The sequence below is a fragment of the Atractosteus spatula genome, chromosome 25 (assembly GCF_055471065.1).
Source record: "Atractosteus spatula isolate fAtrSpa1 chromosome 25, fAtrSpa1.hap1, whole genome shotgun sequence".
Lineage (NCBI taxonomy): Eukaryota > Metazoa > Chordata > Actinopteri > Semionotiformes > Lepisosteidae > Atractosteus > Atractosteus spatula.
In genome coordinates, this window is record NC_142730.1 from 8,818,846 (window position 1) to 8,879,112 (window position 60,267).

The 60,267-nt window shown below is 49.0% G+C and overlaps 2 protein-coding genes across 2 annotated transcripts; one reads left to right on the forward strand and one right to left on the reverse strand.

The window, feature by feature from the left end:
• Nucleotides 1-8,200: 8,200 nt before the first annotated feature.
• Nucleotides 8,201-25,867, forward strand: LOC148815326 (ankyrin repeat and death domain-containing protein 1A-like). The gene is made up of 15 exons (XM_088905889.1): nucleotides 8,201-8,380; nucleotides 11,316-11,413; nucleotides 12,754-12,852; nucleotides 13,714-13,812; nucleotides 14,483-14,587; nucleotides 15,457-15,555; nucleotides 16,320-16,415; nucleotides 17,297-17,395; nucleotides 18,621-18,719; nucleotides 19,258-19,347; nucleotides 19,814-19,912; nucleotides 21,379-21,474; nucleotides 21,995-22,187; nucleotides 24,257-24,388; nucleotides 25,571-25,867. Exons 1-15 carry the CDS (start codon nucleotides 8,338-8,340, stop codon nucleotides 25,630-25,632), a joined length of 1,509 nt encoding a protein of 502 aa, XP_088762015.1. The 5' UTR covers nucleotides 8,201-8,337; the 3' UTR covers nucleotides 25,633-25,867.
• Nucleotides 25,868-30,416: 4,549 nt separating this feature from the next.
• anp32e (acidic nuclear phosphoprotein 32 family member E) lies at nucleotides 30,417-42,838 on the reverse strand. The gene is made up of 7 exons (XM_088905159.1): nucleotides 42,612-42,838; nucleotides 38,226-38,375; nucleotides 36,820-36,942; nucleotides 35,753-35,921; nucleotides 34,021-34,151; nucleotides 33,481-33,538; nucleotides 30,417-32,147 (listed from the first exon to the last, which is right to left on the reverse strand). The coding sequence occupies exons 1-7, from the start codon at nucleotides 42,663-42,665 to the stop codon at nucleotides 32,062-32,064; spliced, it is 771 nt and encodes a 256-aa protein (XP_088761285.1). The 5' UTR covers nucleotides 42,666-42,838; the 3' UTR covers nucleotides 30,417-32,061.
• Nucleotides 42,839-60,267: the final 17,429 nt, after the last annotated feature.

Sequence of the window (60,267 nt, forward strand, 5' to 3'; positions counted from 1 at the left end):
ACCTCTCCGTCTCCCTAGGACTGTGATGGGCAGCAGTCCGAGGGGGTGGGGGGGGGGGGGGCAGCAGTCATGTGCTTGCACCCCATGTCTCTGGGATAGACCCTGTCTTGCTATAACCTTCACAAGGATAAGTGGACAACTGATCAAAACATCAGCACTTGATTCTGATACCAGGGCCTAAGTTAAGAACGGGTTTGCTTGTCTGCGTTCGTTATGTCTTGCTTGCATTACCAGAATGATTTATAGGAAGACAGTAACGTGATGATGTTTCTGGTTGGCCAGTGCTGGGAATTGCCTCCTGCTACATTCTCATACATACAAAAGCTCCAGTTGGAGCCTATCAAAATATGGCAGAAACGAAAGCATGTCCTGGAGTCATCCGGGAGCTGTGCAGGAGGAGACAGGCTTTTAACTGCCAGTCAGGCACAGCACCTGCCTGGGTCGTCAGAGTCTGAGAAGCAGCAACAGTTCCTTCACTGAGGGGCACAGTCAAGACAGAGCTGCATCTCTCTCCCCTGCTTATAGTTTCAGGGCAGGTGAGGAGCTGTGACAGGAGTCGGTGCTCCTGTCCTCAGCTCCTCCTCGTGTGCAACTCTCACAGCACCAGCAAGCAGCAAGGGCTGCTCACGAGAGGCAAACCGGAGAGGAACCTGACAGCGTGTCTGTCCCCTCTGCTCACACACATACATGTAACACAGCCATGCACAAACACACACTCATACCACACATCCATACAACACCTCCATGCACAAATACACAGTAAATCCACACACACACATCCATACACAAATTCACACACATACCACACATCCATACACTAATTCAAATGTACATTCACACACACATCCATACACAAATTCACACACATACAACACATCCATACACAAATACATATGTACATTCACACACACACACACACAAAGACACACACATACATACCACACCTCCATACACAAATACACATGTACATTCACACACACATCCATTCACAAATACACACACATACAACACATCCATACACAAATACATATGTAGATTCACACACACACACACATACACAAATACACACACATACATAACACCTCCATACACAAATACACATGTACATTTACACACACATCTATACAAAAATAACCACATCCACATATGTATACACATATAAATATAGACATGCATGCACATATCCATAAATCCTCGTACAGTACATCAGTACACATACACATATCCATAAAGACAGAAGTGATTGTTTTAGAGCTTTTGGGATCCTGGCACTCTGGGATATGAGAGGCGTGTTGTAGGAACCTGTGGAATCAAAACAAATCCTTCAGACATGAGAGAGCCACACTGTTCAGGGCATTGTGAGTAACACAGCCATCGTGAATTATACTGGAAGCTGCTGTAAAGCTGCTAACACAGGGGTGAAGCCATTAGACATTTCAGCTTGAATTTACACCTTGGCAGCATGTTTTACAAGCAAGAGCAAGGCTCTGTGTTACAGTGACCTGCTCTTACTTGGAGTGTTCTACTCTTAGCTTATAAGAACATGACTCAACTTTAAGCAGCTCATCACAGAATTGTGCTTCTGCACAATGACTGCAAACCTCTGAGTGAAAGGAGTAGAGTTAATGCTCACAGATCTGTGCATCGCGGGGGAGAAAAGTCTTTTAGCTTCATAGACGTGCAGAGAGGAATCAAGGATGTTGCTGAATGAGTAACACCCGCCAGTGAGTGAGTTAGATTGTACTGGTAAATGTGATGAATTAGCTACCACAGCACTTCACACTGGCTGCTCCTGTGCTTGAGCGATTCTTTAGAAACTCAGCTCATAACAGACATATATCGTACTGCCTGACTGTGTGTCTGGGGGGTAAGATGTTTGCACAGCAGTGTGTTTTTGGTTATAATACACATTTCAGCTATATTGTTTTAGTTTTGTTTGTGGCAAGTCAGGTTCCAATTCATAACGCTGGGATGAACATGAGTCATATATAAGTCACACCAAGGCCCCTCAGCAATTAACACCACGTGGTAATTGAGCGCTCCATAGATTAGCGACACGTTCGATATTTTCTTTCACAAATCCAGCTTCTTCACTGAATGCCGGGAGTTATTAAGTCAAACGATCCAATTTCACCCAGCTGTTATAAACCATAATCATGCCCGATGCTGACTACAGACATCTCTCGCAGACGAGCTCTGCGGCGCGTCTGATCTGAGACCCTTCCTCTCTATCTTTGCAGCTGCATCTCCGTTACTGTACTGGGGTGCGAGTCCTGGCCGGGAGATTCGCCCTTAGCCACTTATTTGACGTTCACAAGAATTTTATTCTTGGATGGTCCTGTCCCTCGTGTAATAGTTTTTGTCCCGTTTTCCGGGATCTCAGACTGTCCAAGTGCCCCGGCTGTATTGAACGCGCTTTTGGCCGCTGCGGTTACAACTGTTGTTCGCGGGAGGCACGGAAAACGCGCAGCATGAGAGGGTTATGCAACCCAGTGGCAAAAAAAACCCAACAACAAACACAACTGAGGGTGGCATCGATCGGCTTTCAGACAGCTTCTCCCAGTCCGGGGCGGCCGGCCAGCCCTGGGAGCATCTGAATGCAGATTATTCTCTCTCCGCCATCGCCACAGTCAGGTTCCGACAAACACGATAGATAACTGCAGCTCAGGACCTCGGCGCCGTCACGCCACCTTCCAGGCTATTTCTTTTAAAAGACGAGCTGACACGGCACAGTCTGCTGTTCAGCACACCCGAGACGAGTGTCTTGAGGCGGGGGGGGGCGACCGGAGTCCCACAGTTAGTTAAGGTTAAGGGTTCGTTTCTGAGAGCGCCTCCAATTAGAGGGAATGTCTTTTAACGTGGCTGAGATCACTGACGGACTGCGCTGTGGCCCCGCTCTGCCTTCTGAAAGGCTTTTGGGAAAGGAGAATGAGTCAATTTTCTCTTGGGTCATTATCTGGGTTATACACAGGCCACAACCACTGGCTGGCCAAAATATTAGGAACCCCCACTGAATACTGTGTTTGTTCCCCACAAGCACAGTCCCACCCTCTTCATCCAGCAGAGTCTCCTCCAGATGACATCGGGGTAAAGGTTTATGAGGAACTAAACTGCAAATCAAGCTGGTTTTTAAGAGGGCTGCGATCTGGGGGATTGTTCTGACCAGAGATGGCGAAAGACGTCTCTCTCCAACTCTCTAAGATCACTCACTCGTCTACCGCCGAGAGAGTCGGACCTGTCGACTTTGAGCACGTGGAATTGAATCGATGCAGTTGAAACATTCAGCCATCTTAGAACGAGTGAAACAGAGCAAATATCTTCCAGTTTAACTTTTTTTTTTTTGTCTTTAAGGGTCTAACACGAGCCCGGGTCTGTTTGTTTCTTGAATCAAGTATCAGTCACACGCTCCGTTCCTACAGTTTAACCCCTCCTAGCCCGAACCTGTCAGTCTCGGAGACTGGCAAGTCTGGGGACTGAGAGGGAGAACTCAGAGGAGAACCGGACCTTCTGGGCCAGAATTTCCAAACCTGTGGCCCATTATGGAGACCAGTCACCTTGTGCTGCAGGAGGTGCATTCAGAAGAGAAGTTAAGTGCTGATGAGGTGATTATTAAAGATCCCCTTGGCTCTGTCTGGGAGAGGAGAGGTGTTCACGCAGACAGGTACAGGTACCCTTCCCAGAGTGTTTTTTTTCCTATCAAAATAATTTTTTTCACCAAAAAACATCTCACAATAAGTACACGTTCTAGCAATATATTACACTTCAATCGATTAAAAACTTTTTTTTTAATTGGGTGAAGGTCCTTTATCCATTAGTCAGTGCAAGTGGATGTTGGGGCTGGATTTGCACAGAATCTTTCCAAAGCCCTACTGTTTTGCTTTTGTCCTTGCCTTTTCCTATCCAGGCTCTGAAACTGTGGAGCTCAGGGGACAGGGGTTTCTGCTCTGGTCCCTGTACGGGGCCCACAGTCCTTTGCAGCGCTCCCTCGCTGTTAAAAGCCTCGCCTTCCCAGAGTTCCCCCCTTTAACTCAGCTGGAGCTACAGTTGCTCCTTCCTCCCCCCTGCCCTGCTGTGCAGTGGGGCTCCCGGTGCACACTTATCACCCAGGTTTGGGGTGAAGTGGGTCACCCCGTGAGTGCATAACATTGCTAGATACTTTGGGGTGTAACGTGTTGCGTCAAGGCCAGGAATCCTGATTAATTGTGATTTGTAGAGCAAGGTGCAAGGAGTGGGGCTGTCGTTTTTTAGTGCTGTGAATTTGAGATTCAGTTCACTTAGTTCCTGTTTACCTGTCACACACACTAGTGCAATGAAATGCTTATTTTCAAGAATGCTCCAATACAAAGACAATAAGGAAACATCAAACTTAAACACAGAACAGCAGCAACAACAACAAGGTAAAATAACATACAGCATAACATACGCACAGCACGAGCAGTGTGCAAAAAAAAACACATCAGTGAGAGCCAGTGGTAGGGACAGAGTTCAATAATCTGACAGCTTGTGGGAAGAAACTGTCTCTGAATCTGGAAGCTCGTGCCTTTATGCTCCTATAATGCTTCCCAGAGGGCAGGGAAGAGAAAAGTGAGACACCAGGATGATTGTTATCCTTAGCAATACTCCCAGCCTTCCTGAGACAGCGAGTTGTAAAAATGTCCATGAGAGAAGGGAGCTGTACTTATGATTGACATGTTTTGGGAAATTCAAATTTGTGCTGTGCTATATGCCCAAGATGCGATCGCCTTGTCTGAGCCTCAGGTCCCAGCTCACCCTGGGCAGCCACAGGGGCACAGATGACCCAGCCCGCAGTGGCGAATCGGACTGGGCAGACGGCATCCTCTGTTGTAGCCCTCTCAGCGTCTCAGATCGTGTCACGGACAGCTTCGCCCATCAGCCCAATGAGAACTACGGCACAGTGGAACCCAGCAGGGAGTCTTTGTAGGGCTGAAAACAGGAGACACGCTTTACACACAGAGGGTTGGGTGTCTGGAACAAGCCCCCTGGACATGGAGCTGATTCCCAGGGATTCTTCAAGAGATGGACGGATATCATCATGTGATCAGTTGAGCCGCTAGAGACTGGTCAAGATGGCCTTTTGTTTGGGACCATTTGGAATCTTTCATGAGAAATGCTACTAATCATAAAAATAATAATATCTTTACACTTCTATAGCGCTTTTCTGGACACTCCACTTAAAGCGCTTTACAGGTCATGGGGATCCCCTCCAGCACCCCCAGTGTGCAGCCCCACCTGGATGATGCTCCAGTCCGCTCCCCACACACCAGCTCTCAGTGGGGAGGAGAGCAGAGTGATGAAGCCAGTTCAGAGAGGGGGGTTATTAGGAGGCCATGATGGGTAAAGGCCAGGGGGGGAATGTGGCCAGGACATCAGGGTGACACCCCAACTCTTTTTGAGAAACGCCCTGGGACCTTGGTTTTACATCTCATCCGAAGGACGGCGCCTGTTTATAACTATCATGGTTATGAAAACAAGAAAATGCCCTACGTTTAATTCAGGGAACGAGCTTGTATAATAAGAGGCTTCACAGTGGCGTATTTCTGTTTTCGTTTTTTTTTCTCCCTTTCGGAGAGATTTTGTCTTTGTGGTCTCCAGGGGCCCCCGCACTGCGTCCAGGGCGGACTCCCTCAAAGGGGGCTTTCAGTCCCACACACTGGCCCGCTTGTCTGGGACAGGCCGGCCACTCCAGTTCACGGCCGACACCGATGTCATGCAGCCGGTCAAAGAGCTGCTTTGTGGCTGCAGGGCTGGGCCCAGCGCTCGTCGGGGGCCGGACAGCCGGGGGGGGGGCCGCGCCATTGTGCAGAGACAGACACTGCGTGACCCCCGCTGTCGAGACGGCCGAAGCCCAACACTGGCCTCTCTGTTGCACAGCTGGAGTCGGGGCAGAAACTGTGCAGATGTCATATCTGTCACCTGACAATGTCTTTATGACCCTGGAATGTGCTACAATACTGGAAGAGTTATGACCCAAAGCCTCTTTCTTCTTAAGGCCCTCTGTGTCATCCAGCATTTCTTTATGCATTCATATTGCAAACATCGAGTGTCCTACTGCTCCGTCTAGGGGAAAGGGAGACTTCTGGGCTGGGGTTGCTTTTCAAACAGTGTGATCATAAGCCCCCTCTAAAGGCAAAATATTGAATTTCCTAATAAGAAAACAAAGTATGGTATTCACCCATTGGAAAATGCTATGCAGCACTGAGTGGTAAAACAGCTTTTTGTGAGCCACAGCAGCTGTTTCGAACAAGACATGCCGAGCAGTGAGAGTGCTGATTTACACGAGAACATCAGGCGTAGCGCAGGAAGGTCCACTTCTGGAACTCCAGGGCTGGTGTTCTATTCCAGGTCAGCTCTTAATGGCCAGCTCTCGCTATCGATCAACTATTCATCGGCTTCTCCCAGCTCTTCCGGTATTGCTGCTTTGAAGAGACCTAGCAAATCCGTGGACTCACCAGCTCTCCAAGACGGGACACCCCCGCCATAGCCAGTTAACCTATCCAACTAACCCGAGGAAGACCATGCAGACTCCACACAGACTGACAGTCCAGGGATCAAACCCAGGATCCTGCAGCTGGGAAGCAGCCATCCGCTACTGTGTCAATCAGTGATCCTCAATTTCCACCCGGAGAAACAACAAGAACCTGAAACTCCTGTATCCCTAGAAGGCTGGCGTTCTGTTTGCAAGTGTTTGAACGTACCTGGTAAATATTCTAAGGCAGTGGTTTCCAGTTCTGGTCCTGGAGGCCCAAACCATCCCACCTGCTGGGTTCTGTTCCAGCTCAGCACTTAATTACACAACTGAACCCAACACTGACTTAATAACTTAATAATCAATCTGAACCGTCTGACTGTTCTCAGCTCTACAACAGGTTGGACTTCACCTTGTATCGACTGCATTTCATAAGTAACATAAAAATCTCAAACCTTTGCATAAAAAAAACTTGCAAATATTCCCATCAAGCAATTGCTAGTTCACTTGAGGCTTTAATGAATTAATGAGGCTGGGCGGAGGGAGAGCACCTGGGTTAAGGTGAGCTCTTGGCTAAACCGCTGCCTCATACCTCCTGCAGAAGCTAAAGCTTGTTACTGTACAGACGACCCTCTCGGACTGGACAGATCTGTAAGAATACAGCGAACACACAGGATACTTATCTGTATTTCTGTGTATGTCTGTGTCAGGACATTCCCCCAGCTAGGATAAGGCATCATTTTCACAGTTTCATCCCATTAGACATGGAAAATTAGCCAATATATGTGCACTACAGGTGGCACAGTGGTCAGCATTGCTGTCTCTCAGTTCTGGGGTCCTGGCTTCAATTCCAGACCTGGGGTGCTGTCTGTGTGGAGTTTGCATGTTCTCCCCATATTCACATGGCTTTCCTCCTAAGCAACCAAAGCCATGCTGGTAGGGTAACTGGCTTCTGGGAAAATGGGCCCTGGTCTGTGTGTGAGCTCTGTGATGGACTGGTGTCCCATCCGGGGTGTACCCCACTATCCTGGTAGGATAGGCTCCAGCCCCCACACGCCCCTGAACTGGAGGAAGCGGTTAGAAAATGGATGGATGGATATCTGCACTGTAGGGGTTGGAAATTTCCCGATAGCCAGCGGGTGGGCGAAAGCTCACCCGCAAAATACTGGGCTTGAAAACGTGGTCAGCTGCGCCCTCTAGTGGAACATAACAACAAGGTATTCCAGAGTTCTGCAGTTTCGCTGATGTGGGGGTTCTGAGTGACTTCCATCCCGGCTGTGCCCGCAGTTCCATACTTGAACCCGTAACTGATCTAATAATAAGATCGATCCGAACTTTTAAACTGTTTTTTTTCCCAATTCCTAAACCTAAGTTGGGAAGCGTTAACTTCAATAATCGTTAGGGCTTCAATCGAACAAAGAGCTCGGCTGGAAGGGAAGCAGACAGGCGTGAGGCTCCCCAAAACCAGGACCGAGACCCCCTGCACTCACACACACACACACCCTGACCGCTATGTGCGACTGGGATGAATAACGATTTGTCGCAAATAATGCAAGGGGTGACGGGATCTCCTGGGAACCTGTGCGAGAAAGGCCGAGAGCAACTGGTGGCACGTCTCCTCTGACAGCTGTTACTTTGCATGAGATCTGGAAATGCAGGTTTGAGCGGGACCGGGGTGAAGGCCTGGGGCGTGTTCTGGGAAGAAGACCGGACCCGGCCGATTTGAAGGACGCCCTGACCGAGCTGGACAACATTCTGAGACCCGAACGGGCTGCAGGAGAGCGGGGTGTTCCCCGGGTTTCCTTCGCTCCTGTACCTCAGAGGAAGCTTTCATAGTGAAGTCGGAAAGCATGACCCAGAATGAACGCGCAGCCCTTACCGAAAGACGACAAGAGTAAGTGAGGAAAATGATATTTTATTTATTTAACCCTGTTTTACAGCACAGGTCCTCTTAAGCAGGTTTGATCATAGAAAAACAGGAGCCCCGGAGTCTCTGTAGGTTTTCCAGGTCTCTTAAAGCAACAGCACCTGGTGAGTCTGGTCCAATGAACCCATTTAGGATATAAATGAGCTTGTTAAGCGGTAAGTGAGAACCTGCAGGCACACTGGACCCTCCAGAACCAGGACTGGACATCCCTGCTGTGGAGAAAGCAGAGCCTTGCCGGACATGTATTAATTACACGAGACTATGGGGAGAATGCAGAGTCCAATATAGACGTATATTAACACACTTCAGAAAGTTTGCTGTTTGCTAGCAGGAGCGTTTTGCACTTATCAGGTGTTACAATTAGGCGTCTGTGTTTCCCTCTGTGTTCACACAAGAAGCTTCTTCATGAGACGTCTTCAGTTCAAGACCATCACGTACGATGGAGGTGTTTTTAGGAAGTGATAAGAGTGTGTCAGACAAAGCAGAACCCATTTTTATCGATTTTATATTATATAATAAAAACAAACCAGGGGCGGTGTGCATGACGGCTCTCGCCTGCGTTTTCCCCAGAGAGATAACGACACTGCCGGAGTTGGAAAGTCTTGCATACGGTAAGCGCTTTGTTTGTACTGATTGGGAAGACTAAAACAAGATGGAATGCCTATTTTTGATTTTGTAGCAGTATTTTTTTGTTCTGCAATCAGCTCCATATTCTGGCGCTCCATAAATGCTCATGACGGAGTGGGGTGACATGATTAATCCAGGGGGCCAGAAGGGTTCTGATTTTCTTTCCACCTGAACACTTAATAACTAATTGACCTCATTATTTGCTTAATCAGCCATGTCCAAGCCTTTCCTTGCTCTTACCAAGCTGGAAATTGAAGTGGAAATCTAATAAGTAAATTGATTCTTAAAAATGTAGAGAGCTTTGAAAAAAATATATTGGTGCTTTTAGATAATATATTTCAAGGATGTAACTGCTGTGCTACAGTACGTGCAGAATTTTAGAAAACAGTTTGTCAACAAAGTACACTGTTTAGGTTAGTTTAGAAGACAATGTACCAAAACAATATATGCTGTCTGGGTCATTAGAATTAGCTGAAAGTAACTGAAGCTTTGAATAACAAATCTAGTTTTTCTTCTCTCGCTCTATGATGTAATCTGTTTTCTCTTAGAGAAAGGGGAAGTTTTAGAAGGGACCAAGTGCTGAACTTTTTTACAGCGCAACGTCTTATAAAAACCCTGTACTGCTTGTAACAAATTGAGTCTCTGGTTGCACTTTGCGAAGTGGCAGCAGGGCTCCCAATATTGCAATATTGAAATAAAGACCTTACTCAGGTGAGAACTCTCTCTTGTGGCTTCCTTGGTAGTTATATTTCCATGACAAAATATAGAAAGAACTATAAGATCTGCTGCCTCTTGAGGAACAGATCTGGGCTCCACGTGTTTAAGGACAGGGGTGTCCAGTCCTGGTCCTGGAGGGGTCAGTGTGTGTCTGCAGCAGGGATGTCCAGTCCTGGTCCAGGAGGGGTCAGTGTGTGTCTGCAGCAGGGGTGTCCAGTCCTGGTCCTGGAGGGGTCAGGGGGTCTGCAGCAGGGGTGTCCAGTCCTGGTCCAGGAGGGGTCAGTGTGTGTCTGCAGCAGGGGTGTCCAGTCCTGGGCCAGGAGGGGTCAGGGGGTCTGCAGCAGGGGTGTCCAGTCTTGGTCCAGGAGGGTTCAGTGTGTATCTGCAGCAGGGGTGTCCAGTCTTGGTCCAGGAGGGGTCAGTGTGTGTCTGCAGCAGGGGTGTCCAGTCTTGGTCCAGGAGGGGTCAGTGTGTGTCTGCAGCAGGGGTGTCCAGTCCTGGTTCAGGAGGGGTCAGTGTGTGTCTGCAGCAGGGGTGTCCAATCCTGGTCCAGGAGGGGTCAGTGTGTGTCTGCAGCAGGGGTGTCCAGTCCTGGTCCAGGAGGGGGCAGTGTGTGTCTGCAGCAGGGGTGTCCAGTCCTGGTCCAGGAGGGGGCAGTGTGTGTCTGCAGCAGGGGTGTCCAGTCCTGGTCCAGGAGGGGGCAGTGTGTGTCTGCAGCAGGGGTGTCCAGTCCTGGTCCAGGAGGGGTCAGGGGGTCTGCAGCAGGGGTGTCCAGTTCTGGTCCAGGAGGGGGCAGTGTGTGTCTGCAGCAGGGGTGTCCAGTCCTGGTCCAGGAGGGGTCAGGGGGTCTGCAGCAGGGGTGTCCAGTCCTGGTCCAGGAGGGGGCAGTGTGTGTCTGCAGCAGGGGTGTCCAGTCCTGGTCCAGGAGGGGGTGCTGTGTCTGCAGCAGGGGTGTCCAGTCTTGGTCCAGGAGGGGGTGCTGTGTCTGCAGCAGGGGTGTCCAGTCCTGGTCCAGGAGGGGGCAGTGTGTGTCTGCAGCAGGGGTGTCCAGTCCTGGTCCAGGAGGGGTCAGGGGGTCTGCAGCAGGGGTGTCCAGTCCTGGTCCAGGAGGGTTCAGTGTGTGTCTGCAGCATGGGTGTTCAGTTCTGGTCCAGGAGGGGTCAGTCTGTGTCTGCAGCAGGGGTGTCCAGTCCTGGTCCAGGAGGGGTCAGTAGGTCTGCAGCACGGGTGTCCAGTCCTGGTCCAGGAGGGGTCAGTGAGCCTGAGGCAGGTGTCCAATCCTCATCCAGGAGGGGGCGCTGTGTCTGCAGGAGCAGTGCCCAGTCCTGGTCCAGGAGGGGGTTAGTCAGTGTGCCTGCAGGTTTTCTAGGTCTTTAAAAGCAGCGGCAGCTGACGAGCTGGTAGAAGCTGTTCCATTGGCCCCATTAAGCCAGGAACGAGCGGGCTAGGTCATTAAGTGCAGCTTCCCTCAGGACCCGGACTGGGCAGCACTGTTGAGTCGTGGTCCCGGATACCGACGGAAATTTAAAACGCCGTCGTTTTGTTTCGCAGTGCTGAACACGGAACAGAAGCTCCGCGACGCGTCGAAAACCAACGACGTCGAGACGCTTCTCAGCCTGCTGAAAGAAGCCGTGGACGTCAATGCCGCCGACATTGTGAGTTCAGTGCAGGCGGGCGCTGGTCGCACCTAAATTCATTCAGATTCCAGCCACAGCTGTGACACATTTAGCTGCACATAACTGCTAAAAACGATTTATCCGGAGCTAATTCCGGATGACAATTGTCATATAATCTAACTATTAATAAGCGTTTAAAAACATTATACAGTACGTTGAACCGAAACAATTTCTACTGTTTAAAGATCTGTGCCTGAATGAAAACAGTGAAAAATGAAAAATGAATGAAAACCGAAAGAAACAGTTTCACTATATCCAACCAAACAACTCTGAACAGTTTGGACTTTTTTCCATCGTTGCAACGCTTTTACGTCACAAATGATTATATTACTGGCGCTGTGTTGAGCATGTCTTCACCATTTTTTTAGAAGAATCTCTTCACACTGTGTCCTCTGAAAAAGGATTCTGTAAGAGTGTGTCTTGCTGATCCAGTGGAGGTTTTACACTGTTTGTATAAGGAAAGGCTGCACGTTGAAGCAGAATGTGGGACAGGGTTATAGAAGAGGAAATTACAGACTGAAGGACTGTCTGTTCCTTGAGTCTGGACTTCTTTTTAGTCTCGAACGGAGTTGCAGGGATTCACAAAAGAACAGTGGAACACAAACCAGAGCTCACAAGTGGAAACTTTGTCAAATTAAAAAGTGAGGACTGGCGGCCCTTCTTTACACAGAGGGTGGTGGGAGTGTGGAACAGGCTACCCAGCCATGTGGTTGAAGGCAAAACTTTCCATTCAAGGAACAGCTCGGTGGGATGAATGGCCTCCATAACTGTTTATACCTCTTATCCTTGTCATGGCATAGTCTTTGGATATACAGTGAGCTAGGATTTTTAGTACCTGTCTTCAACTGTTTCTCAGGCTCAGCTCTTGTGCATAAGAGGCTGTGGCCGACACAATTCCTGGTGTTTTTAGACTCAAGTCAAAGGGTTACGAAAGGGAGATCTGCAGTTAAGGAAAGTCATGAACCGGAGGACTTGTAGAAACCAAGGGAAAGTGCATTAAGTCACTTTACGCAAAGTGAGGTAGGGGTGTGGAACAAGTCTTTTTAGTCATGTTGTTGAAGGTGACAATTAGGTTTCTTTCAAGACACAGCTAGACAAGTTCCTTAGATGAATTAGCTACTAGCATGTAAACCTTTCTTATGTTCTTGTATTATGTTCTTAAAATCTGGGAGGTTGAGCCTTTCCAGACTGTAGTTGAGGGGGCACTGTTTTAATGAGACACCTGGGCTGCTGTCGTGTTGCTCCGGAGCCCTGTGGGGGTCTGGTTGTCAGTTCATCCTGTTCAGGAGAGAAGCTGAACTCCTCTGGTGTCTTGGCAGGTGGGTAGGGTGGCTCTACACTGGGCATCAGCCAAGGGGCAGGAGCCAGCAGTCCACGTCCTGGTAGATCACGATGCAGACGTGAACACAGAGGACAAGGTGAGAACTTCACGCAGTGCTCAAGCTTGTCTGGCAGTATTTCGCTGATTTGTAAACCCTCATTGGTCAGCACTGTGGCATAGCCTTTTGCATTGCTGCCCTCTGAATCATGGGTTCAATGAAGATCTGTCCATCTGTGTGGAGTATGCATGTTTTTAGGGGGTGGTGGTTTCCTCTTTGCCCCCAAAGGAGGCTTACACCACTTGCGATATTTTGGATTTATCTGTTAGAAACTGTCCTGTTTTCCCTGGCACTGTGATGAGCTGGTGCCCCATTCAGACTCTGGATTGCTGTGGCCGTCACTAGGAGAAGTGGCACTTCAAGTTAAACAGTCAGGCTAAATTTGTCGTGATCCTTCCATTTCGGATTGGAGATGGTGTCCGCTTGGCAAAACCATCAGGAATTGTACTGTATGGAGCCCAGAAGGAGTACAAAATGGGTCTAAAAGCCTAAATGCCTGTCAGATCTTTCAACCCATAGCTGAATGCAATTTCTCTTAAAAAGGTTCAGACAAGATGTAGGGTCTTGCGTGAACTACATTTCCCACAAGGCTGTGGGCGATGACCCGCCATCCTTGGTCACCTGACTGCCTGGTGTAAGATAAGTGGTCAAGCGAGAATTTAAAAACCAGGAAGTGGAGCCTCCCTGCCCCCTCAATGTGAGCCCTCTCAGCCTCTTGTCAAGTCCTAAGCCTAGAGTTAATGAGTTATCTGAAATAATTATTGAGTAAATGGCTCTAAATTGCCACTGTGCTCAATTCAATTCAATTAAATGAAACGTGCAGGGTTTATGGCCCAGGACTGGGACAGGGGATTGCCAAATTGCTTTTTGTTCTTCAGTTCCTGCTGTGTTCTCTCCTAGTATGGAATGACCCCAGCTCTCTATGCCACCTGGTTTGGACACCTCCAGATCCTGAAAATCCTGGTCAGCGCCGGAGCCGTAATCCCACACACAAACATGGTAATCCCTCCAGGATCAGGACTGAACAGGTCCAGATCCAATCAGAACCTGGATCCGCTTGACATCAAAACACTTAAGGATGGGCTTTTCAGGTCAAAAAGCCTTTGGCAGACAGCTAGTGGGTCCAAGTTGTTTTTTTGTGATTCTGGGTTTTTGTTTTTGCATTTGCAGCTGCTTGTAGCTCATTGATCTCAATGTCTCATGTACTGTAGCTGTTGCATGAGGGATTCTAGGACATGTTTACTAGAATCCCTCGGAGAAGCATGTTCCAGACTCCTTCTGCTTGAGTCCTCTAGTTAGTGCTTCAGTGTTAATCCTGAAGAGCACATTGGCTGAGTTTATTAATACTGCTGGTTTTGAACAGTCGTGCTTTTGGGCTTGTTAGCTCAGGACTTTGCATTTCAGTTCTTTAAGATGCCAATATAGAGCATTTCAATGTATTTTAACTACTCCTAAGTCAGAGAAGAAGAGGCACTATCTTTACACAAAGCGTGGCGGGAGTATGGAGCGAGCCACCCAGCCACATTGTCCAAGCTTCCTTCGAGCGCCGCTTGGCAGAATTGATGCTGGGATCAATGAGGCACTAACAGCTGAACGAGTCACCTTCTTATGCACTTGTGACGTCAGTTTTGCTACCTTTTTTGTTTTTTTAATCCCGCATGTCCGGCAGAGCGGCCAGGGGCTACTGCACTGTGCCGCAGCGCGCGGGCGGCTGGACATCGTGGAGTACATCCTGGAAGAGCTGGAGGACATCGGCCTGGACAGCCCAGATGAGGTGAGCCCCAAGTCTCTGAGGCGCCACTGCAAATCAAGAGTTTAGCGTCATCTATACAGCAGCCAGCACCCCCAGATTACACTACAGACTGCAGGGTGGGACATCCTGGCAAGAAGGGGCATTAATAACTAGGACACAATATTATATTTTCCAGTCCTATTTATACACAAGGAGCACCACTTCTCAAATGTTCTCAAATGTAAATTAAATTCAAGCAAATCTCTTTTTCATCTAAAGCTCTTACTTGCTTCTTTAAACTTGTTATAAAGGCTGAGCTGCCTCAGGTCCCTCTGCTGTAACTATGACTTGGTCTGTTTGGAAAGTGAGATCAGAGTAATGCTTTTCAATGTTGCTTTGAAACATCCATCCATCCGTTATCGAACAGCTGCTTATTTCTGGCTCGAGTCAGACCTGGAGTCAGGCCTGGAAGTCCAAGGTAGGGCTGTCCTACCCTGGTGAGGTAATCAGTCCATCGCAAATCACATATAAGGACAATTTAGTTGTCTAAATTCTGCTTTGGAAAGGTGGGGTGAAACCAGAAGACTTGGAGAACATGCAAGCTCCACACAGACAGACACCCCAATCTGGACTCAAACTCAGGACCTCAGACAGGGCAGCACTGATTCCCAAGCTGCCTTGCCTGCATGCTTAAAAACAGAATCACGAGAGAGATTATGGCGAAGCGCTGAGGAGTAAGATCCAGAGATATCGATCAAGCTTTTTTTTGGCGGGTTGGCAGCACAGTTATGCTAACTGCAAGTTTTTTTTTTCCTTGGGGCGTTTCGTGCAAGTTCCCTGCAGGGAGGACAGGACTTGAGACGCTGTGAAAAATAGCAGTTGTTTGACTGTGTATCGGACTGTGTCCACAGCATGGCAAAACTCCATTCCTGCTGGCAGCTGAAAATGGAAAACTGAACACTCTGCAGTGCCTTCGCCAGCGGGGCTGCAACATCAAGGCGATGGACAAGGTAATGCTGTATTATCTATCTCATTTTCACATGCCTTCCATTCTCAGTGAGTGAACAAGGAGCCATGTAGCCATGGAGATTCATCTCGAATTCTTACGGGAAGTGGATAATGGTCACTGTTATGTGTTATGACCATGTGTTAAAATTGTACAGGGTGTCTCTGAATCATTATCTAGACTATTGTGTCCCATGTCTCCCACCAGCAACTGGATGCATTCTGGGTCTGAAGGGAGTGTCCCACACTGACAGGCTGGAGGAACTGAGTCTCTTTAGTCTGAAGGGAGTGTCCCACACCAACAGGCTGGAGGAGCTGAGTTTCTTCAGTCTTAAAGGAGTGTCCCACACTGACGGACTGAAAGAACTGAGTCTCTTTAGTCTGAAGGGAGTGATTCACACTGACAGGCTGGAGGAACTGAGTCTCTTTAGTCTGAAGGGAGTGTCCTGCACTGACAGACTGAAGGAACTGGGTCTCTTTAGTCTGAAGGGAGTGTCCCACACTGACGGGTTGAAGGAACTGAGTCTCTTTAGTCTGAAGGGAGTGTCTCACACTGACGGACTGAAGGAACTGATTCTCTTTAGTCTGAAGGGGGTGTCTCACACTGACAGGCTGAAGTAACTGAGTCTCTTTAGTCTGAAGGGAGTGTCCCACACTGACAGGCTGAAGTAACTGAGTCTCTTTAGTCTGAAGGGGGTGTCCTTCACTATGTAAAAAATGCCACCGGTGCTGCGTGTTACTGAAATCCTCGTACTCCTGTCAATTTTAGGAAGGCAACAGTGCCCTTCACCTGGCAGCGAGCTCGGGTCACCCCTCCGTAGTGCGTGAGCTCAGGAACGCCCTGGATCTTGAGGTTACCAACCAGGTATAGCTCTTTATTGAAGATCAGTCGGTAGTATATAATAAAGCACTTCCCCGAGTCTCTCCAGCTGGATCAATCAGTACCAGTCTGGACTAGCATCCCATCCCAAGAGGTTAGACATGAAGATAAAGCCCAAATCACTGGCCCATAGGAAGGGGTGCAGGAGGAAATGGGTTAAATAGATCTCGGTGGTACAAACCTCTGACTGGAATTCTGGGTGTGAAAACATTGGTCAGAGGAGGTCAGAGAGGCTGGAGAATTTCCAAATATGGGTCTCATCCTCTTACCACCTTAAGAAATACTGAAATCAACCTTTATTGCCCCTGGGAAATTTCTTGCACATCAAGAGCTCATATCCTATATGACAACAATACAATACAGCGACAGTACTATAACATGATACAGAACAACCTTCACCAGCATTGCTCAGCTTTAGCAGGACGTCAGTGGAGCAGGAAATACATAGAAGGTGCAGAAAAGTTGTTTTGTTTTTGCTATCATGCTGGAGGAGGTTCCCACACGTTGTTAAAGTTGCAGGTTTCGAGCCAGCGGGCTGGGTAGTAATGTCTCCAAGCAGGATTACCTGTCAAGTGATTTGAGTGGTGTGTGAAAATAAATGCTATATAAAGTGTCAGGTTTATTATTAAAAGTGAAGTGACGTGAAAACAAGAGAAGGAAATCCTGTTCTTTAAAAAAAAAACCCAGATCAAGAGCTGAGATTACAGCGTTGGCTGTTGTCTTTGCTCCACATGTTTCTGTGTCCCGAGAGGCCATTTCTACTGCGAAAAGTGGTGGTGTTTAACACTGGATGCACATTCTCAAGTGCAAAATTGGGGCTGATTGGATTGCTACAATTCCTGTCAATCCCTGCATGCTCTCCTCAGGAAGGGAAGACGGCTCTGCTCCTGGCTACAGAGACTGGCCAGACCAGCTGTGTGGAGGCCCTCCTGACCGCTGGCTGTGACGTCAACATGCTGAACAATGTAGGGTGCACACAGGGCTGGGCGCCCTCCTGGTTACTAAAGCACCATGCTTCACTCAGCCTAAACAACATCACTGGGCAGAACATTAGGGTTTACAGAGCCTAGGAGACCGTTGGGAGCAGCTGGTCCATTTGGAAGGATGTAGATGGCTGATCCCAGGATCTCATCCAACTGTGTCTTGAAAGAAGCCAGGGTAAAAGGCTTCTGCATCATGTCTGGGCGGCTTGGTCCACACCCCCACCACCCTCTGTGTACAGCGGTGCCTCTTATCCTGACTGGAGGTGCTCATCCAGATGTGTCTTGAAAGAAGCCAGGGTATGGGCTTCAACAACAGGGCTGGGCAGCTTGTTCCACACCCCCACCACCCTTAACGATGTTGGGGCCAAACAGTAAACATTCACTCGACTGCGATTGCCCTCCCCCAGGTCTGAGCACCCCAGCAGTACTTGCTTGTAAGGGGTATTGGGGTGTAATGATCGTATACCTGGGGTCTCAATCCTGTTCTCAAACCAGCAGTTCACTTCAATGGGCCACTGAGCACTGTAGCATAATACTGTATATAATCCTGTCAGCTGCATCATTTTGTCCTTTTTGTGCTGTTTTATTGTATATGGAAGGTCAATGTGTAATATCTAATAATATCTAGATCCCTGAAAGGATGCATTGAAACACACTTATCCTAATATTGAGCACAGCAGTTTGATCTCCCAGAACTCATTTTCTCTTTTACCGGTCCCTATGACACGAATGAAAAAGAAGAACTGCAACTAATTTTGCTCTGATTCTGTGCCTCGAGTAGTTGCTCGCACAGTTTGGTGAATAGTGACGGGGGTATTCCTAGGCTGGAGGTTAAAAGCTTTTTTTAAAAAAAAAATTTTCATGTGATTTTTTTCCCCTGATCTGTCCGATGGGGTGCTTGCTGGGGTGTTTAATGCCTCGGCTGCTCCACACCTGTGCTCTTAATCGCTTCGGCTTCCTGGAGGGAAGAGCTGCCGGTACTTTACAGGCGTAGAATCTCCTGCTGGGCCACAGCCGGCCGATTCTCGGACCCGGGACGGCGTGGGCTTCTGTCCTCTGCTGCTCCCGGGGTGAATCGTGTCCGATTGCATATTTTCGGCAACCACGGAGTGGGGGGGGGGGGTAGATAGGAGGGCACGGCTGCCAATAACCGCTTGTTATTTTTCAATCACGGCCGTCCCCTGTCTCCTCCGCACGCCCCTGCCAGACGGGCCACGGCGCTCTGCACTGCGCTGCGCAGAAGGGACAAGCAGGGATTTGCAGGCTTCTCCTGGACAGCGGAGTGGACACCAGCGCTTTATCCATGGTGAGGCCTTCATCTCGTGCGCTGGAAGCACGGATTTTATAGACCAGGTTTGGATCGTTTCATAGAGGAGGCCCCATCCCCTCATTCATTCCACACCTTTCGAGCTGTTTTCTGCGGACAAGCTGTGTTGTGCCACACCAATGGGTTGAAATACCCTGGACTGTATTGCAGAGGAGCTCAGATCAATAAACCACTATTAAATGGGCTAAATGGCCAGCCAACTCTTGCTTCCATTTTGCCCATTTAGTAATAACATGGCTGGGCGGCTTGTTCCATTCTCCAACCACCCTTTGTGTAAAGAGGTGCCTCCTCTTCTTGGGTTTTAAATGCAGTTCCACACAAAAGTTTCCTGGCGTTCTGAAACCCAGGAAAGAGGGGAAGGTAGAGCTAAAAACATGTAATCCTCAGCGCCCAGTGCTGAGGTCCAGTGCCTGAACAGTGAATTTGGCACTGATGTTTAAGCTGGGCTGGTATTCATCTTGAATGCATGTTCTGCATTGTCCCACTGCTTTATAGTGATGTGCCTGTTCTTGTTCAGACGCCTCTTCACCTGGCTGTGATGAACAACCATCCCGATATAGTGCAGATGTTCATTGAGGCCGGCTGTGATCTCAATGCCAGAGACGAGGTGAGCTGCTCCAGACCCTGGGAGTCCAAAACAAGCCAACCGGCCAATTGGTCAATCAACTGGCCAAACGCAGGGAACAGGATAAGAGTGGAAGACTTTCAGTCTAAAATTAATTGCAGTTCTCTCTGTCACTAACTACACTACAGCACCTGCTGTCCATAAACTATCCATCAGTTTTCTAAGTGCTTTATCCAATACAAGGTTGCAGGGGACTGGACCATCGCAGGCCACACACACACACCTGGGCCAGTTTTCCCAGAAGCCAATTAACCTCCCAGCATGTCTTTGGACTGGGGGAGGAAACCAGAGCACCTGAAAGGATAACTACACGAACACAGGGAGAACATGCAAACTCCACACAGACAGCACCCCAGACCCGGAATTGAACTCGGGGAAACACTGTGCCACCTGTACACAAACTACATAGCATTCAAATCGCATCATTCCTGTTGCAAATGTCCCCCAGAATGGCCAGACTGCCCTGCACGTGGCAGCCGAGTTGAGGAGACTGGAGATCACCGAGGTGCTTCTGAAAGCCAACGTGCTCCTGGACCTGAAGGATAAGGTAAGACTGCCCATGGCCAGCCCTCGAACAGAGAGGAGAACCCCCCCCCCATCAATAGAATAGACCAGAGCGAGTCGTGGAGTGGACAGTCCACTCCAGTACAGCACCTGAGAACAGCCATCTAACATAACATAACATCATAACATCACTTTATTAGCCCTATACAATTTCTTGTATTAGGAATTTGTCTTTTCGCATACCTCAGCTTGCTCTCCATGAGACGCACAGACAGGGAGAGAGAGGCTTGGGGTCAGAGCGCAGGGTCAGACATTTATACAGCACCCCTGGAGCAGCTGGGGTGAAGGGCCTTGCTCAGGGGCCCAACGGAGTAGGATTCCTCTGCCGGCTGTGGGATTTGAACCGGCAACCTTCCAGCCACAGGCGCAGATCCTTAGCCCCAGAGCCACCACTCTCTTTGGTTATTTAAAATAACAACTAATTAGTGTACTCAATGAAAGAGGTGTCTGTCGCAAGGGCTTGGAATGGGTTAGATCCCGCTGTATTTAAGAGCTCCAAGACTAGGCTCAGCCTCAGTGGCAAGTGTGATGGGGCAAAAGAAGATGATTTCTGATCCCTTGCCTGGCCAGAGCAACCACACTCCCCCTTCAGATCTCAGCCCTGTTGAAGACCTGGAACCCATGAGCAATATCACTGTTATTGCTGTTCTGTAACACGCAGTGTCCCTCTTCATCTGAACTGCAGCTGAGGGCCTTTCTGATGCCCAGAACTACAAGTTTAGTGCCATCTCAGCTCTGACATTTGTATTTGATCCCCGAATATTTAATTTAATCACCAACTAGGGAAGGCTTGAATAGGTGCCAATCAAGCAGTTAACTCCATGAAGGGTTCAGTTTATTAACTTTGAGCTCAGCTGGAACTGTGATTTTCCTGTACAGGCTGACTGGCTGAAGGAACTGAGCCTTTTCTTGAACAGGACGATCACGAGGAGGCACGGTATTCAAATCAGATTCAAGAAGGCACTGACAAAAGTCAGCCCAGGGGCTTCCTTAAAACTGAACCGGGAAACATAAACCAGAGGAAACTACGTGGAAGTGCATTAGAAGTACGAACCAGGGGAGGGCTCTTCTTTACACAAAGGGTGGCAGGAGTGTGGAACAGGCCACCCAGCCATGGTGGCTGAAGCCAAAACTTTGGTTTCAGTTCAAGGAACAGCTGGATCAGATCCTCAGATCAATTGGCTTCTGAGGGGAAAAAAAAAAACGGGTCCGACTGGTTGAATGCCCCCCTCTCATTTGTGGCTTGTGACGGAAAGCCAGCAGGAGTGTGTGTGTTTCTGAGTACCAGTGTTGGACAGCCCGGAAAACCAGCAGAATACGTTTCAGCTACAGATTTCAAAACCCCATGTCCTGTTCAGTTCTTGCTCACTGCTGGGCCTTTAGGTGGGGAAGTTTTTGTAGTACACTGTAGTACCAGTGGTTATCTTCCTGTCTGCCTGTTTCTTCCAGAAAGACCGGGACCCCCTGGATCTGGCCATCAGGGGCTACTATGCCAGTGTAGTGGACACGATCATAAAGGCCGAGCGCTTCTACAAGTGGAGACAGGTGAGTCTGGGAAGGGCGACAGCATGTGACTTTTAAATCCAACACAAAGTGCTGAAAGCACACCAGAGGAAGGCAGAAAGGCTGAGCCACTGCGATCAGCAGCACTGGAGTGCACTGACATGTTTCATATAGCGCCTTCCGTGACGCTGAAGACCGATGAAACTCTTTAAAGTGGGATGCACCTTCAGAAAGCAGTCAGCATGCAACCAACAGCTCGGCACGCTGCTGAGGTCGGACTGCTTAAGATAAGATCACTTTATTGGCCCTATACAATTTCTTGAATTAGGAATTTGTCTTTTCGCAGACCCCAGCTTGCTCTCCATGAGACACACAGACAGGGAGAGAAGCTGGGGGTCAGAGCGCAGGGTCAGCCATTGTACAGCGCCCCTGGAGCGGCTGGGGTTAAGGGCCTTGCTCAGGGGCCCAACGGAAATGGCTCTCTGCCGGCCGTGATCCCGGCCACAGAGCCACCGCACCACTCGCCTGCTTTGCGCTAACCCCCAGCCCTGTGTGTGTTCAGGAGTCGGAGCCCGGCCCGAGCTCGGATGTCCAGTTAGACTTCACCCTGGACCACCTCCGGGAGCCCAGGCCGGTCCGCTCGGTGCTGTGGACGCTGGCCGAGAGCTACCTGCAGCCAGGAGAGTGGAAGAAGCTCACCGACTACTGGCAGTTCCCAGTCAGGCACGTCAAAGCCATCGAGAGTCAGTGGACTGGTCAGTGGGGCAGGACTCAGTACAGTAGGGGTCAGCGGCTTGGGGGATAGCTGGGGACAGCACTGAACCAAATGAATTAATAATTGATCAGCAGCTTAATTAGTTGGCGTGATCCTTAACCACTGACTCCATTTTTAGGTTCCTTTGAATCTCACTGAGAACAATAAAACAGTGTACATACTGTACAGGGGACACAAAATATTCAATGGATGTTATAGATGTATACAATTAATAAGCAATTATACAATTATACAAATAATATGTGTACAATCCAATGTTACAATGTAAGACTCAGCTGTGAGCTGCATGCATATACATTCTGTAAATGCAGTGCTCTGAAGGGGCTCATACATCAAGAGTAATTAAACTCGGAATGAATGGCTTCTTAAAAATGTTTTTTGTAACTCCTCTGGAACATCGTCCGGATGGTAACTTCTCAAACTGGACGTGAAATGGATGTGGGCAGCAGCTATTTCACCCTGCAGCTCCCAGCTGGCAGCCCCACTGGAGCTCAGCAGGTGTGAGTCTGGCCAGTACCTGGATGGGAGACCCCTGGGGAAAAACTAAGGTTGCTGCTGGAAAAGGTGTTAGTGGGACCAGTAGGGGGCGCTCACCCTGCAGTCTGTGTAGGTCCTAATGCCCCAATATAGAGATGGGGACACTATACTGTAAAAAAGTGCCGTCCTTCAGATGAGATGTAAAACTGAGGTCCTGACTCTCTGTGGTCATTAAAAATCCCAGGGTGTTTCTCGAAAAGAGAAGGGGTGCTACCTCAGTGTCCTGGTCAAATTCCCCCCTGGCCTTTACCAATCATGGCCTCCTGATAACTCCCATCTCTGAACTGGCACTCCCCACTGAGAGCTGGTGTGTGGGGAGCGGACTGGTGCATCACCCAGGTGGGGCTGCACACTGGTGGTGCTGGAGGGGATCCCCATGACCTGTAAAGAGCTTTGAGTGGAGTGTCCAGAAAAGCGCTATAGAAGTGTGAGCCATCATTCAATATTAACATTGCTTGCTCCTGCTGTAGATGTGGGTCAGCTGGTTCTTTCTTACCAGTGATTTTCACTCCCACCTGACCAAGTGGAGATGTTAAGGAGATCCCGCTCTCTACCAGACTTGTGTAGGGCAACTCTGGGATGTAACTGCTTGCATCGGAGTTCCTCAACCTTCTCAAGAGAAATGATCTCTGCATTGCTTATGGAATGTCACAGACCGATTTGGTTAAATAAGAAACAAACCCCATTAGGAAATTACTTAATTGATTTTTAACTACGTAATGAGTGCTTCTTAAAGGGATAATAGACCACTAGCAATATAAACTTTAATCCCTTTACTTGCCTGTCAGAAACCCCAGACAATTTGATAGGATTTTCATCATTTTCAAAACCGTTCTGATATATATTCCCATATGTATCCATTCTGATAAAATGTGCCCTTGTCAATCTGAAGGTGAAAATCACGTGTTCCTCTTGAAAACCCTCAAAATCTAAAAAAAGCTATGGAATATGACATCATTTTGAAAGGGAAATGAATTGTAATTTCAAAATAGATTCATAGGTTTATAGGAACCCTTTAAGACAGTAGTGACCACTGTCCAGCAGGTCTGTAGGTCCCCAGTTTAGTTTTGCTCAATTTATACTGCAGTTAATTGGTCTCTTGGGAATGGCTAGCTGTGGTCACTGGGAGCAATGGCATGGTGGGATTTTCAAATTGAACGAGTCACAGGCGGCGCCGAGATGCAGTGGTCAGCATTGCTGCTTACAGCCATGGGGCCCTGGATTTAATCCGGCATCTGGCGTGCTGTCCGTGTGGAGTCTGCATGTTCTCCCCGTGTTCGTGTGGGGCTCCTCCAGGTGCTCTGGTTTCCTCCCACAGTTCACAGACATACTGGTAGGTTAACAGGCTTCGGGGGAAACTGGCCCTGGTGTGAGTGGGTCTGTGTGTGCCCTGTGATGGACTGGTGTCCCGTCCGTCTGCCCAAGCTGTTCTCCTGCTGCTTTTCGAGAGCTTCTTGCCGTTGGCTGACAAAATGCAAAATGAGTGTTTGCTTTTCCCCAAATTCCTTGCAGGTAACCGGAGCTATAAGGAGCATGGCTTCCGAATGTTCCTGATCTGGCTCCATGGAATCACTGCGGAGGGGAAGCACCCGATCAGAGAGCTGTACGAGGGGCTGGTGGGCATAGGGAACAGGACGTTGGCAGGTACGGTGAGCTTGGCACACCTCCCTGATGCTGGCACGATCGCCACTGCTACAGGGCTGCCCAGCCCAAGATCTTCAAGACCCGTGTCTGCTGGGGTAAGATCCGGCTGTGACTGAAACCTTTATCGTTAGTAGTTGACCAAGCAGCCTGACTTTCTCTCAGCTCTGCAACTGAAAGAGATTTCAGATTTACCTGGATGTACCTGCGACAAAAGTTAAAACTGCAACTTGTTTTGGAGCAGAAATCTAAAAATCAGAAGGCAGCTTGCTCACAGGATGATGTCTGTGCTTTTCAGTTGCTCGCCATGTGACATGAAGAGGCCTACAATTCCAAAAAAAACTGGGGTTCCTGAGTGGCCCAGCCAGTAAAAGTGGTCACAGGCTGAGGCCTGTAATTCACACTTTAACCACTAACAGTGATGGAGATGCTTCACACAGTTCCCCTCTGCTGGCCAGGTGTCCCTGGGGCTGGCATAGCTTGTATCAGGGCTCCCCACACGGGAGCGCCCCAGGGACTTGTCATGGCACTTGCAAGTTGGCAGTCCTGTCAGTGAGAGCAGGACCACTCCTGCCATCATCCACCTGGGAGCAAGCCTTGATCTTAGCCAGTCATGAACCTTTGAGCAAGCCCTGATCTTAGCCAGTGGTCTACCTGGGTGCAAGCCCTGATCTTAGCCAGTGGTCCACCTGGGAGCAAGCCCTGATTTTACCCACGGCAGTGGTGAAGAAAAGATCACTGTGATTTTTGCGTGGTCATGAACGATGCTGGAGAGCCACAGGGTCCTCGGGTCTCAGTTCTGCCCACGCTCTTATCCATTTAATCGATCAGTCAGTTCCAAGTCCTCGGGTGACTTCCCTATGAAATCTGGCCGTGGCCGTGTCTGAGACCAGGAGAGAAGCATGCTGCACCGAAGCAGTTGATCCAGCTCAGCAGACAGGATTCACCAACATCCACCCACACAGACAAACCCCGCCCCCTCGCAGTGCAGTGGCCCCTCCCACATATCCCACAACGCCCCCGGCCCAGGCCTGCTCTGTGTCAGCAGGAAGTGTTCCAGTTCACCCCGTGTACCAGCAGGAGAAGATACAGAGGCGTCTCTCTAAGCCCTTTGAGGAATAACGGACTTCCCCGAATGCAGCGGGGCTGACCACTAACGTTCCACGATACACCTGTCTCCTGCAGAAAAGGTTCGCCAGAAGGCCAGCCAGGAAGAGAGGCCTGGCAGGAGGTGCCTGGTGATGTGAGTGAACAGTGCAGGAGGAGGAGACGCCCCCATCAAACCACAGAGCAGAGTCTGATTGATCCATGGAAGTGCATCCTCGACCGGTACAGAAGGACAGGAATTTGAGAGCTTCCCAAGTCCCGGTTCTGGCCCTTGTCTGTGGAATTTCAAGCCACTTAAATGCCATTACTTAATTAAGCCTTAAATTGTGCTAATAAATTGCTTAATGTTTGTTATCATTTTTGGCTGCTGGGTGTAAGTAGCAGTTGAAGGACTGAAAGCAGTAGAAGAATTGTAGTTAATCAAAGTGCTCAAAGCCTTGTGGCCTTTACCCACCCCTTAAGAACAGCCATGACTTCACGACGCCTGCTGGTGTGTTAGGAGTTTTATGAGGCTGATCTCAGGCTCCCACTCACTGTTCTTAAGTTTCGGGTTTGATTTTCTAAAGATGTGCAGCTACTGCCCTCAAGAAGCGAGTGAAACGGGTCCAAAGGTTGCGGATGCTGCGGCCTCCCAGCTCTTGGGGATCTGGGTTCAGTTCAAGCCTGAGGGAGCCTTCCGTGTGGAGTCTGCATGCTCTTCCCTGGTCTGGGTGCTCTCTGTGTGTATGAATCTTGGTAACTCTGACTTCTGGGATCGATCCAAACCTTACCCTTCCGAGAAACGAATGGTGAAGGGAAAATTACTGATGTTTTTTTTTTCAGCTGCACACAGCATGGATGATTAAAATACAGGAAAACATGAAATGTCTCACAGGGTTTATAAAGCTTAACAACAGGCTTCGTGGGAAGTCTGGTCACATTTTCCTGTCTTTAACATGATTATGCTAATGTGACGATCAGGCATCCTCTGGATTTGAGCTGTTCCTGTACAGCTGCCTGATCGCACATACAGCTTAGTATATTTAGAACCATCAAATCATCTTTTGAGTATCCAAAACTGCATTTAAAAAGCTCAGTAGTCTGAGCTATAAGCAGTATGAGGGAAAAACTTTTTTTTTCCAAAATAGGCCTGTCTTTTTATTTCGACATAAAACGCAGGAGAAAAAAAAACGTTACCTCTTAATTTTTATAGACAATAGAATCAGTTAAGAGCCTCAGACTATAAATATCCCTGTCCTTCATTAGATTCAGAATCCTTACAAAACTTTAGAACATTTGACCAAAATACAACAATATAGACTGAGACCAACAGTGTTAACTTTAGAAATTAAAACACCTTGCTTCCCAAATGAGTGATATTGAAATGGTTTTTTCACTGCAGCTCTCTTAAACCATTTTATTAGTGTGGCTGCTGATAGTTGATTGACCCAAAGACCTTTTACAGCTGTTTCTTGAAGAATCCTAGTAAATCTACTTTAACAGTGTGATCTGTATAACCTGCGCTAGACACCCACCACCCTTTGTGTAAACAAAGTGCCTTCTGTTCCCCGTCTTAAATGCACTGCTTTTTAATAGTAAATCGTGTTGGTTTTTTTTAATCGTGATTGACCCTTCATTTCTGAATCTACGTTTTCCATTCTGGCATTTTTTTGCTCCTGTACATTAAATTTCTAAGAGCTCAGTCTTTACAAATTAATAAAAATTAATTTAATGGCTCACTCTTCAAACTAGAGCTTACAAATGCCATTTCTAAACATTTTAGAAGTGGAAAATGTTAATGAAGCATTAATAGAGTACCATAAATGGGATGACCAGTCTTGCTCCACAGTGGGTTAAATAGCATGTGCACAACACAGTCCTAATCCTGACCATGAAGTGCTTCAATATGCTCCACTTGTCTGAAGAACTCTTCACTTTTTATAAACAGTTATTTGAAATGAAATGGTAGAAGATTGTGTTGCCCAGTGACGCAGCGGCGAGCATTGCTGGCTCAGGGCTGGGGCACTTCCATCAACTGTGGATCTGGGCTGCTGTCTGGGGGGAGTGTGTATGTTCTCTCTCTGTTCATGTGGGTGTCCACTGGGGGGGCTCTGGGTTCTTCCCACAGGCTGACAACATGCTGCCAGATTAATAGATGTTTGCTAAGGCTGCACGTTACAGCTGAGCAAACTAACCTAATAAAACAGAACATCATCCAGACAAGGGTTCTGCTACTCTTGTTACAAACTGTCCACTGTCGGTGTCTTTGAAAAATGAAGCTTTCTTGCTCCCTTTTGACTAAATTTTCTAGAGCAGTATGGACAACTCGGCTCTTTAACAGTTTAACAGGAATGCAGGACCGGACTCCACTGATTGGCTTAATTGGACCTGGCTTAAAAAGCCCTCCCAGCAGTTCATGTGCTGCTACTTCGGAGAGACCTGGAGGGCCTGCTTGCTCTGGTGTCCAGGACCATCACATATATATCTGTCCCAGCTGTACGACGTTCCCTCACTATCACTATCCCTATAGAAACAGGCTGCATGGTCAGAGGCCATTGAAGAATAACCAAGGACAGTGTAAGAATGTGAAAGACCGGATGCGGAAGACAGGTGGGGAAGCACCACCTGTGGCCTACAGAGCATGCTGGGAGTGTTTTAGTCTCCAGCGCAAGCCATTGGGGCCCTTGACTGACCTGATAGACCATGTGTGTTGAGCTATACCAGCTCTTTTATTGCTCAAGCAATCCAAGCGGGGGTTGAATTAGCCCAGAGAGGGGGGGGGGGGGAGTAATGCCTGTCAATATATCGCCAAGTGTGGCCTGCAACAATGCCAAGATGCCTCTAAACTAACATCAACACAGTTTGATCACAGTGCTGGAGTTACAATAACAGGATTTAAAAAAAAACAAATCAAGATGTCTTACCACAGTCAGCTTTTTCTTCTGATCCAAACCCGAAAGGACCGGTGAGACCAGCTCGCCGGTGCCCCCTACAGGAGACAGCTGAGGCTTTGCCAACAGCTGCAGAGGACATAATAATAAACCTTATTTTATATAGCACCTTTAAAAGTGGCTTCTCAAAGATCTTTTCAGAACGATAACAGAGACTTATAGGTGAGCGTGAGGATTTTGAAGTTGACACAAAACTTGACAGGAAGCCACTGCAAGGACTCCAGGACAGGAGTAATGCGATCACTTGCATTAGACCTGCTCAGGATTCTGGCTGACAAATTTTGGACATACTGTCGTTTGTTAAATGTGGACCTAGAAACCCAGCGAGTAGTCAGGTCGGGCGAAGACAAATGTGTTGATCAACTTTTGAGCCAAAGTTAGTGATAACATAGGACTTACTCTTGCAAAAGAAGGTTTTGACAATATGTTGCATGTGGGTCGAATGTCAAGCCTGAATTAAATATCACCCCAGGTTTCTCAATTTAGACTGAAGCTCAAGTACAGTAACATCCCCAGACAGGGGTACAGGATTGACTTTACAAAATTGATGGGGGGGGTGCCAATAAGCATGACTTCAATCTTGTCAGTTTAGATTAAGAAAATTGAGTCATCCACTGATGTCAGAGAGGCAATTAGAGAGAACAGACAGCCACATCAGTGCCAGGTTTGGTATGGATGTAGATTTGAGTATCATCAGCTGAGAAATGACAGTTGAGGCTGTGCGATTTTAAAAGCTGACCAAGCTGAAACATGTCAAGCACTGAGGAACACCAGGAGTCCGATTGCAGACCTGAAACCACGAAGAGACAAAGTGACAGCAAACAGCAAGGTAAGACGAACTATTTGAGAGCAGTGTCAGGAACTTCAAGACGAGAAAGTAAGATATCATAACAGTGTCAAAAGCAGCACTGAACTCAAGAAGAATGAGGATAGAAAGAACCAGAATCGGAAGCAATTAGATCAGTAGGGACGTTGACCAGGGCGCTTTCTGTAATGTGAAGTTGTCAGACTGGAGGGGTTTGAAACAGTTATTTGCAGTGAAGTGGTTATTTAACTGAATTTCAACAGCAAGAAAGGGGAAGATGGAGATGGGGTGAAAATTGTTTAAATTGTCCAGAGCCATTTTTGAGGACCATTGGTACAACACCAGTGCTCAAGCACTCATTACACTGAGGAGACACTGGAGCAGAGAGAGGTGAAACAGGACTGGAATAAAGGGACAGGAGTGGGGTCTAATATACAGGTGGTAGATTTCAAATGTGAAAGCAGTTTACCGAGGGATGCAGTGTCAAGAAGAGAGAAGTTAGAAAGAAGGGAACCGGAAAGCAGGGAGGTGTGGAAGAGAGACATGCACTGTGGAGAGAACGTGATACCAGATGTTGTCAATCTCGGAACTGAAGAAATGTCACATGTCACAGAACCTCCCACAATTGTTTGCCCAGACCTACGCGCCGACTGAGTCCTTAAACGCTCAGAGCCGGCATTTCAAACTTTCAAGGTTCAGCAGGAGACCTGCTGAAATGATCGGCTGTTGTTCCATTCCCAGCAATTATCCATTCAATACCCGCATTGAGAGCGTCAAACTATAAAACCCTCTACGCCAGAGAACTGCATCTTTTGTGCTTCAGTATATAAGCAGATGCAAGACCAATTAAAAACACAGCTTTCAATGTCTCTCACAGCATCAATGCAGTCTCCCTGCAGAAGTCACGAATAACCCAGAGACATCTGTGTGTCCCTGAGGTCTGTACAACTTGCACAGGGGATGACAATTGTGCAAGAATGGTATGCAGCAGACAAAACTGGAGATGATCCCTTATTGATCTCCCATGTCTACAAAATGCACTAAAACCCCCTTTACCACTTCAAAGAGAATGCAATGTTGCAAAGATGCTTGGGCAGCTGCCCGTTAACTCGTTTCTAAGATGAACAATGGTCTGATCTTGACAGCAAAACGTGTATTTTACACCCTTGAAAACCAGGAAACGGGCAAGTTTTATTAAATCCTCATTTTATTTTAAAGCATTTTTTTTTCAATTAAAAACCCTCTTAACACACAAAGGCCACACACGCACACACAACTGTAACAGCCACTGACCGACTCAAAATAAAAGCCTAGGTATCGAGTGTCACGGGTCTACATTTTTACCTCCTGACCTGTGCTTTTATTTAAAAAAAAGGACAAATATCCCAAGTTTAAAAAAAAAAATACACAGGAGATACCCTGAAGAATTGGAACAGGTACTATATACACACAGCTCTTATGAACAAAGTTAACTCACCCAGACTAAAAATACAAAATTAAAACAAAAGCCATTTTTGCAATTTATGTCCACAGTTAAAGGTATCGAAAGGAGAAACAAAAGCTGGTACTTTCCTGTAGGACCGACAGTCAGTCCTTGCGATACAGTGACTTGTCTTCATACACCTGGTTCCCTAACTGAACCAACCCATTAGCAGATACCATTGACTGCAGGTCTCCTAGCTGCTCTAAGGATTTGACAATTCATCCTATACCTGCAGGACTGGGGCTTTGCAGAACAAGGTTTTGCCATAAATGACCTCTCTCAAAATCAAAAAGGGTTTCTCATGGGGACTCAACATGATCGCAGCCTCCCGACAAGTCCACAGATCACACGTGAGCGGAGGTATCGATTTCTACTGTACAGAGGAACCAAAAACACTGGGACGTGAGCACCTCCTGCTGGAGAGCGTGAAGATATCGAACGCCTGCAAAGTGCCTCTCCGAGCAGCTCGTTCAGCTGTTCTCCTGACACTCCTGTGTGATCTCCAATGGCTGCCACCTCCACGTAGGGCGCAGAAGACCGATCTGGGGAACCCACTGATACAGTGAGGGCAGGTCGGGACTCGGCAGAAAGCCCGTGTATCCTATGGGATTGCGGGGCCCGTCTTAAAATTCTTCGTTTAATTGCATGGAAGTGGAATTTCGACTCAAACAGGGCTCTTGAGAACAGAATCCTGCACAAAATAAAAGTCCAAATCAAGATCTTGATTGAACTGTATAAATTATTTGATCCAAAGCTTACACAGGTCGTCAACGGTCGATCAAGGGGGACCTGCCGGACTGCAGAACTCCTGGGACAAACGCGCCCCCCCCCCCCCCCCCCAAACTCAGACCAGCACCAGCACATGGGCGAGTACCAGCCTGCTGCCAACGTCAAGCAGGAGCCCCTGTTCCCAAACCCCCCCCCCCGAGCCAGCGCCCGGCAGACAGCTGTTCCGCTCCGTCCTTGGCCAGGCCCGAGCCACCGGTATCGAATCCAGGCCCGCAGCCGGCTCGACCTGACCCGTTTGTGGAGAGCACCGGTTCAGACGGGCCAATCTGACGGTTTCCCTCCCCCACCAGGCACCGCCTCACCCCCCCCCACCCAACCCTAACTGCCCCCGCCCCCCGTGAATAAAAAAAAACAAAGCAGGGGAAAAAAAAAACTTGGAATGATTACAAATGAGTTGTCATTAAAACCTTTCCTTTGTCTGTAATAGTATATATATATAAAAAAACACTTAGCTTCTACAGTGATATATCTATGGTATACAAAGAGGAAACAATCCGCAATATCACACTCTCTCGTTCGGTTGTTCTACAGCTTGGGTTATGGATCTCCGGGACGGACAGGGCTAGTCTTCATCTTCATCATCATCCCCCTCGTCCTCGGGGGCCCTCTTCCTCTTCTCCCCCCGGACTCCTTCCTCCTCTTCCTCGTCTGGAAAGAGACAGCAGCCGAGTGTGAAAACCCTCTAAAAAAAATCCTTGAACCGACGGCACCACCAGCAGAGATCTGCAGCTGAATGATGGGCTTTTATACGGTTTACATTCCACACGAATGCAGCAGAGCTCTCACCTCTCCAATACACCTGGCAAGCCAGCTCCTGAACCCTCGCATGTTACACAGCGCTCTGCTGAACGAGCGCCACCTCAGGCCTGATCCTGAGCCATGCCCCTAGCCTGCTATGACTGGCACCTCCCAGGCGGGGGCGCTGCAGTTTGTCAGGGGTTCTCCCAACCTGCCGTGTAACAGCAGCTCCTGTGGGCCCAGGCGGACAGCTTGCACATGGTGCCCATGAGAGATGTGGGTGCCACATGAACTACACCGACTGCTGCACATGGGGGTCCCCACTCGCCAACAGGAGCCGAGGAGATAATTTGGGGCTCCAATTTGCTGGAGATAAGATTTAAAATGTGGCACCAAACTGCCCATTAACAGAGAAATAAGGGGGGCCTTGTGTATCGATGTCCTCCCTTCATGACAGGGAAGCATTAATATACAAAACAAAGAGGCCACTTAACTGCAGAATTAGCATAAACCCTTTAGGCACCAATTATAATTATGATGTCAGGTTACTTCTTGCCAAAATGAGTTTTTGATTACCTACGATTAAAACGTCTACTTTCCTTTTTCTTACACTTATACAGCACTTTTATGGCACTCGACTCAAAGCGCTTTACAGGTAATGGGGATCCCCTCCACCACCACCTGGATGATGCGCCAGTCCGCTCCCCACACACCAGCTCTCAGTGGGGAGGAGAGCAGGGTGATGAAGCCAGTTCAGAGAGGGGGGTTATTAGGAGGCCATGACTGGTAAAGGCCAGGGGGGGGGAATGTGGCCAGGACACCAGAGTAAACATCTCTACACTTTGAGAAACTCCCTGGGATTTTTAAGGACCACAGAGAGTCAGGACTTCGGTTTTACTTCTCATCCAAAGGATGGTGCCTTTTTACAGTCTAGTGTTCCCATCACTATACTGGGGCATTAGGACCCACACAAACCGCAGGGTGAGCACCCCCTACTGATCCCACTAACACCTCTTCCAGTAGCAGCCTCAGCTTTCCCAGGAGTCTCCCATCCAGGTACTGGCCAGGCTCACACCTGCTGGGCTTCAGTGGGCTGCCAGCTGTGAGCAAGCAGTGAGGTCTATCACAGAAGGACCACAAGAGATTGTGCCATGAAGGTAAACCTGGTTTTGCATTGTGCAGTGAGCCCTTGCTAAGCATTCAGCCTAGAGATCAACAGATGTGACAACAGCCTGGTACATACCATCTTCTACCTCTTCCTCCTCCTCTTCTTCCACATAGTCATCATCATCTTCCTCATCCTAAACGAGGAAAAGGCTGTCAGACATGCACCTTACAGTCAACGAGCAGAAAAGGCTCCTGGACACCAGCATCAACACACATCTGGACATGCAGACATGAAGGACGTGCTTCATAGTATACAACAGCTGTGCCCCCACTAAGGATTCAAACCCGCTGCCCTCTGCACCACACTGACCCATATGCCTTACAGATATGAAAACCTACTGTACAGCTTACTGTTATTAAAGCGGTCTTCGTAAGAAGCAATTAATGTTAACTGAACAGACTGTTCATGTGGCCACTAACATCCTAACAAGACGTAGTTCTTTGCCATCAGTACAAACTGTATTAAAATGGGCTGGGTTAAGGTGTTCCACAAGTCTGCGATGTGCCAGGCGGCTCTGCACTGCTCCCTTGTGGGGGGGAAACCAAAGTTAAGGTGTTCGACGTGGTCAGTGTTGAGCTCTTAAGTGAATGAAGTAGGTGAACAGGGCAAGTGTACCTGGATCTCCTCTTTCATCAGGTAGGATAACCCCACCTCCTCTTCCCCGCCATCAGAGCCTTCCTCCTCGTCTTCCTCGTCCCCATACTCCCCTGGGGGGCCAGCTCCTTCCTCGTCATCATCCTCCCCCTCTGCACAGAAACACACAGGAGTCAGGAGAGGTGGCCCTGCTGGGATCTCACAGCAGCACCACCCTGCAGTGACCAGCTCCCTCATCCTGGAGAGGCCCGGGGTTTTGCTGAACCAGGAACAAACTCCTCACATCAAGCAAAAGCCACGAAACACTTTCTGAATGCCGAGACCAGTGTCAAGAGCGAAGCGGAGCGGAGTGGTGGCTCTGTGGCTCAGGATCTGCGCCTGTGGCTGGAAGGTTGCCAGTTCAAATCCCGAGGAGCAGAGGAATCCTACTCCGTCAGGCCCCTGAGCAAGACCCTTCACCCCAGCTGCTCCAGGGGCGCCGTACAATGGCAGACCCTGTGCTCTGACCCCAAGCTTCTCTCCCTGTCTGTGTGTCTCATGTAGAGCAAACTGGGTTATGCGAAAAGATAATTCATAATGCAAGATATTGTAAATGGTTAATAAAGTGATGTTTTTTTTATTATTATTATAAGAGGACCACGCCCCCCTCCCCCACTTACCCCCCACAATAGGCATCTGGGAAGTCTGACACTTCACAGCCAGTAAACTCAGATGAATGGAACTAAAGCTGACATTTGTGGGTTTGGTCCAAAGAGCCTCTGAATAACTTGTCTACCTGCCATCAAAACCACAGCACCTGTGCTTTGAGGATGCCTGAAAATATGCTTTCTGCAGAGCCAGTCCGATAAATGCAATTCGTGGTTAACACCGACAACAGAACACATAGTGCATGGGTCTTAAACGGAAGGGGTGCTAAAAAGTGGCTGTCTGCTGTCTGTTCCTGCAAAAAACCCATTTGTGATGAAGTGAAAATGCCAGTGGTGACCCTCGCAGACCCAACAGGTGAACAGGAAAAAGCAGCATCAGAGACGAGGGTAGAGTGTGATTTGCTTTGCAAGAACAGTCTGCAAACAGAACCAGCCAGCAAGCATTTCTGGGCTGAAGGTACAGTAATCCACTAGAGGGCACTATTAAATCCACTAGACGCCTCATTATCAAGACCAGCCAGGCTTGTGGTCCCCGATCATGATCTCCAGGTTCATAATATTTTGCACTTATGTCAGTTCTCTCCAGCTACGCTACCTGTGCTACTTATTAAAAAATAAGGTAAGGATTTAAAGGAAAGAGGGAGTTCTCTCATACTCCACCCAACACACAGGTACACCGCAAGAGGTCTCGGCACACGGCACAAGCCCTGCACGCGTGCGCCCCTGGAGGGGCGGCCAGCGCCCGAGCCGAGCCCCGCGGACAAGACTGCAGGCCACGCGTTTGAATTCCACACTCCGCTCCCTTTCGCCAAAGTCCTGACTACAAAGGACAAACTACAATCTTTACTCTGAGGGGCCCTAACAGAAGTAAAAGCTAAATTAAGAGTCCACAAACGAGGGGGAACAAATATCGTTTCAGCCTGAGTGACTGAAGCTGGCAGCTGGCTGACGTTTCTGAGGGTTAAAGGCAGGAACAGGCAGGGCTGCGGGGCCCTGGGGCTTGTCTGGCCCCGCTTAGTCAGAGCCAGGGAAAACCACCGTGGCGTGCCTGACCCGCCCTCCTCATTCAGAAAACCTCCGGTGACCCCCTCCCCCGCCTTCCTCACCGTCCTCCTCTTCCTCGGCCTCCGAGTCGGGGGCCTCGTTGTCCTCCTGGTCGAAGCCGTCCAGGTACGTGATCTGGGGCAGCAGCTCGAAGATGCTCTCCCGGTACTCCTCCAGGGAGGTGATCTCGCAGTTGAACAGGTCCAGGCTCTTCAGGTTCTTCAGGTTTTGCTGCAGAGGAAAAGGCCAGCTGGCATGAGCTCAGGGGCCCAAAGAGCTACCGCCCCCCCCCACCACCAGCCCTCAATGTCTGGCTCTTATGGATGCTATACGTTCAGTTATTCTACCAGTGGCATAGCCAGGACTTTATACCTAGGCCTGGGAGTGTCTACTCCCCCCCAATATTTGCCTTTTAAAATAGGCTGTACTACTATTCTTCTCTGCACCAGTTACATCTATGAATTGGCTTTATTACTCTGCTCTGCTCCCCACTGATAGCTGATGTGTGGTGAGCGTGCTGGAGCACTATGGCTGCCGTCGCATCATCCAGGTGGGGCTGCACATTGGTGGTGGTGGAGGGGATCCCCATGACCTGTAAAGCGCTTTGAGTGGAGTGTCCAGAAAAGCGCTATATAAGTGTAAGCAATTATTATTATTATTACTACATTAGTCATTACAGTGACTAGTGAGCAGGAAGGGCGGCTTCACACTGAAATTCGTGAGAACTTGCATGCAAGTTTGCGACATGGTAACATGAATTTATTTTGTTACCAACATTTAATAACCGGTCTGAGAAACTGGAGACAGATGCCACTTGGAGACTTATGAAATATGAAGAATGAGCAGATGATATCAGGAAAATTACATTTTCAATGGGACTCTACAATTCGGCTTCTGCTCCTTTTCAACAGCGTGTTTGTTGGCTTGCAACAGGTCACTGAAGGCAAACTGTGAAACGAGGTATTGAAATGTACTTTGCATTCCCATACAGCCCGAAGGAGTAACGGTTACTGCCCGCCTGCACAAGGGCCTAATGGCGGCAGCGACCCCAGAGAGCAGGAAACCCCCCCCTCACACAAAGGGGAGACCCCACCAGCGGTCGGGTGAGCACTCCATCGGCAGTCCTTACCAGCGCCTCCACGGTGCCCAGGTCTTTGATCTTGTTCCCACTCAGGTTCAGGTAGGTCAAGCTGGGACATTTTTCTGACAGGGTCTCCAGGCCTCCGGAGATGTTGTTGTCGCTGAGCTCCAGCTGCCAGAGATGGAGAAACATCGCAAAGCCTGTAAGCCCAGGGCAGTAATCCTCACACCCAGGATAACCACGGGGTCTAAGCACTGGTTTGAATGAGACCAAGACTGGAACACAGCTATCACAACCGGATCTTCATCACAACCCACATACTGGATCTTAACCACAGCCAAGTCTCCAGGCACTGAGGGAGTCAAAGTTGCACCAGCAAGACTGAGGAGTGCTGGGTGGAAGCAATAAGCTAGGATAATTCATTAAACCCTTAACGGCAGTAATCTGTCCGTTATTACATGAAGAGCTCTAATCAGATCCAAAATCTTCCAAGCAATATTATCAACAGCTTACAACCTTTAAAACAGGTTATTTCTAATCCAAAACTCAGTTCCTGGCAGGACAGTCCCAGAGCAAGATTGTCAGATTCTCATGCCATTCAATTAAGAGACATCACCATCATGCCTTGAGCTTTTAAATAAACTCTGACTGAAAAGGATTAAGATAGCAGAAACCAATACTTTCCCCTTTATATGAATAAATACCGAATAAATGAATGACCATACCGATTAAGTGTTTTTCCCAAAGCCGTTTAAGAATGGCAAGCTCTACAGTAAGCCAACTAATAGCTTTAATAGCCAACTGTAAATCATTTTCACCACATGCTGCCAGCAGGTAGATAACCCTGCAGATCACAGCTTCAGTGCGCTGCCAGTTAAGCAGGTGGGAGCCTGGCCAGTACCTGGATGGGAGACTCCTGGTAAAGCTGAGGCTGCTGCTGGAAGAGGTGTTAGTGGGGCCCTGTAGGGGGCGCTCACCCTGCAGTCTATGTGTGTCCTGATGCCCCAGTATAGCGACAAGGACACAATACTGTACAAAAGGTGCCATCCTTCCGATACGAGACAAAACTGAGGTCCTGACCCTCTGTGGTCATTAAAAATCCCAGGGCATTCCTCGAAAAAAGTAGGGGTGTTACCACTGGGTCCTGGACAAATTTCCTCCTGTCCTTTACCAATCATGGCCTCCTAATCATCCCCATTTAAGAACTGACCATCACTCTGCTCTCCTCCCCACTGAGAGCTGGTGTGTGGGGAGTGGACTGGCGCATCATCCAGGTGGGGCTGCACACTGGTGGTGCTGGAGGGGATCCCCATGACCTGTAAAGCGCTTGGAGTGGAGTGTCCAGAAAAGCGCTATGTAAGTGTAAGGAACTGTGTTGCATCTACTGGGATAACTAATGCAGTACAGTCCACATCCTGCAAGTGGCAGTGTAGAGCACCCATGGCCCCACTCACCTTGCGTAGCTTGGGGAGTGAGGGCAGTTTGGCCAAGGAGGTCAGGCCCACGTTGACCATGCTGAGGAACTCCAGCTCCTTGAAGTCATCGGTGAGACCTTCCACCTCGCCGTCACCGGAGCGGCAGTTATCCACCACCAGCTCAGCCACCTGGAGAGGGAGACGGGAGAGGAGACGACATTCAGCCCCTCAGTTCAAGCCTCACTGCCAGTGAGAAGCCAAGCATTCAACGACTGGTCAGTCTCGGACACCAGGATAAAAACGAGGCTCGGGCCTCCGATGGAAGGGTTGGGTTCAGGAAAAGAGGTGGTCTTCGGATCCATCTTCATGAGTTTTGTAGGCATTTGCGAGAATTCGAGACGAACCGGCCCCCTGCTCTTCAAAGAAAAGCCTCAACCGATCACGGCTCCGATTAGCACCTGGCAAACCCACTCGAACTCCGAGCGCCTCGGCCCTGGAAGACAGCAGTGCTGAAGTGACCGAGCTAAGCCCTACTGCTCAACACTAGGAATGGGTCAGGTTGTGATGGATGAACTGGGATGATCAACCTTACAACTACAAAACCCCCCGCTCGGAAATGTGCTCAAACCTGCATCTGGTACTCTTGCGATATCACGCAGCATAATCAGCCAAATGACAAAAACACCTAAGAGACCGTGCTATGCCACAGATTTAACAGTTAATCCCACTGCTCGCCTGGGAACATGCTCTTTGTACCCTAAGACCAAGCAAGGGGGGGGGGGGTGAAAGCAATTTTCTAATTAAAGAAAAAAACGATAAACATTTCCGAGAGCTCACAAGAAAATTCTCTGGGCAGACCAGTTAAATAATGAAAGGCCGGGCTCCATCTGTAGCGACAGCCAGGGATCTGTTAAGTCCAGAGATATCAGATTTTCCAGGGGCTTTGGGGGGGGGGGTTGGGGGAGTGGATTCAGAGGCAGCGAGATGCTCGAGGAAGCAGAAACATCACGTCCAAATCTTCTCTGCCATCTCGGCAACAGCTGTCACTCCTGCCTTAAGCTCAAGGTGAGCTGAGCAGTTTCAGCTAATGCACTTATCAGGACCACCGGTGCTTCTCTCCAACATTTGGTTGCAACAAGAACAAACCACAGATTAGCCCCCCCTCTGGATCGTTTTCACAGCACTGAGTGAAACACGAGGTGCAGAGCTGCTTAAATTCAGCCCGGTTTGGTTTCGCCAGGGGCAGGTTCAGACGGGAAAAGCAGCATTATCTGCTTTGTGACCCCCCCCCCCTTCGGCAGACCTGCTGTCGCCAGGAATGCTGGGATCTGTAGTTCCAATGCATCTGAGCAGAGCAGACATGGCAGCCAGCTCCCATTCAAGCACAGCTGTGCGAAACAAGACAATGAGAAGGCTTTGGAGGGCAGCCGTCTGCTAATTTGCAAAACAGATTTGAGTGGAAGATCAACCGCCAGAACTGTTTTTTTTAAGAGTGCGTTTTTGGTGTAAATGGACACCCAGGAGGTTTCAAAACAGCCTTGTAGCAGTTAGAACATGCAAGCTTTGTATATCTCACCAGCTTTAAAGTTGCTTGGAAGAAAAGCAAGTTAAAACAGAGCTCGCGCTAAGGTGAGTCTCGAACTGTACTCACACAGAGCCCCAGTCCAAGCAGCACAGGAAGCTATCAAACCTGAATGGAACAATGACTAAAACTTCATGTCCTTGAAATCACAACGTGTGAATCCACAGGTTCCTCAATTGTATAGTTTTCTCACCAGCTGGTATTTTTATCACTCTGAGAACTCTTAGGTGACCCCCATGTGCATGAACTGATCCTGGGTTTGTGCTCTGAGGTAGTGCTGACTCCTTCAGTGCCCCAAGATTGACGGCTCTGTGGGTGTCCTACCACTAACTCGAGAACTGCGCCCTGAAAGCAAAAAAGAAAAAAATCGGTACAGGTAGGGGGTGGTCTGGTGGCTCTGTGGCTCAGGATCTGCGCCTGGGGCTGGGAGGTTGCCGGCTCAGATCCCGAGGCCAGCAGAGGAATCCTACTCCGTTGGGCCCCTGAGCAAGGCCCTGAACCCCAACTGCTCCAGGGGCGCCGTATAAATGGCTGACCCTGCGCTCTGACCCCCAGCTTCTCTCCCTGTCTGTGTGCCTCATGGGGGAAAAAGACAAATTCCTAATACAAGAAACTGAATATGGCCACTACAGTGATCTGATCTTAAATGAAGGGAAGCTCTCGCCTGGCGATCACTGAGGTCTGTAGAGGACCAAACCCTAAAGCCCACTTGTGGGGTTAAAATAAACTCAAGGTTGTTTCCAACCTGGGTTAAAAAAAAAAAAACAACAGAAAACCGATCGGACGCCAGATCTCGCCAGTCTCTGCTCTTTTCCGGATCGCGGAACATCACCATCACCCACCACACCACCACCAACAGTGAACAGCGGATTTCCCCGGCTATCTGGTGAATTAAACGGTAACGGTCAAACGGGACATAGCTCAGAAAGAGTCTGGGCTAAGTCGTGGGTGAGGTTTCGCTGTTCGCTGCATTTAAGAGTGCTCTCGACTCAAGAGGTACCCCCGATAGTGCTGGAAAGGTGTGTGACGTCCCGTCTTCACCATAAAAAAACGAGCCCTTAATTAAGACCGAACTTAAATTCTCTCCCTATGACTGAGAGACCCATGACCCGTGTCCCTCCGTCACTTCGATACCCAGGTGCAGCTGCTCTCACAAAAACAACCGGGTCGAAGCCGAGTTTTCATTACATACGAGACATAAACAAAAAATAATTCCGCTGCAGATTTTGCCTCAACTACTTCGGGAAACGGGCGCTTAATCTACTTCTACGGTACTGAGCTGGGGGCGGGGGGGTTAAACCTCGCCATCTGCTGCAGTCCTTCAAATTCAGCTCCGCGGCCACCGCGTCCGACGACAGCGACGCTCGGCAAAGCACCACGGCCGGGCCTGCGGGGCTCCGAGCTGCGCCAACGCCACAGGGATGAGAGGCGAGTCTCACTGACGGGGTTTTTCCTCTCCACACACGCACACAAGCCGTGGCGTGGGCTATAGGACACGCCGAAAAAAGAGAAAGGCATTTCTCTCCGCCGTCGTGAGGCGGCAGCGACTTCACTCCCCCCCCTCCCTCCCCGTCACGACAGCGCCGGGATGCGGCCGCCGCCAGCAACACCGGCGCAGCCGCCTCCTCCCCCCCGGTGTCGCCGAGAGATAAAGCCGCGAGTCCACAAGGACACCCCCCCGCCCTCACCGCCGCGGCCCCCCGAAACCGAAACCCAGCGCCGGCCCGACGTCTACGGCCCGGGGGCGGACTACTCAGCCACAGCGCTGGGACAGTCACAGGTCAACGCGCCGCCCGTTCAGGAGCGGCGCCAAAAAACTTCGGGGTACCCCCACCCCCTCTTTTTAACGGGGTGGGAGGGGGTTCTCCCTTTTTTTAGGAGACCCCCCCCCCCTGCGATCGCAAAACAACAAAAACAAGTCTTTCTCCATGTGAAACGTACTTCGGCAGTGTCTCGGTTTGTAAACAGCGACCCATGAAGGATGTGGGGGGGGGGGGGGTGATTTTGGTTGTGAAAGCTGAAGAATAACCGCCCGCACCCCCCAACACACACACGCACCCCCACACTTTCAGGTGTGCGAGGCGGAACCGGGGCTCATCTGGTCCGGGTCGGCTCAGTCACACAGGAGCCGACACCCCCCCCCCTACACACACACACAACAACACCCGTCACCACTCACAGACCTCCCGCCGGGGACCCCCTCTTTGAAACACCGGCCCCGAAACGGGGACTGAGGGAGGCAGAGGGGTCACAAAACAGAGCCGAGCCCACCCACCCCTCTCCTCCGCCCCGCACCCCAGAAACAGGGGTTTAACCCTCCACCTTGAACGCGTGTTTCCTGCTGCTGCTGCTGCTGCTGCTGCTCGACCCGAACCGATTCAATAATCTGGGTGCAAAACAAAACGCAAACACCCCCAAACTTCCCCGGGCAGCGCCGCGACGGGAGTCCCGCAGCCCGACACCCTGCCCCTCGCCGCTCGCCCGACCCGCCCGGTCCCGGTCCCGCTCAGCTGCCGCGGGGACAGCCGCCACCAGGCAGGATCGGAGCCCGGCCGCAACATCTCGGATCGCAGCTACATCTGTAAAGACCCGACATCGCCATTACTGGGAGCTGTTAAAATATTAAACCGGAGGGAGGGGGGAGAGAGCGGTCTGTTATCCAGGAGGGCGGCTTTCCCCGACAGCACGAAACTTTCCCCAAGTTCAATTGCCGACGCGTCTCCGCGCTGGTGCCCATGTGGTCGGGCGAGCTGATGCCTAATTCCACATTCGCTACCATCACACCCGCCGAGCTGCCTCGGCGGTTCTTTAAAGAAATAAATAAATAAAAGGCAAGCTCCTACCTCGTCCGGAGTCCTGTTCCTCAGTTCCAAACTGATCCTCTTCTTCATGTCCATTTTTTTTTTTGTCTGGAAAAAATAAATAGTAAAATAAAAAAAAAGTTGCAAACGAAAGGGGGGAAAGAAAACTAAATTGGGGAAAAAAAACTGCAGAAACTCCAGAGCTCTGCCCCCGCGTCTCGGCTTTCTTCAATGGCTGCTGCTCGCTAACTGAGCCTCCATGATACCTCGCACCCAGCCCCCTCCGTTAAGCCCCGCCTCCCTCGCCCTGCGATTGGCGCCCGGCCGCTTCGCGCCTCGCTATTGGACGGGCGGGCTGGCGCTCAACGAGATCGACCCCGATTAACATAATCGGGGCCGACGGGGGCGACGATTGGCTAGAATTACGCGCGCAGTACATTGCGATTGGCCAGGGCGGCTGTCGGTCTCCTGGTTTTTAAACCCGAGGGCCGCCCTTTCTTTGTGTTCATTGGCGCCTTTAGTTAAGAACCTGCAGATGAGGTCAGCCCCCCCTCTATTATTTTTCATTATACTAGCAGGGCCAAGGGGGGGTTAAGGTCAAGAAATGAGCGGGGGTAAACAATTATGCTTTCAGAAAAAGAAATTAGGTTACATTGTTCCATAACCTATACTGCAACAGTGCTCTTCCCGTATGCCCGTCCTCTCTTTTAATAATTAATGCATTGCTAGCTGTTGTACACAAGCGCTTGCCCCACCGTTTGAACACAAAACAGCGCTTCTCCCTCGCTGAACCGTGACAAAATGGCTGATCGGGGAAGGACCATGAACTCGTGTTTCCAGCGCGGTGAGACCACGCTCGGGCCATCTGGTCCTGAAATCTGTCGCCGCGGCGCTTTCAGATGACGCACGGGTCCAACTCCGCGCTTGGCTCCCAACAGACGGCAACAAGCAAACCCAACAGAAATAAAACCCCACACCCTGGGTGTTTTTGTATGGGTCGGGTCCTTAAACGATCAAGAAATCTTCCAAATCTCCCTGAAAAAAAAAAGAAGTGCTTTTTCCTTAGAGCTAAAATTGTGTGCCAGACAGTTGAGGGTCTGATCAATGGTGTACACAATATTAGAAGGTTAAAGATTCCAGCTTTTAAAAGGCCAGGTTTTGTTTACACACAGTTTTGAATAGAAGTCAGGGGTGAACACGGTCTCATTGCTGGTGGAGAAACAAGACTGACGGGTCACAGTTTAGAGTGGTTAGTTTAATTAATGAATTGCTTACACTTATATAGCGCTTTTCTGGACACTCCACTCAAAGCGCTTTGCAGGTCATGGGGATCCCCTCCAGCACCAGCAGTGTGCAGCCCCACCTGGATGATGCGACAGCAGCCAAAGTGCACAAGTGTACTCACCACACATCACAGACGGGGATTATTAGGAGGCCATGATTGGTACAATCAAGGACACTGGAGTAGCACTACACTATTCTTTTTGAGAAACACCCTGGGATTTTTAATGACCTTGGTTTTACGTCTAATGCAAAGGTTTTACGCCTTTTTGCAGTATAGTGTCCCCATCGCTATACTGGGGCATTAGGACCCACACAGACCACAGGGTCAGCGCCCCCTACTGGTCCCACTAACACCTCTTCCAGCAGCAACCTCAGCTTTCCCAGGAGTCTCCCATTCAGGTACTGGCCAGGCTCACAGCTGCTGAGCTCCAGTGGGGCTGCCAGTGGTGAGTTTCTGTAGTCTCATGTGTCTTTTAGCTAAGACCAAGCGTAATATAGCGTCCCCATCACCGTACAGAATGACCCTTTCCCCTAAACCTCTGCTCTTTTAAGCCTCCTCAGGGTTTCCCCTCTTGGGACAGCACATTGAGTGGAATTTGATGTGAATGAAAACAAAAACATGAACAATACGGCCATTTAAAAATATTGCAGTGCTATAGATGCAATTCAAACCCCGCATTAACAACACGTTCTGTTAAACTAGATGACTCGATCAGGGGTGACCAGGCACAATGCAGAAAGCTTTACACGGCCCCAGTGTCCCATGTCTTTGCAAGAGATTATGTCAGGGTGATCAGCGGGACCGACTGGATCTGTGGTTCTGCAGAACCGAGCTTCGCTACCACAGGCGTTACTCCCCTCAGAACGCAGATACAGACTTTCCCATTTCAAAACAAACTCCTTCACGTTCTCATATGTACCCACGGCTACAACCTTGCTTAACAAATTATTTTTCTGTATATGTGCGTGTGTACTGTTTCTGTGTGTGACTTTCTTTATATTGTCTGTTGCCGGCGAAAACTAATCGCCCCTTGGGGATCATAAATAAAAAAATAAATAAAAATACCTCCCTTCTGGACTTAGAAATGCTGCACGGAATTACGGAGAGTTTGTGTAAAACATCAGTGTAGCCGCCAGAAGGAATTGGTGCGCCATTTAACAAAGACATGCGTTATAATCTCCATATACAACGTATAAATCATTTACGCTGCAGGCCTGCCAAGGCGAAATGACTGAATTTGAAAGGATTAGTTTCCAGCTATTCCTTGTTTGAGAGCAGAAGCGCATTTTCCTGGATTTGTGTGAAACTCACCGGCAGTTCTGCATCACCGCCGTAGCTTGTGGAGTCAAGACGTCCTACTTTCTGTCCACTAGGGGGCAGCCAAGCACGAGGTGACGGACGACCTGTGACTGGATTCCTGCGGTTCCAGAACCCAGCAGAAAGTGAGATGCCGGGACCACGGCGCGACCTGCCGCTAGAGTGAGCTCCACTCCAAGTCATTTCACAGTTAACTAAAGCTAAATAGATGTATTGGCTTAGTAACCAATTCGAGCTTCATCCACTTATTCTGCTTGCACTGCTGCTTTAAAGAGAACTGGAAGACCTGTGTGCACAAACCTGTTCTCCAGGACCATGACAGAATCACTCTGGGCTACAGAGCAATTAAACCCTCAAGCTCTTCCGAGAGAGGAAAGAGCCCACAGCCACCTTCTCCGGATTAAAATTCCACATCTTCCAGCCTGAGGTAGTAGTGAGGCAGAGCAGTCACGAACAGGCCCCTTTTTATCTGAAAGAGGGGACAGAACCACACTGATGCGGCTTCACAAATCTCCGCTGGGGAAGTTCGGGAGGCTCATGACATTGTAAAACACGCGTGACCAGCCCTGTGCATTTTCCTTGTTTTTGTTTCTGGCTGAGAACATACAGAAGAGCAAGCCGTTCCTCCCATCATGCATTGCGGCGACCGAGTAGCAGAGCAGGTCCGGTTGAGCCATTTTCTGAAGGAACACATTACTGACACAGCCCCTGGTATAAGAGAGGGCCTGCTGTTTTCTTTCCTAAATTACTTCTTCGATCCTCAACTGCCAAGGATGGGCACCATTTATGACCATCAGAAATGTGGCAATTGGGATCAAATCTTCTCTCAATCCCTTTCGTCATTGACTAAAGAGATCTAGTTCCCACTGAAAAGAGAAGGAAAGAAACACGACGGTTCAGCTGCGGAGCCCTTTTCGGGTGTGCCACCCACTTCTTCCGTTGACACCCCAAGAAACCTCCTCAGCCGAAACGTTGTGTCTCTTTTCTTCCCTTTTCAGCGGGGAATAAACCTTTATTTGTTCCTTGGCAGCCTATGCACACTGAGGTAGTCCCCCACTTGAACTACGAGAGAGCTTTTTCTTGTGTATGACAATCCTAGACGACTAAGTATCGTTCGTGTTACTCTTTCTAATGGTGACCAGAAGGGATTACTGTTTTCTCAATGAGCCCACCAGTGTGCAGCCCCACCTGGATGATACAACAGCAGCCATACTGCGCCAGAACGCTCCCCACACAGCAGCTCTCAGTGGGGAGGAGAGCAGAGTAATGAAGCCAGTTCATAGAGGCCATGATCGGTAAGGGCCAATTGATTTGCTATAGAGACCCAGTTAAATATTGGACACCTCATTAAAGGACCCAACCGTGGAAGCTTAATTAAAGAGGTTACATCATTTTTTTTTAAATAGCACATTAGCTCCATGTCTTTACATGAGATTATAATTGGGGCATGACTTCTAAATTCCTCTGGACTGTCATTCTACTGTTCCAGGCTCTGCCAGTCTTTAGGGATCTTGCTATTTTAGGGATCAGGAATTGAGGTTCTGAGCACTTCATTGCACTTGGCATGCAAAATAAACCGAACTGGTCTCAATGCATCATATTCTGGTTAATGAAAGAATTCACCAAGATAATGACGACACACTCAATGCAAAAGGTAGTTACATGGTGACTTTCTAATGGTGACCAGAAGGGATTACTGTTTTCTCAATGGGCCCTTGCTCATCTGTTGCAAAGCTTGAGCACGACTCTGCTGGATTTAAATTCCTCACCGAGCCTGAGCCCCTGAGGCCGCCAGCGGTGCTCGTCTGTTATTCACGGCCTTGTCGTCAGGCGAGCGCCCTGTCCCGGGCTCAGACAATAGGCAGCTGGCTGGCCCGTTAGAGCCATTCGCACTGTGGATGGAAGACAGGGGAGACAGATGTATTCACAGGCCACGCATCTGAATGCCAGCACAGAGGAACGGTTGCAAAAAGCCGTGGAGGAAAAAAACAAAACCTCTGAATAATAATGGTAAAGAGGTGGCAGGGTGGCATCGCTGCTGTACAGCGCTGGGTCTCTGGATTCCTTTCCTGGGGCGCTTATGTCCCCACTACCAGGGCTGGATTCTGGGGTTCGTAGGCCCTGGGCACTTTCACGCCGAAACGTGCAGAAAGAGGGGTGAACGCCGACTGATGGTGTTGACTGACATGATGCCCTGTAAACTATTCCAGTGCTAAACCCCCTGACCGATGGAGTGAGTCGAGCCACCATCACTTCCATACTGCCAGTGTCTAGAGCAGCCGCTCGATAGCGTCTGATTATTGATCTGGAGCACCTAGAGCCGATCGCCAGTGTGCTGTTTCAGTCACTAGTGTTTCCCTCCTTCGCAGGCCCTAGGCGCTGTGCCTACGGTGCCTCATGGGAAATCCGGCACTGCCCACTACTGGTGGTTTGCATGGGGTTTCATCCGGGTGCTCTGGTCTCCTCCAACGCTACAAACGCATACTGGCAGCTTAATGGTCTCAAACTGGCTCTGCTGTGAGTGTGTGTGGGTGTGCCGTGCGATGGACTGGCGTCTCGTCCAGCACGGATTAATTAATAATAATAATTGCTTACACTTATATAGCGCTTTTCTGGACACTCCACTCAAAGCACTTTACAGGTAATGGGGACTCCCCTCTACACCACCAATGTGCAGCCCCACCATAGTGCGCCACACACTATGATAAATCACACACACCAGCTCTCAGTGGGGAGGAGAGCATAGTGATGAAGCCAGTTCAGAGATGGGGATTATTAGGAGGCCATGATTGGTCAGGGCCAATGGGAAATTTGGCCAGGTCGCCAGGGTTACACCCCTACTCTTTTCGAGAAACGCCCTGGGATTTTCAATGACCACAGAGAGTTAGAACCTCTGTTTTATGTCTCATCCGAAGGACAGCACCTTTTTTTTTTTACAGTATAGTGTCCCCATCACTATACTGGGGCATTAGCACCCACATGGACTGCAGGGTGAGCACCCCCTGCTGGCCCCACTAACACCTCTTCCAGCAGCAACCTTAGTTTTTCCCCAGGAGGTCTCCCATCCAGGTACTGACCAGGCTCACAGCTGCTGAACTCCAGTGGGGCTGCCAGTTGTGAGTTGCAGAGTGATATGGCTGCTGGCAATATACATATATGGCTGGATTCTGCTTTGCGCCTGCTGCTTGCCAGGATAGGCTCCGGCTCCCCCCCACAGTGGTTAGAAAACGGATGATTCCCAAAGATGTAGCAATTTTAGGTCTATAATTTAAACATCTCCTTACAGAAGCCTGAGACATGGGCACACCAACCCAGTCTGTTAAGCTTAGCTGTGCTTACCAACTGCTTGCACCACTGCAAATACGACAGCAATTTTAACTAACACATGACACAGGGCTTTACAACTCTAAATCGCTTAACAGAGGCTAGTAAGTCCTTTCAATATTTGTTTAACTGTGAGAGGAATTGGTGTAAAGGTTCATTAGAAACGTATCAGAATACAGACCTTGTCTCTGTACGGTGTGTAATTTATTTTTTTTCTTCATTTGAATGAATCTGGGAGTTGTCGGGCTTTGCATCCAGGTAATAGAAACAAACTACAAGTGCTCCTCAGTAAAAGAGACTTGGGTGTTTATGTCGACACAATGTTTACATCTCCTAGACAATGTAGGGAAGCAATAAAAATGACAAAACAAAATGTTAGGAGATGAAGTCAAAAGTGCACAATTCAAATCAAGAGATCCTTAACTCGATTAATACTACTAATAATTTATTATTAATATTTTTATTATCATATATAATAATGATAAATACTATATGAAAAATCATTAATTATTAACTACCAAAAGGCCAAGATGGGCCCACTGGCCTCTTCTCCTGACTTTTCTTATGTTCTAGTGTGTTCGATGGAGGGCTGGCGCTCAAAATCACAACTATTTTGTGGCTAACAATATATCATTTTTGTCTTATGCTGTAGCGTTCTTCCACACCGTGCCAAAGTCATAACTGGAAATCTCTTCGTTACATGAGCGCAAGAGAAAGAAAAAAAAAACACGGAAACAGCGAGCATGAATCATGATTATTTTATTTGTCTGGAGGCCAAGTATCGCGTCCTGAAACGCGCAACTTAACACGGGCGCTCGGGCAGGCTGACCGAGGCGTTACAGGAACCTGGAGATTTTGTTTTAAAAAGGCTGATTTAAAAAAAAACTGTGTAATAAAAAAACCCCGAGAACGATCAAATTAATCTCTGCGCACCCAGCTGCGCTCAGGAGTGGATGAAGGTGTTCAGGCGGCTCGTCGATCTGGGAAGCAGTTGGGGGGCAATTAGCAGCAGAACCCCCTCCCCTCTCTGGGGGAGCACTGGGGGATGCTGGTGAGGAGAGTGGACTTCCTCCTGCGCTCGTCGCTCGTCCCGTCCTGCGCCCAACCCTGTGTCTTTCTGCGGAGGAGCCGCCGCTCTGTCACGTGTTTCCTGCCCCCCCCTCCTCGTTTAACCCCCCGGGCCCCCTTCCCCGGGAGAGGCTCCCTCGCACGCAATGCGGGCCGTCCTCGTCGGAGTGGGAGTGGGGCCGAAGCACGAGTCCGGGCGAGAGCAACAAACACCCCCCCCACACACACACACACACCCTCGCAACCCACGGGACAGACAGCCCCCTGCCCACCGCTCCAGCTACCCTGGGTACGAGGCGCGAGTATGGAACTACCCTCGACGCGGCTCCAACAGACCGTCCGCTCACATCCTGTTGCCGCTCGCCTGATCGCGAATCCAGGTGTTGTCCGCGCTGCGCGCCCCTGAGCCGACCCCGCGCTGAGCTGCGCGGACCTGCCCCCACCGCAGTCTAATAAAGTCACGGGGGCGTCTCTTTGCTGTTCCTCGTTCGTCTTCCCGCACTCAGACCTCAGCACCTCCAGTGGGTGGCCCGTGACCCACGCCGGGCTCTCTGCCCATCGTATCCTGGAGCTGTGGAGCGGGCGGTCGGTGTCCGTTTTCTCGGCAGGTCGAAGCGCCCGGCGCCGGCAGCTGACGGATCTGAGAGCCATCAAACGCCGTGAGTCCGGGACAAACCCGGAGGAGATCCCGATCTTAATATCCCCGCTGCGTTTGTAAACTGCCTCAGCCTCAAAATGTGAGCAGCGCAGTAGTGTTACAGCATCCGGACCAAAACTCCAGCAGCAAAGCAGGGCTTTCCCTGCATTTCTGTAGCAGGAGCAAAGCAATGCAGCTTCTCCACGGGCCAGCATTAACCCTGTCAAAAGGTTCATATTTTTTACTGGCCCTCTGGCAGCCCATGTCTCATGTGTCCTCCTGCTGGATGAACAGAGACTGGGTGGAATGGTTTGTGGTGCGCACGGTCAGCTCACTGCTCCAAGGCCCTGGGTTTGATTTGGCGTCTGTCTGTGTGGAGTTTGCGTGTTCCCTTACTTTTCCCCTCCTGGATTCTCCAAAGAGGTACAGGTCCAGTGTGATCCTCCACATTACATCGATAGATTATTATCTCCCCATCAGTGAGGATCTGTCCGTTACGCCCTTGTTCTTGGAGCTCGGGAGATAACGAGCAGAGTACAGCACAATATCGTAATGGGGCGGAGCGGTGGCTCTGTGGCTCAGGATCTGCACCTGTGGCTGGAAAGTTGTCAGTTCGTATCCTGTGGCCGGCAGAGGAATCCTACTCCGTAGGGCCCACCTGCTCCAGGCTGACACTGCGCTCTGACCCCCAGCTTCTCTCCCTGTCTGTGTGTCTCATGGAGAGCAAGCTGGGGTCTGCGAAAAGACAAATTCCTAATGCAAGAAATTGTATAGGGCCAATAAAGTGATCTGATCTTATATTTTGGTTTAACTGGTTTAGAGCACAAGAAATGTTACAAGTGAGTGGAGGCCTATATAGCCTGTCTGGGAATTAGTAGTCAGTTTAACACAGGATCTCACCCAGGTGTTTCCTTAAAGAAACCAGGGTATCGCCTTCAACAACATGGCTGGGCAGATTGCTTCACCCTCCCGCCACCCTTTGTGTAAAGAAGTGCCCCCCCCCCTGTTCTCTGTTTTAACTGCACTTCCACGTGGTTGGCTCGCTGGTTTGCGTTCCACCGTTCCGTAGGAAGAGATCCACTGGATTAACTTTGTTGGTGTGCTTCAGGCGTCTTGCTTGAACGCTCGAGTCAGGTTCCAGTGTAGTCTTGCGGTTCAAGACTGAAGAGGTTCAGCCTGTCAGAGCAGGATGTCCCTTCAGGCTCAGGAATGTAGCTAGTTGCTCGTCTCTGGATGGATTCCAGAGCAGCAGAATGTTCTCAGTATTTGGGTGACCAAAATAGTACGCAATATTCTTAATGAGGCCTTGCTAGTATGTTATACTGTTTCAACATAACATGCCTTATCGTCAAGAAGTGTCAGTTTTTTGCAATACTGTATAACTTACTGGTCCTTCACAGTGGCTGTGCCACAATCCACTGCTCTGTGTTCCAAACCTAAAACCTCATACTCACACTACCTCCAAAACCGTCAACGCCAGTACATCCGAATACAGACTGAACGTTTGATACACAATAGATTCAGACTGGCATGAGATTAGCGGGGCAGCATGGGGTGCTGTCTGTGTGGAGTTTGTATGTTCTCCCTGTGCTTGTGTGGGTTTCCTCCAGGTGCTCCAGTTTCCTCCCATAGTCCAGAGAAATGCTGGTGGGTTGACTGCCTTCTGGGACAATTGCTCCTGGTGTGAGTGTGTGTCTCTGTGCGTGCCCTGTGATGGTCTGGTGTCCCATTCAGGATGTAGCCCTCCTCGTGCCCGTTGCTTGCTGGGATAGGCTCCGGCTCCCCTGCAGCCATGAATTGGAAGAAGCTGTTGGAAAACAGTTGGATGGGGTTCGCTTCATACATATGGCGCAAAGTGCGTGCTTGATGAGATTAGTCTGGACTACCTTCTGCTGACAAAAGAACTTTCCTTCCCCTGAGCACAGCTTTCCCATCACTGAGACAATAACTTGATCTGCTAACATTTGGGATTTTTTTTTTCTCAAGAAAGCCCAGACCAGTTAAATCGCTCCTTGACATCTGGGCAGATGTGCTCCTGAGTGTACTCATTCTCACACAACAGAGCGGGGCTGGCCAGCTGGTGACGGATGCAGCCAGTACACATTTAGAAACAAAGTCTGAGTGCACAGGGACTGGAAAGACTGAATGGACAGCTTATTCAGTCATTATACATTTTTTTTCCCTGTGGTTACGAAAGGCACGTCACAGAGGAAATTGGTTTTCTGGACAAACACCAGCACTCACAGAGGAAAAGCTTTAGAGGATAGTGAAAAGGGGTGGGTGGATCAAAAAGTGATCTAAGATGAGGAGAAAGGAAACACTAGAGATCATTTCAGTTGTAAAGGATTATAATACATGTGGACCACACTCAGGTTAGATGCATCCTAGATCTGTGTTTTAAAATGCCTGTGGTCTCTGTGATTGTTCCATGTAAAAACAATGTGGAAGTGTATTTAAAGCCAAGAGGAATAGGCATTTCTTTACACAAAGGGGTGTGGGAGTGTGGAACTAGCGACAGACAGCACAGTGTTTTGATATTTTGATTGTCTGCATTTTTAGCACATAAAACGTAGTTTAAAAAGGAAAGCATTCCTGCTAAAATAAAATGTACTTGCATATTTAAAATACGCTCAGCATGGAGATGAAAGCAGCTATGAATGAAAAGGTCTTTTTGAATCATCCATCTATTTTCTAACTGCTTTGTTCAATTCCTAGACACAGGAGAGCCACAGCCTATCCCAGCAAGCAACGGGCGCAAAGCAGGATGCACCCTGGACAGGACACCAGTCCACCGCAGAGCAGAGACAGACACACACACTCAGTGTTCCCAGAAGCCAATGAACCTACCAGCATGTCTTTGGACTGTGGGAGGCAACCCACACGAACACAAGGAGAACATGCAAACTCCACACAGACAGCACCCCAGGGCCAGCATTGACCCCAGGGCCCCAGCACTGCGAGGTAGCAATGCTGACCACTGTGCCACTCCTCTTTTTGAACCAAATTTGTCAAATAAAAAATTAATGCAGTATATTTAAAACATGAGGTCATGTTTTTTTTTATCAATAGACAAATAATTGCAATACATATCTATAAATACCATCAGGGTATGAAGCCCTGCTTTCTTTAAAGAAACAGCTGGATCAGAGCCTGATTACTTACCAAACGGGCTGCCTGGGCCGAAAAGCCTCCTGTTATTTGTAAAACGTCTTATGCTTTTTCCCACGAGTTATCTTTAAAACAACGAACAATGCAAACAAAGAGAACCAGCGTGGCCAGCTTTCTTTTGACAGGACCTACATGCCTGTGAAATCACCACACTTTTAAACTGGCCTGCTGTTAAACGGTCCCGCCTTCGGGCAACTCGGTCTGAGTGGCAGGTATTCCACAGCTCTTCGCCCAGCCAGCAGCTGACAGGCGTTTGTCTAGCACTTCCAAGTGTCATTCATGAGCCGTTTCGAAGGATATCGTGGTCTGACTGCCTCTTTACGGAAATTCTTTAAGTTCAGCCATCATTAGCATGACAGCTTCAGGGCAGGCTGAGAGCGAGCAGGAATGTGGGATTTGATGGGGGAACGTTCCCACATTACCAAAACAGAGAGTTTGAATTACAAAGCATAGCGCAGGCTGTTGAGGCCTCTAAAATATCCATACGGTCTACTTGACCATATTTAGAATATGCCATATAAGATATAAGATCACTTTATTGGCCATACACAATTTCTTGTATGAGGACTCTGTCTTTTCACATACCCCAGCTTGCTCTCTATAAGACACACAGACAGGGAGAGTAGCTTGGGGTCAGAGCGCAGGGTCAGCCATTTATACTGGAAAAGTTGGGGTGAAGGGCCTTGCTCAGGGGCCCAACGGAGTAGGATTCCTCTGCTGGCCGCAGGATACAAACTGGCAACCTTCCAGCCACAGGCGCAGATCCTTAGCCACAGAGCCACCGCACCGCCCCATGTGTATGTGATGTGTATGGTGCCTTAATCTTTAGACAGTGAAGTTGAGTAGTTTGGGAACAAACGTGAAACATTCCATTTACAAGAAACAGGAGTCCCTGGTGGGATGATGCTTTTGTACAGAAGGTGTAAAATACAGGAAGGTAAAGACGTGTTACGAGGAGATTCCGGGCTCAAGTCTCGGCTGTGCCCACCTGTCTCCAGTGTGTTTTACCTGAAACAAATCAATGGAGCTCCTTCAGTTCTGCCCTTTCAGATAGGAGCTCGAGCAATTAAGGCTCTGACTCAACAGCAGCGCCTACTGTTGCAACGTGCAGCCGCTACAGTCTCTACCTCACCTCGCTGGAAAGAGTGAGCTGAATAACTATCATCTGTCACCAAGACTGAACTGTGAAACACAAACCAGGAAGACGCAATTGAAAACTATGTGAAAATGCAATTAAAACTCCTTTACCCAAAGGGTGGTGGAGGTGTGGAACAAACAACCAAGTCATGTTGAAGGTGATACCCTGGCTTCTTTCAGGAAAGTGCTGGATGAGATCCTGGGATATATTAGATACTAAATATCAGATGGAAATGGCCTCCTCTTATTACTGTTCTTATTTCCTACTGCCTGGATAAAAATGCATGTTGTTTTTTTTTACTAATTGAGATTTATACCGCTTGCTTGCATAGAGTGGCTCCATTTACAGGTCTTAACATTAACATAAAAGCTGAAACCTCCACAGTCCCGGTATGATGAGTGTGGACCTGCCATCCTCATCACTGTCCTTGTAACACCAGCTCATCAGCGTATCGGCTTCCTGCATTAGACTTATAAAACACATTTCCGCTCTCCATCTGCTGCAGATAAGCTATACTAATGCTTCTAGGGTGAACAAAGTGTTTTTCTATTTTGCGATGCATGTTTTATCTTGAAGGCCCTTCTGCTGTCGGCCACACCTCGGTGAATCGCGCCTCATTAAAAGGATCCTTCAGTTGCTTTCGAGTCGAAGTTTCCTGCTCCTCGAACGCGCTGGTCCGGTTTAGAGAACCTGCTGCCAGATTCCACGTTATGAATCCACCTCAACGGGCGGCACGGCGGTGCTGTGGTGAGGATTGCAGCCTCGCAGCCAAAGAGACCCTGGCTTGAATGCCTGGGGTGCTGTCTGTGTGGAGTTTGCATGTTCCCCCTGCATTCTGTATGCTCTGGTTTCCTCCCACAGTCCAGAAACATTCTGGTAGGTTAACTGGCTTCTGGGAACATTGGTAATAATAATAATAATAGTTTACACTTATATAGCGCTTTTTTGGACACTCCACTCAAAGCGCTTTACAGGTAATGGGGATCCCCTCCACCACCACCAGTGTGCAGCCCCACCTGGATGATGCGATGGCAGCCATAGTGCGCCAGAACGCTCTCCACACACCAGCTCTCAGTGGGGAGGAAAGCATAGTGATGAAGCCAGTTCAGAGATGGGGATTATTAGGAGGCCATGACTGGTAAGGGCCAATGGGAAATTTGGCCAGGATACTGGGGTAACACCCCTACTCTTTTCAAGAAACACCCTGGGATTTTTAATGACAACAGAGAGTCAGGACCTCAGTTTTAAGTCTCATCCAAAGGACGGTGCCTGTTTACAGTATAGTGTCCCCGTCACTATACTGGGGCATTAGGACCCACATGGGCCGCAGGGTGAGCGCCCCCTGCTGGCCTCACTAACACCTCTTCCAGCAGCAACCTTAGTTTTTCCCAGGAGGTCTCCCATCCAGGTACTGACCAGGCTCACACCTGCTGAGCTCCAGTGGGCTGTGTGGTGTCCGTGCGCTCTGAATCGACCCCTCCAGTGTGTACCCTGCCTCACGGCCGCCGGGACAGGATAGCTCTCCTACTGCCTGTATTAGAAGAAGCGGTTAGAAAACGGGCAGATGGCATCCGCGTCGGGTCTGTTGCCATATTTAATAACCACGATTAAACACATAAAAAAAGAAGACAAACGACTTGATCTTTCCTGTTTCGCCCTTTGTTTTGGAAAGAGAGAAAGAAACGGGAATAATCTCGATCCAGATTGTCCAGACTGCAAGACCAAGCGCTGGAGACAGAACCGAGGCAACAGTCCGGCACGAGAAGACGGGCGCTGAGGCGACAGTGGGTTTCTACGCGTCAGTCAACACGCTGCATCTGTTCTTTTTCTTTTCCCCTTAACAACCGTTTTTTTGTGCAATATATCTATATCTATATTTATATTCATATGTGCAATACGATTTTTCTGCGTACTGTTCTGTTCTGGTTTGTTCTCTGTGTGTCCTGGACTGTGAGTAACTCTTCTAGTGCACCCTCACTGTACTGATTGTATTGTATTGTATGTATTGTATTATTATTATTGTATCATTCGTCACACTGTGGTTGTGTCGTCTGTGTTGAGCTGCTGTTGCACTGCAATTTCCCTCACGGGGTCAATAAAGTATCTATCTATTAACGAGCGTAAACAAAAAAATTCTGTCAGCCACGCGTGTTCGTGTCCGTGTCCTGGAAGTCACCGCGCCGCCCGCGCTTGGGAGCAGGGGCTGTGTTTATATTAGCCCCGCTCCCTCCTCCTGTCAAGGAAACTGTGGGAATGGGATATCTTGCAGGTGTCCATTTTCGGGCTTCAGTCCAAGTCTCGCCCTCCTCCCCCACAGTGCCTCCGGCTGTTCTGTAACACCCACAGCAAAGCCTAACAATCACACGGCCGTCCAGTGTTTCCAATTAGGAAGCGCTCAGGGTTGCAAACTACCCAATGGACGTTTACTGCGGAGAAAAGCGATTTCACGAATCTCCCCCTCCCTGTGCCTTTTCCTCTTTAAAAAACACGATTTCACTTTTTTCTGACAATCTACAATGTTTTAACCAAAGTCTACCACAGCACAGTTTCATAAGGCTGGTACGCTGAGCAGGGCTGTGGACAGAACCATTTTGTAATGTGATCGGTTCACGACAATGAATTAAGGCACCACACACATCGTGTTAAATTGCTGCTAAATTGATAGCTTCACCTAAGTTCTGGCAGTGACGACTAGGGCATGTGACCATGAGAAAGGGGTAATGTTAAGGCAATCCAGTGGACTCGTTTAGCAGTGAAAATCAACAGTGAAACACACACCAGAGGACACTGGTGAAAAGTGCAGGGAAGTGCAGTTACAAACTGAGAATTGTGTGTGTGTGTGGGGGGGGGTGCTTCATTACGCAAAGAGTGGCGGGAGACTGGAACGAGCTCTTCAGTCATGTTGGCAAAGGTGAAACCTTGCTTTGCCTCAGGACCCAGCTGGATGCCGTCCGTGGATCAATGACAACTACCACAACCCCAACAGGTTAAAATGGGTTGGTTATCTTTTTTTTTCTTTCTTTTCTTTTATTTAATTTACCACTTACCTTTTCTTAAATTCCAGTCGTTGTCTTTCGCTGTTCTCCTTTTCAAAACTGCGTCAGTAATCTGGGTCCGGAAACACCAAGGGCACATCTGCATTAGCACAAAAACACATGATGACAAAGACGTGTCTGGTGAACGCAAAAGGAAATTGCTGGCAATTTATCTGTATTGCTGACTAAGCAAGTGGAACCGTGTCAAGGCTTATAGTTGCCTCACAGCTCTTGGGTCCTGGGTTCCAGTTCAGTCTAGGATACCTTCTGTGTGGAGTCTGCATGTTCACCTCAATTTTCTGCGGGTCCCGATGGCACTGAATGACATCAATAATAATAATTGCTTACACTTATATAGCGCTTTTCTGGACACTCCACTCAAAGCGCTTTACAGGTCATGGGGATCCCCTCCACCACCCCCAGTGTGCAGCCCCACCTGGATGATGCGACGGCAGCCATAGTGCGCCAGAACGCTCCCCACACACCAGCTCTCAGTGGGGAGCAGAGTGATGAAGCCAGTTCATAGATGGGGATTATTAGGAGGCCATGACTGGTAAGGGCCAATGGGAAATTTGGCCAGGACGCCGGGGTTACACCCCTACTCTTTTCGAGAAACACCCTGGGATTTTTAATGACCACAGAGAGTCTGGACCTCGGTTTTACGTCTCATCCGAAGGACGGCGCCTATTTACAGTCCAGTGTCCCCGTCGCTACACTGGGGCATTAGGACCCACATAGACTTGCAGGGTGAGCGCCCCCTGCTGGCCCCACTAACACCTCTTCCAGCAGCAACAACTTTAGTTTTTCCATCCAGGTACTGACCAGGCTCACACCTGCTGAGCTTCAGTGGGGTTGCCAGTTGTGAGTTGCAGGGTGATATGGCTGCTGGCCTTATCGGTACTTATCAGAACATCAGTTCCTCATAGGGCACACCCACACAAGAACAAGCTAGAGACAGCAATTCATCTTGCTTCCATGTTTCTTTAGAACACCTGTGGACATACCTGTGGCATGCAGACTCCACACATAAGGATCCCCTGGGCTGAAATGGAACCCGGGACTCCAAAGCTCTCAGGCAACACTCACAGCCAAGCCCCTGTGCCGCCCGCATTATTTAAGAATAACAAAGAACAAATCCAAGAGTTGAGCAACAACTGAATCTCCCTAATGCATGACTAATGCTCTGTCTCAGTTAGGTGATTAATAGCAGTCGCTGCACTCTCTGGAGACTCGTGTTAAGCCTTTACACAGACACCCTGACAATATCTCGATGATATAAAGCCATCACTGGGGGCTGCTAATGAAACCAAAGGAGAACGAACACATGTTTAGATAGGCCGTATTTCTTTCCACACACCCTTACAGGAGGAATTTACATTGAAGTTCAATTATACCAGGTTTTTAGCTTGCAATTTACAGCAGCGAGGTGCATGATTCGGCAGTTAGGGAAGAATGTGTTTTGTGTTGGCTCCAGCTCTCCAGAGGAGGGAGAGGGCCCTGGATTACAGAACGACAGATCCAATTTCAATGATGTCTGATGCCTTTTCACTGCTCCGGGCTCGGGCTCGAGCTGGGGATGAAGGCAAAGGAACACCCCAGTCGGGGCCGGGGAAGTCATCACCAACTTATTAAACCTTAAGTACTTTAGGGTCGACGATTCATTGTTGGTTTTGTTCTACCGGTCCTTCCCTGAAGCTGTTCTCACCTTTATCCTGACCTGCTGGTTTGGGCACCTGAATCTGAGGTACAAAGCAGAACAAACTGGGCAGCCTGGTGAAAATCTGTCAGGTCACTGGTGCTGATCTCCCAGCCCTCTCCTCTGTCTGTCTATCAAACACGTGTTTTGAGAAAAGCAAAATCCGTCTTTGATGATCCTTCACCCCCCTTGTTTGATAACGTCCTGTTGCTCCCATCAGAACGCAGATACCGACTCCCCAACTCCAAAACCAACAGATTCCAGTTCTAATTCATACCTGGAGCCATATCCTCACTGAACTCTTGACCTTCTATGCAAATATGTATATGTATGTATATGATGTTTAGGTGGGCAGCTGCATCAGCATGCATAGTCTGCAAAGGAACAAGTAATAGGTTTATTCCAGGCTGAAAAGAGAAGAGAGAAAACACAACGTTTCGGCTGTGGAGCCTTCTTCTTGGGCGGTACGGTGGCTCTGTGGCTAAGAGGTTGTGGTTGGAAGGTTGCTGGTTCAAATCCCGCGGCTGGCAGAGGAATCCTACTCTGTTGGGCCCCTGAGCAAGGCCCTTCACCCCAGCTGCTCCAGGGGTGCCTGTCTGTGTGTCTCATGGGGAGCAAGCTGGGGTATGCGAAAAGACAAGTTCCCATTGCAAGAAATTGTATGTGGGTAATAAAGAGATCCTGATCTTGAGGTGTGAGAAAGGCAGGGCAGACAGCAAAGCTTAAATAGCACAGGAGAACAAAAGCTGGGAGAGGGGAGAGGCAGAGAGGCCACTCAGGGGGGGGGGGCAAAGTGGAGAGGGGTGAAGAATGGTGTGAAGTCAAAACCTGCATGAGAATAGAGAAGATTACAAGATTACATGAAAATAAGTCGGTCGTTGAGAGGAGGGGGAAGGTGTGAACCTAGTATGTATATTGTTGGTGCTCTCGTTTTTATCTTTCTTTGTCCGTCTGTACACCAACACAGCTGCTATAAAAATAACTTGCCCCCCCTCGGGGATAATAATGACTCTGGTGCTGGAGGGATACT

Excerpts from the sequence above, each read along its gene's own strand:
- anp32e (XM_088905159.1), bottom strand. The coding sequence starts at position 42,665 with ATGGACATGAAGAAGAGGATCAGTTTGGAACTGAGGAACAGGACTCCG. Across the intron at positions 38,376-42,611 it reads GGAACAGGACTCCGGACGAG|GTGGCTGAGCTGGTGGTGGA; the intron begins GTAGGAGCTTGC and ends CTCCCTCTCCAG. Across the intron at positions 34,152-35,752 it reads GGCCGAGGAAGAGGAGGACG|AGGGGGAGGATGATGACGAG; the intron begins GTGAGGAAGGCG and ends GTTTCTGTGCAG.
- LOC148815326 (XM_088905889.1), top strand. The coding sequence starts at position 8,338 with ATGACCCAGAATGAACGCGCAGCCCTTACCGAAAGACGACAAG. Across the intron at positions 19,913-21,378 it reads TCCTGGACCTGAAGGATAAG|AAAGACCGGGACCCCCTGGA; the intron begins GTAAGACTGCCC and ends TGTTTCTTCCAG. Across the intron at positions 21,475-21,994 it reads GCTTCTACAAGTGGAGACAG|GAGTCGGAGCCCGGCCCGAG; the intron begins GTGAGTCTGGGA and ends GTGTGTGTTCAG.